General features: G+C 45.9%; 1 protein-coding gene and 1 long non-coding RNA gene across 9 annotated transcripts; one reads left to right on the top strand and one right to left on the bottom strand.

Annotated features, from left to right (window-relative positions):
• Nucleotides 1-34,255: 34,255 nt before the first annotated feature.
• On the bottom strand, nt 34,256-56,387 carry IRX5 (iroquois homeobox 5). 8 transcript variants are annotated; one of them, XR_013163549.1, is made up of 6 exons: nt 53,641-53,889; nt 52,159-52,564; nt 51,201-51,983; nt 49,944-50,584; nt 35,904-35,991; nt 34,452-34,463 (listed from the first exon to the last, which is right to left on the bottom strand). XR_013163549.1 is itself a non-coding variant. In XM_077132465.1 (5 exons), the coding sequence occupies exons 1-4, from the start codon at nt 53,887-53,889 to the stop codon at nt 35,927-35,929; spliced, it is 1,503 nt and encodes a 500-aa protein (XP_076988580.1). In that variant the 3' UTR covers nt 34,256-34,463; nt 35,904-35,926. The 8 variants fall into 8 exon arrangements, 7 of the variants coding, with proteins under 7 accessions (XP_076988580.1, XP_076988579.1, XP_076988577.1 ...); XM_077132465.1 differs by lacking the exon at nt 49,944-50,584 and having other exon boundaries at nt 34,256-34,463; XM_077132464.1 differs by lacking the exons at nt 34,452-34,463; nt 35,904-35,991 and having other exon boundaries at nt 49,431-50,584.
• A 204-nt stretch (nt 56,388-56,591) lies between these two features.
• On the top strand, nt 56,592-66,358 carry LOC143659459 (uncharacterized). Its single transcript, XR_013163550.1, has 3 exons — nt 56,592-56,795; nt 61,459-61,521; nt 66,107-66,358. It is a non-coding gene; the product is annotated as an uncharacterized LOC143659459 (long non-coding RNA).
• Nucleotides 66,359-71,201: the final 4,843 nt, after the last annotated feature.

Below are 71,201 nucleotides of genomic sequence, written 5' to 3'. Positions count from 1 at the left end.
GACCGGTCCATTTAGAATGAGCTCCTTCTACTGGCCTTTTCATGGATCATGAGTGGTGGATCGGGGATCAGGAGGCCAAAATCAAAGCCATATAGGTCATTGGTTCACAAACTCTAATGTGCACATACATACTAGGAATCTCTGGGGTGAACACCAGTTTCATGGAGCTTCCAAGTCCAGGATCTCGACCGCAGCAGGCTGCAAATTCCAGCAAGAGCTGGTGTGGTCGTCTTGAAACAGAATTTCTTCTTCTCTTGGAAACCTCAATTTTTTATCTGTAAAACCTCCAACTAGCTGGATGTGGCCCGCCTATGTCATCAAGGGCAACCTCCTCTGAAAGTCAACCAATTGCAGATGTGAATTCCACCTGCAAAATGCCTCCCCGGCAACATCTATGCTAGAGTTTTATCAAACAACTGAACACCCTCGCCCAGCCAAGTTGACACATAAAATTAGCCATCACACCCACCAAGGCTTCTCTTTCATCGCTCTTCTTGTATTTTCATCGTATACCGGAATTTATTCTTATTCTAGATCTGTACTGTCCAATAAGCTGGCACTGGCCGTATGTGACTATTGAGCACATGAAATCAGGCAGGTATGAAGTGAAATGAGCTGTAAGTGTAAAATGCCCACCAGATTTTGAAGACTTTATGTGAAAAAATAATGTGAAAGATCTTAAGTATTGTATGCTTACCTGCTGAAATCATAATATTTTGGATATGTTGGGGTGAGTAATATACACTATTAAAATTAATGTGTCTGTTTATTTTTACCTTACAAATGTAGTTACTAGGAAATTATTAATTATGAATTTGGCTTACATATATAGTTCTATTAGGCGGCGCTGCTTTAAAGCAAGGCACAAAGCGAAAGGTCCACATCTAACAAAACTCAAAATGCTGAAAGTAACATTAGCATCTCCTAAGTCTTAAAAATGGAATTCCCTCAATATAATTTAATAATAAAATACATCTCAAGTAGTAGAGTAGGGGTCACAAACCACAACCAAATCTGGCCCTCCACCTGATTTTATAAATAAAGTTTTATTGAATCACCCATTCATTTACGTTTTGTCAGTGGCTACCTTCATCTTACACAACAGAGGAGGGCTTGCAACAGAGGCCATCAGGCCAGCAAAGCCTAAAAGATTTACTCTTTGGCGCTTTACAGATGAATTTGCTAACCCCTGGTCTGGAGCGCCAAGGGTCAGGCTACAGCTCCAGGAGCCAAGGAGGCAATGGCGCGGGTGCCAGCCCCACTGCTAATTATCTGATGGCTTGGTTATGTTACTGTCAGCCTCTGAACCTCTATTTCCTCCTTGTAAACTAGGATCATTATAAGAGTCACTTTGAGGGGTGGTGTGAAGATTCAGTGAGATCATGCATCTAAATGGTCCCTAAATAAAATGAGAATGATAATTTACTACATGTTTGCTTCTTCACTTGTTCTGCTGAGTTAGGAGCTCTGCCTCCAAGCTTCTGCAGGCCCCTGCAGGGTTATCTCTCTGCAAAATATTTGACTATTCCTCCAGTCTGTCTCCTCACCTAGACCATGAGCTCCCAACGGGCAGAAGAATCTGTGTCTTCTTACCCTGGCATTAGAAGCGTCCGACTCCGGGATGATATAAAACAGGTGCCAGGAAGTGCTTGCCAGCTCCCCCTGTTCAATGTCCCTCACTCCTCTCATTCTATGGACAGCCCAGAGGGGACTGCTCCCTGAAATTACGTGAGAACGTGGGTGACACGAGGGCCCCCCTTGACTGGGCCTCTCCTCAGGGGTCTCCCCACTTGGGTCTGGGGGTGTTGGGATGCCAAGGGAGTGGGGAAAGCAGCCTTTTCCCTGCAGCACTCTCCAGACCTGTGTCAAGTGATTCTCCTTCCGACCCCCTTGCAGGGTGCCTCTGAGTCAGCTGGGACAAGGAGCGGCCGTCCAGATGTGACAGGAATGTATTTTTATCCCCTATTGATCTCTCTTGCCCAGAAACCATCATTACCCTGGTGTAAAAAGGCAGCTCCCAGTGGCAGGGGCCTCTTGGCCTTTCTGGTCGATGGGTGCCAGGCAAATTGCTCCCAGCCACCCGGGGGGTGGAGGTGGGGGAACCAAAATAACTTCACAAGACGGTTTTTCTGGCCCAGCCCTGCTGGGACTCTCGGGGAAAGGACTAACTTTGACTCTTTCTAACGTTATCCACCACTTTTCTTGTCTTGTCTTTTTTGAAAGCAAGACGAAGTTAGTCTCTAATTGACACACGTCTGCAGTTCTCGGCTCTGCCCGCAGCTGGACGGAAATGAGGGCCCTTCACCCAGGTCAGGCTTGGGCCTGTGTCCATCCCTGTGGAGCCAAAGCGGCCCAGGTGCCTGGGCTCATGGAGGGATTATATAGACCTCCATGCACCAAAGGGAAACTTAAGCCAGTGGTGAGGATGATGTTTTATCTCCACCCAATTAAAGCTCTCGGCCAAACTCTCTCCCCACCATCTAATAGCCATCTGAGTGGACAAAGAGACACACGTACCTCCTATGCACAGATGAACATGTGCACTTCTGGGGCACTTAGCACTGGTGTGGGGTGGGGGGGAGCATGCAAAATCTTTTTCAACCATCATTTCCAGGAAGGCAAGCTCCTCAGCTTGAGTCCTGACTGGTAGTGTGAAGGTAAAATGTTTAATGGCTTCCCAGGATATGGGGAGAGGAGCCCTTATTTGTGGTATTTGCTAATTACCACCAGGGCTGATTTTGAAGGCACTCATGTGACCTAACACAGCGTTGGGAAAAGATGCTTGTGGTCAGCTCTCACAGGCTGGTGTACCCAGCTCAGTCTCACCACCAGCTCCAGCTCCGTTGCTTGCTGCTCTGTCACTGCAAGCGAGTTGTTTAATCTCTCCAGGCCTCACTTTTCTAAAGTGTAGGCTAGGGATAGGAAAAGTACCTACCTCTTAGGATTATTGCAAGGTTAAAATGCTAAAGGCCTGGAAAACTCTTAGCACTGTGCCTGGTACATGGTAAACCCTCAGTAACTCTTGCCTATGATTATCACTATGATTATTGTTGTTATTGGGAGGTGTACAACTGAGTTAGTAGAGCAGCACTCACATGTACACACATAAACTGTGGAATGTCAGGCAAGGGGATTTGACCATCGGGTGGAACAGTCCTGGGAGACTGCATGGAGGAGGTGGAGTCTGGATCTGAGCTTGATGATTGGGTTGGAGAGGGGAAGAAAGAACTTTAGAGCAGGAGGAAGAAGAGGGCAAAGACTGAGAGATGGGAATGAAAGGTGAATGTAGGAACCTAGCTGGGCTGGGGGGAGGCTTCGTTAGTTTCCTACATACAACTTTAGGAGGATTCGGGTTTGGTGAGAGAAGAGGAAAAGACTTGAGCAGGTATAGGCCAGGACACCGAGAGAAGGACAGGTGCGGCCTCACAGGGTACACGGACCGGCTGCAAGCTGAGATATGGGGGGAGCCTCCTGGGGCTCCCCACAGCCAGGCCCAGAGCAGAGGGGGGCATCTGCAGCAGGACACCAAGCTCTTCCAGTCCCTCTGGCCAGCACCCACTGAGTGGGCAATGTCTTAGACAATCTGCCCATGCGGTGGCTCAGTGCCCCCAGATGCCCAGTTTTCCGAAATTCCTCCCTCCAGGCCTGCCACCCCAGCACACCCCGGGCCTGGCTTTCAGTAATTGTGAGCAATAATTACTGAGCGTGCACAAAGACCTGGCTTGTTTACTGGCACGGGTAGGGGCCTGGGTAGCTTTGTTTGGGCCAGGAATCATCATGGGGCTCTGTTTAATCAGTGCTGTCTCCTTTTTGTTAACATTCCCCACTAACTGTGGCTCCTCTAGGCTTGGGGGAGGGGGAGAAAAGTCAGCACCCATCCACTCCGGCTGCTGCGGCCACTCTCCCACCGCCTCAATCCCCTGGGAACCTCTGACCCTGCTTCTCACTGGGTCCAGGGACATGGGGCAGGCAGCTGGCAGGCCTAGAAATAACCCAGCTCACCTGACAGGTGCAAGGCCCACATCTCAGGCAATTTCCTTACACATGGTCCTTTCCTGTCACCCATTCTAGGCTGACAACAGTCATTAGGTATCACTTTCTATGGCAGCCTTCTCTCTCTTCGGGGTCAGGGGGGATAATTACACACCTGGGCCCCCAGGACACATGCTACCTAGGTCCTCTCCACACTTCCAGCCCATTCCCACACAGCACTTATACGGCCAACAAATGAATGGTTTTGCCTGTCCTCGGTTGACATAAATAGCCACAAATTCCTATAATTAACTACAGTAAGCCAGCCTGGGATTAAAACAAAGACGGGCTTGTTTACTGGGATGTTCTGAAACAAGCAGTTTTCAACATTACACTGTCAACTGCCGTCTCTGTCTTCGTTAAACAAGGCAGCAGGGGTGAAGGGGGGGTAGGAAGGGGGCAGGTTGCTGTGAGTCGGGTAAAGGTGGGGTGATGGCCTCTGATGTTTCAGCCGGGAACCCTTTGTCCATGGGTCCTTGGGCCTCTCTAAGTTCCCCAAATCCACTTGACCACCAGTGGAGAATAGTGGCACCAGGCAGAGCCAAGGAGGCACCCCTCTCCTCTTCTCAAATGATGGGGTTCTAGGACCCCGAAAGGGGCTTCCTCCATCACTCTTGGCAAAAATGTCCCTTTCTACCCATCTGGAAAATTAGTGAAATTTCTACCATTAAGAGCTAAAATAGAAGGGAATTTTGGCGACTATTTGGCTGAGATCCTCTCTTTGTAGACAGGTAAACTGAACCCCAAAGAGGCTAAAAAGGCTGTCTTTGTGAGTCGATGATCAAGCAGGACTGGAATCCAGTACAGCTGGTCAGCACACCATGGCCCAAGGACCAAATTTGGCCTTTCGCCTGTTTGGGTTTTTTTGTTTTGTTTTTGGCATTTTTAAATAGTTGGAAAACATCAAAAGAACAGTAAATTTTATGATACATAAAGATTATATGAAATCCAAATTTCGGTGCCCATAAAAAGTTTTACTGTACTAGCCTCTCATCCATTGTCCTATTATCTATGATGGTTTTTGCGATACCTCAGCAGAGCTGGGAAGTTGCCATAGAAACCATATGGCCTGAAAGTCTAAAATATTAACTAAACTGGCCCTTTACAGAAAAAGTTTGCTGATCCCTGCAATGGTAGGTTATAAGTTGCTCTATTGTAGTTAAAGAGCGGAGTTCTGTTTAGCTGTCAAAAAGTTTGATTTCTGTTCAGTGGGACCCTTTCTTCAAACAAAATCATGGGCTGACTCTCAGTGTATAAAGCTAAATGAAAAGGGGCCTGCTCTGTTGAAGTTGGGTTGGAAGGAGGTAAGGATCATAAGGACCCTTTGTGATCCGCCCTCCCACCTCCCTCCCAAGAAAAGGCAAGAGTGTCTGAAACCTTCAGGAGAAAATGTCATCTCCAGGAGGCCTCCCCACCCACACAGGAGCTCCCTGGGCATCCATGTCTGCCTAAGGTCCAACCCTGAGCATCTGGGACCAGCACTTCAGCAGGTCTTGAGAGAGGAAATTGCAAGGACTCCTTTCTGATGAGGGTGTGCCCACCTTTGTTGGGCACATGAGTTTATTCGTTCAACAGAGATTTCCTGAGCTCCTCCTCTGTGCCAGGCTGCCCTCCTGGGCCTGACATTCTACAGGACAGATAGAGCATAAAGACATTAACTCATGTCAGGTAGTTTATACATTATAAGGAAGAAGTTGAAAGAGGGGAAGAGAAAGCCAAGGATGCAATAGTAGAGAGGAGAAGAAGGACTCTGAAGAGGTGACATTTGAACAGGGAATGAATGAATAAAATTATGAAATGGTAGAGAAAATTCCAGACATTGGACAGGGCTGAGGCAGACTGGTCCACACAGGTCACTGGATAGAGGCCTCAGGGAACCCTAGCAAGAAACAGATTGGACATTGAGTGATGACCTTCAGAAACATAGGGATTCACGCTTAGGAGGGGCTCCACCTGCAAACACAGCCTTGAAACGCCTGAAACTCCATCATCTGTGCTCCTAGCTGGACTCCTGCAAAAGAATCTCAGAGGACAGATGCTGTATCCATTGGCAAGACCAGGAAGTCCAGGCTCAAAGAAGCCACAGAGGAGCCAATCCTAGAAGTCAGGTCCCTGACTCTTGGAGAAGTCTGTGGGGTGAGGATGGCCTACCAGAGGCCATATGTGGTGGCCTCAGTGTCCTGTGTCTGTGGCCCATTCTCTAGAATTGAACTCCCCAGTTCCCAACCCTTTCTGCTAATCTTGATGCTTCAACTTAAAAGTGTTGCCGTCAAGGCAACTTGGCACGTGGAAGAGTGACAAAGTTCCTAATGGGTCAAGAAGGTGCTTCCTGGGTACCTGGTCATGGCAACTTGCCAGCGCTGCCTCCTGGACCCCTGGGCTTAAGGGGTAGCAGATGCATTAGGCTGGGCCAACCACAGTCAGAGCTGGGAGGAAAAAGTAGGGAAGGGCTGAAGGAGGCTGGAAGGGAAAGCAGAGGCAGTCGGAGATCCTGCCCAAGGTAACCTTAGACCTTCATTACTTACCCTCTCTGGACCTCTCTTGCCACATCTGAAAAATAGGGGAGGGATGCAGTTATAAGAATATTTACCTCTCAGTGCCACCATGAAGAGCGAATGAGGTCATAGGACTGAAGTCCTTTAAAAACTAACCAAGGGTTGTGCAGGCCGTGCTGCTAGGAGTGTGGTCTGGCTGAGGAAAGGTCACAACCCACCTGACCTGCAGGGTCTCATTAGACAACAGCCAGTGGGGACAGAAGTTGGGATGGAGCTTTTGGACCCAGCTGCCCAGATTCAGATCCCAGCTCTGCTCTTCAGGGCCCAGGTGATGTGGGTCAAGCTGCTTCACTTCTCAAGGCCTCAGTCTCATCACCTATAAAATGGAGATATTAGGTCTTCATTCCCACTCAGTTGATTATGAAAATAAGGGGGCTGGAAAGGACTTAGTGTCTTCTTAGCAAATAGGGACCATCTCAGCTGACCAGGGCTTTGGGGTCAGGGTTTCACTGAGCACACAGGAACGTTTGCTCTCACTGGTACCTGGGGGCTGGCTTGGGGGGCGTCGGTGACGGAGGGGGTGCCCTCCCTTCTCCCTCTCCTTCTGGTTTGCATCACCTGGCAGAGTGCAGTCGAGAACTGGCCAGATTCACTGTACAAGCGGTGGTGCTCCTAATCCGTTTGTGTTCACATATATTGACGTTCCTATTCCATGTTGGGCATTAGTTGGGAATATGGCAGTGAACAAAACAGACCAGCTCCCTGCCATGGAGGTTGCTGGCATCCTTGGAGGGAAGATGGATGGGAAATAAATATGCAGATAGAGACATAATATCGTGTCAGATAATGACTAGCATCATGAAGGAAAAATAACACAGGTTTGGAGTGAGCGATGGGGCGTAGTTTAAGCCGGGATTGTCGGGAAAGCGTCTCTGAGGGTGTCTCTGAGGAGGCGACGCCCAGCTGCCTTCAGTCTCCTCCGCTGCTGGCCAGGATGGTGGGGAGACCTGAGCCACGTGTTCTCTCTGGCCCGCTGTGCCCACTTTGGTGCTATCTGTGGGGGCTCAACCCGCCTGCTGCTGGGAGCCAGGCCCCCACCCTGAGGCGCCCACACCTGACCCCTCAGAACCGGCTGCAGTCAGCCCTGAGGAGAGCTATTTTTTTATTCGGGATAAAGGTACAATTAACAGCCTCCGCTTGGGCTTCGCCCAGCCCTGGGGCCTCTGCTCACGCCTCACTGACCAGCAGGAGGGAGGGGACGAGCCCAGTACCCCTCAGTCAACTGCCAGGGCTATTTTGGTGACTGTTATTTGGGCAAGGAGTGGGCTAGTGGCTTGTGGGAAGGAGGGAAGGAGGGAAGATGCTAAAAATACTAAGGCCAGACTGAGGTAATTGTCCTCTACCCTACCCAGGGCCCGGCCTCCCTTCCCGTGTGAGGAGAGCTTGGTCTTGCGTCTCACCCAGGGACAGATTGCCAGGGACTCAAACCCTCCCAGGGGCCCTTTTGTTTTGGCTGATGTTGGCCATGGCCGCCATGAGTCAGGTGGTCCCAGATGTTCTAAGTGACCTGCGGATGCTGTTGGTGGTAGAGGGTCCACGACTGGGATGTGAAGATGAAGGAGTGCGAGGAGAAAAGGCAGCCCGGCCGGCGTGGCATCCGGCTGAGGGGAGGTCTTGGGAGAAGCCCACATGATGACATCCCCTCCAAGGGCCCCACCAGCCGCTCCCTTGTTGCAGGAGTTCCTGGCCCCCCACCACACACTTCAATCCCACCAGCCCCAAGGCCTCCTCCTTGAAGATGTCAGAAGTGACGACCCCCGTCAGCTGTACTCTCTCTCTGCTCCCTCTTTCCTCATCTTCTGAGTGAGAAGCCATGCCAGATTTGGCTCAGGGGACTAGGAGCAGGTAGGACTGATCTGAGCCTGGCTTGGTCACCCCTGACTTTGGGGGATCACGCACCCATCTCTTTACTTTCTGGGCCTCAGATCTTTGGTTCTGTCCACCTTGTAAGGAGCCATGTGGTGACTCCCAAGGCTTCTACCAAATCTGTGAGATGTTCAGCTTGGGGGTGAAGGCCTACTGCCTGCGTGAGCCCACCTCCACCCAGGGAGATGGGGCACGTAAGGGGGGAACCCGAGCAGTCCTTGATGTTGGTACCTCACACTCATTCATGTATTCATTCATCTGTTCCTTGGTTCCTTCATTCCATAACCAGTTTTTGAGTGAGCCCTTTCTAAGTCCAGGCCTTGTTCTATGCCCTAGGAATGCAATGGGGAGCAAAACAAAGGGGTATTCAACAAATTTTCATCAATATTTCCATAAGTGATGGATGCCATGAAGAAGAATAAAGCAGGGTTAAGGGAATAGTGTGTGCGTGTCTGTGTGTGTGTGTGTGTATGTGCATGTGCAGAGGGCTGGGAGGAATGATCAAGGAAAGTCAGATTTGAACCAAGACTTGAAGGAAGTGCCGCTGGAGCCCTTCAAATGTTGGGGGGAGTGGAGATTTTCCAGGCCAGGCTGAAATGCAAACGTGCTGCCAGGACACGGCACAGGAAGAAAGAGGAGCAGAGAAAGAGACCTCACCAGCCCTTCTTTCCTCTCACCCGACAGGTCCTGGGGGGAGAGGCAGACCCTGGACCCTCTCTCGTCCATCACAGTGTCCTCCCCGTAACACCCAGGTCTTGGTTCCAACCAGCCACCCCCCTTGTTGCTCACCCCACCTGCATGTGGCCCCGGGGAAAGGGCCCCCTGCCCTCCAGCAACTGGGTGCCGCAGCCCCAGGGCGGCCCTCCTCTCTCTCCTTTGAGACCCTGGTGAACCTTCGCCCTACAATTACCATCTTCTGCCCAGGGCTATTTCCTGCAGACTTGTAAATAGAACCTCTTTCAGCTCCACACACATTATGGTTTGTCTAAAATGGTGTCAAAGGGGCCAATTTTCCTGAACAGGGACTATTGACTGAAAGGTAAAGTTTACAGAGGATTCCCACAGGCCTGGGACCTGCAGGAGGCGGAGAAAGGGCAGGGGTGACGCAATGGCCCGGGAGAGCTGGTCCGCATGGAGGGGCTTTGCCAGGCATGGGTTTTCCTTGGGAAGCAGACATAAGTGAGATGGCCGGGCCGCAACCTGAGCGGCTTCATCAGGGACAGCCCCAGCCAGGTCAAGAGCCCTTGTCTGGGTTCTAGGTCCAGTCCTGCTGCTCTTCTCTCTGAGTCCATGTCCTCTCTGTAAGTAGATGCCAGTGACACTTAGTTTGCCAGCTATGACAAGTTGCAGCCATTGTCCAGAAGTAAGGGAGGTTTATTGGAGACAGTGAAGAAGGTGGGATGCTCCTGTGTTCCCCACACCCTCTGTGCCCACCAATAGTGACTATGCAGGTCAAGCCCCTATGTGTGAATTGGGTGCCCAGAGCTGGGTTAAACAGCGGGCAAGCTGTATTGTGACCCCCTGTGATGTTAGGGTTGTCATCTCCCTCCTACAAATGAAGAAATGGAGGCCCAGAGAAATGTAGTGACTCGTTCATAGCCACACAGTTAGTAGGTGGCAGAGGCAGAATTCAAACTCAGGTCTGCCCGACCCCAAAGCCCACATGTCTTCTAATAGCTCCAGATGCCTGCCAGCACTGCCCCTGCTCTGCCTTAGCAAATCCTGGGCAGGGCTGGGCGAGCAGGAAACGGCTGCAGGACATGACCTTCCCGCAGTGCCGGAGGAGCGGTCCCTGCCAGCTCTGCAGCTGTCGGCCCTTTCCAGGACTCTGGCTGACCCGGGACAGTTGTCCTTCTATGAATAAAGGTTCAGAGAGCATTTTAGGAACCAGAACCACCCAGAAATCTTCCCTGCCTGAAAAAAAAGAAAAGTTAGAACAGAGTTCAAGGAACATCTTAGCTAGAAAATTACACTCGCATAAGTTATATAAAAATACACCCAGAAATTAAGGTCCAGGGGTCTGGGTTCTGGGCCCAGATTTAACTCTACATCATTTCACTTCTCTGGCCTCAGTTTCATCACTTATTTGCCCTTTTAACATCCCATCTGCCTCAAGGAATAGTTGGGTGGGAAATAAGACAAAACACAGGTTTTAGGATCAAACAGGGCTGTTTGAATTCTCAGTTCCACCATTTCCAGCTGTGTGATCTCCGGTATCTGACACCCCCTCTTTGGGTTTCTTTAGCTACAGAATAGAATTAACATCCTTGCCCTGCCTCTATCCCAGGATGGACGTGAGATTCTTGAGAAGCAGAGGACTATAATAGTATTTTCCTCCTCATTGTGAGCATATTTTGTTTTATAAAACCTAAATTATGATTCACATATGAGTATAAAATGAACACATACCAAAGATTTTGTTTAACTCATGAATCAAATGGGGGAACCAGTAAGATGTTATAACCCATTCACAGGAAAATTCAAGATACCCTCAAAATAAGCCATCAGGAAAGTTGAAATGAATTTTACAAATAGATACAAAATTAATCTATCCGCAGGGCATTAATCAATTGCATCCTGACCAAACAAATTTATTTATGTTCCAGCAGACAAGAATCAGTAGAATTATCACCAGTTTTCTATAGCTTTCAGAGTTGTGAAATAGCCCAAAGACTAAGAAATGAAAAGATAATCCCAGAAGAGTGAAGCATACAGGGCACCCAGCAATATTTTTTTCTGTGTCAAACATTGGGGATACCCAAATCAATAGACCAAGTTCATGAACTTGAGGTTTGCTCTTGTGAAGTTTAGTATGTAGTGGAGCTTAGCCTACCTATAGGTATGTCTAAGAGTCACCTCTTCTGTTGCTCAGATGTGGCCTCTCTCTTTCTAAGCCCAACTCTGCAAGTGAAACCATTGCCTTCCCCACCACATGGGACATGACATCCAGGGGTGCAAGTCTGCCTGGTGGCATGGGAGATGACCCCCAGGGATGAGTCTGGCCCTTGCACCATGGGATCAACAATGCCATCCTGACCAAAAGAGGGGGAAGAAGTGTAACAAATAAGGTATCAGTGGCAGAGAGAGTTCAAATAGAGTTGAGGATATAATGGGGGGAAAACTTCCCAACCCTCAAAAAGGACATTAAGTATACAAGTCAAAGAAGCCCAAAGAAGTCCAAACAGAATAAATCTAAATAGGGGCCTTCCCTAAAGCACATACTAATCAGTCTGTCAAATGTTGAAGAGAAGCAGAAAATCCTGAAAGTAGCAAGAGAAAAACAATCTACCATGTACACGGGAAATCAAATAAGACTGAGTTCAGACTACTCAACTAGCACCCTGGAGATGAGAAGGCAGTGGTATGATATATTCAAGATCCTGAAAGAGAAAGACTTCCAGCCAAGACTTAATTTATCCAGCCAAATTGTCCTTCAAAATTCAGGGAAAGATTAAAGTTTTCACAGACAAAGAAGTTCTGAAAGAATTAGTCAACAAGAGACCGGCCCTACAGGAAGTACTAAAAGGAGTTCTACTGGCTGAAAAAAATAGACAGGAGAGGGAGGTCTGGAGGAGGGCAGAGAATTGAAGAGTACCACTAAGAATAATTTAAAGAATACAAAGTGAAAGAGGGAAAAGAATATATAGATCTGACAAATAAAATAAAGAAGATTAGATGGTAGAATCAAGAAACACATTTTCAGTAATAACTTTGAACGTTAATGGACGAAACTTACCAATCAAAAGATACAGATTGGCAGAATGGATTAAGAAACGTAATCCAGCTATGCACTGCTTACAGGAGACTCATCTTAGACAAAAGGATACAAATAGATTGAAAGTGAAAGGATGGAAAAAAAGTTTCCACACAAGTTGTAACCAAAATAAAGCAGGAGTAGCTATACTAATATCGGACAAAATAGACTTTAAATGTAAAGACATCATAAGAGACAAAGAAGGACACTATATACTAATTAAAGGGTCAATTCACCAAGAAGATATAACAATCATAAATGTTTATGCTCCCAATTAAGGAGCTCTGAAGTATGTGAGCCAGACATTGGCAAAAATGAAAAGCACGATATAAATGTTGGAGAGGATGTGGAGAAACTGGGACATTTATGCACTGCTGGTGGGAATGTATAACAGTGCAGCCACTATGGAAGACTGCTTGGCAGTTCCTTAGGAAACTAAATATCGAGTTGCCCTATGATCCAGCAATAGCACTACTTGGTATATACCCAGAAGATCTGAAAGCAACGACACAAACAGACATTTGCACATTGATATTCATAGCAGCATTATTCACAATCACCAAAAGATGGAAACAAACCAAATGCCCATCATCAGATAAGTGGATCAACAAAATGTGATCTATACATACGATGGAATATTATGCAGCAGTAAGACAAAATGATATCCTGAAGCACATGACAAGACGGATGAGCCTTGAGGATAAAATGCTGAGCGAAATTAGTCAGACACGAAAGGATAGATACATATGACTGCACTTTTATGACCAGCATAAAGGTATAATCAGAGGCTTATAATACAGAATATAGGGGACTTAGAGATACATAGAAGCTAGAGATGGGTGAACCATTACCCAATGAGGTTGAACTCCAATGTAGGGGATAGATAGGTGTCAAGGTGATTCTCTAGTGGGTCTAGAAGTAATATTACCATACTGAAGATGAACAAGATTAAAAGTGATTGTATAGACCTACGTGTCCCACTGATACATACTAGAAATATGAATGAGTTCTCGTAAGAATCACTTCAACAATATGATTCTTGTATAAAGAGTGTTTAAGTCCAGGGTACAGGGTGAATACTGCTGTTGCATCCTTTAAGCTATGTTCAAAAGGAAACCATCAGCACTACCACAGCAACAGCTGAGCTAAATAATGGGGTGAGGGGCAAGAGTTAAGAGGAGATTTAGATTTCCTCTCCAGAACATCAGATAGCTCCATCTCCCTACCTCATATTAGTGACAGACCCTTCTAATATCAAAAATGTAGAATTGCCATAGCTCAAAAACCCCTTAAGAGAGGGATGGAAAGATCAAAGGTGATGGTGGAATTATGCATAGAAGATAGGATTTAACAAATGAATATGAAGGCTGAATCATTAAATTCATATCTCTTTTAGTCTTCAGTATTTTAGAGCAGCTAGAAGTAAAAACCTAAAATTTTGAAATTATAACCCATGCCAAAGTCTGAAATAAGTTCTACAACTAATTGTGGTCCTGTGCTTTGAATTGTTTTTTGAGTGCATGGGCTGGGAATCAAACCCTGGTCTCCTGAATGGAAGGCAGGCATTCTAACTACTGAACTACCTGTGTGCACCCTGTGCTTTGAAATTTATAGCTTTTTTGTATATATGTTATTTTTCACACAAAAAAGAAGGGAAAACAGTCGATTGTGATGATAAAAAAATGTTTAAGCTCTCTAACCTCCTATACTCTGGAGCAGCTAGAAGGAAAAATCTGAGAGGATGGTATGGTAGCCCATGACACACTCTGGGATCTGTCCTGTAACCACTTGTTGAAGAGTGCTTTGAAAACTATTGCTTTTTTATTTCTTTACTTTGTATATGTGTTATACTATACAATAAAAAAGTTAAAAAAAAAAATAAGAGAGACAGGAAGGAGATATAACAGAAAAGATAGAATTTAACAAATGAGTATGACTGCTGAATCATTATATTGATATTCTTTTTATTCTAGTGTATTAGAAAAGCTAGAAGGAAATACCTGAAATCTTGGAACTGTAACCCATACCATACTCTGAAATTTGCTCTATAACTATTTGTTAAACCAAACTTTGAAATTTATCACTTTTCTGCATATATATTTCACAATAAAAAAATGCTTTAAAACTAAAAAAGAAAAAAGAACGAGAGAAATATCAAAGGTAATGGTGGAGTTATACAGAGATGGTACAGTTTAACAAATGAGTGCTGAATCATTATATTGATATTTCTTTTAGTCTCCAGTACCTTAGAGCAGCTAGAAATGAAAACCTAAAATTGTGGAATTGTAACCCATACCAAACTCTGAAATCTATTCTACAACTAATTGTTGCAATGTATGTTGTAACTTATTGCTTTTTTGAATATACGTTATTTTTCACAAAAAAAAGAGAAGGAACAGTAGAATAGAGAAGATAAGATTTAACAAATAAACATGGCTGCTGTAATAAATACATTGCTATTTCTTTTGGTCTCCAGTGTCTGAAGCAGCTCGAAGAAAAAAATGAAAAATCGTGGAACTGTAACCCATACCAAACTTTAAAATCTGTTGTACAAGTATGGACTAAAATGTGCTTGGAAATGTATTGCTTTTTTATATATACGTTATTTTTCACAATAAAAATTTTTTTTTTAATTCATTCACAATTTTTCCTAAAACATTCATGGTGCCATCGCCCTTTCCTCCAAACCCCCAAAACAGAGCAGCAAAGAGAGTTGCATTGCTTGAGCCACTCAGATCACGTAGGACCTGGTGGCAGAAAAGTTTCATCCTGAGTAACAACTTCAGTTGTTGAGTAGTGGCTGTCAGGTGCTGCAGTGAGAAGCTTCTGAGGCTGCTCAGCATGAAGGGAATGAATGGGTCTGGCCTAGGTGTGGTACATAAAACTACGTCCATAAGCTCCTCCCGCTGTATAATCCTCCAGGCTTTTTCCCCTTCCAGCTCGCTGGACTGGAAAAGACCCCCGGGGAGACACTGGGAGCCAAAGGCTGCAAAGGAAGGAGCCCAAACAGAGAGTTTCCTGAGTCCCTGGATTGTGACTATAGGAGAACCTCCAGATCAGAGTCATGGGCACAAGTGAGAAATAACCTTTTTTTTTTTTTGTATATTAAACCACTGAAAGTCTGAAGTTTATCTGTTGTTATCAGCTGGCATTATCTTAGCCAAAGTAGCCCTCATGTATCTGAATTTGAAATCTTGTTCCCTGTTTACTCGCTCTGTGATTTTGCATAAATCACTTCATTTCTCTGAAACCTGGCTTCCTCAAATGCACAAAATAGGGATTATGATAAACCCATGACTGGAGGGGAGTGGAAATAAAAGAAGAAAATGTGTCTGGCAGAAAGGGGACTACCTACTCCCCCACCCCCACCCCCACCGCCCCGCCACACACACACCTTTTAGGGAGAGACAGAATCAAAAGGATCTACAAGGAATTGGTCTGGCCCTCCTGGCTCACACACAGCTGCTTAGGGGTTATGTGGTGTCCTCTATAACAGAAGCCAAGTGCAGGCAGGAGCAGGAAGAGAGGAAATGCTTCTTAGCACAAGAGTAGTGAGGGATGGAATAACAGTAGTTCGCCACTGGGAAGGGGCAAAGCCACAATAATAAGAGAAACAGCTCCGGTCTCCAAAGAAAATTACTACTCGCTGTCCTGGGGTGTGCTGACTTTGCAGGTGGACTAGTGGGAACAACAGGTGCATGTCTCTTAGATGAGGAGACTGACCTGGCATGGGAGCTCCTACTTCCACCGTCACTCATGGGGCTTGGGCTCATCCCTAGTCACCTTTTGGAACTTGCAATGGCTGAGCTGGGGAGATCCCTCAAAGAGGGTCTGATCAAAGCCTGTGACTCCATGAGCTAGGGGTAGAACCCCTATCTAGTCTGTAGAAAACAGAGTTTCCTGGGGACAGGTTGTCGTCACCATTTTGGAGAGCTTGAAAATTCCTGCTGTGGAAAAATGTTGAAATGGAAAAAAAGAGTAACCAGGTGTGCCAGTTTGAAACCATTATGTACCCCAGAAAAGCCAGGTTTTAATCCTGATCCAATCATGTAGGGGCAGCCATTTCTCTTAATCCTAATTCAATATTGTAAGGCAGAAACCTTTGATTAGACTATCTCCATGGAGATGTGGCATGCCCAATTCATGTAGCTGTGCCTTTTGATTAGATGGAGATGTGACTCCACCTATTCAAGGTGGGTCTTTATTAGTTGACTAGAGTCCTTTAAAAGGGGAAACATTTTGAAGAAACCTCAGATGCGGACACTTGGAGAAGAGTTGCTTCAGATGTTTGGAGATTCTTGGAGTGCCAACAGGAAGAGCAGCTGCCTAGACATGAGCAGAACCCAGTAGACATTGGCATGTGCTTTCCCATGAGATGCTAAGCAAGCCAGAACCCAGAGGGGGTCACTGTTATTACTCAGTAGATTCTCCCCAAGCAGGAACTGGAGCAGAAGTGGAAATCTCTGCACATGGCAAAGACCCATAAGGTCATAGCTAGTTTCTTTCCCCAGTGCAGATTCTTGGGATTAAGCCTGGTTTCAGTCCAGAAGGCTTGACAAGGAGCCCCAAATTGGAAATACTCAGAGACCTGCAGGAAGCTCTTAGTTCTTAAATGTGGTATCAAGATTGAGATCCAAGCCCAATGAATGCTGCTTCATTTGGAGAAAATATTGGTTAAAATTGATAGTCTCTGCCCATTGCCAGTCACATCCCCCTCACATCATCCTGTGGATAGTGGCTGCAAACCTTACACCAGACTATGGCGTTTTCTCTGAGCCACCTGTCTTACAAGCCACATTGTCTGCCTCCAGATGAGATGCTTGTTTGCTCAAGTGAGAGTGAGTGGACATTCTAGGCAGAAAGTAAAGTCCTCTCCTGCAAACTGCATGACCACCCACAGATCCAGGGTCATACGCCACTCTTGTGAACAGTTTTGTGGCCTCAGAGTGCTTCTTGGAACGGAAGCTCAATAGCTCCAAATGCATTATCATCTTGTCAAACTTCCTGGCTGTTGGGGGTGGAATTTGAGAACTATGACATTTTATATTTAAAGGTTCAAAATGTCTCACTGTTAATTTGGGAGACTCTGAAGTGGAAATGGACTTGGCACTCAAAATAATCTCTTCTATAGCTGTCTCTGAAAACTTGTACGATAGCCACAGAAAATGCCTTTTTTTTTTTAATCAGCCTTGTTGGCAGGTTACCGAGACTGTTTCCTCAGCTTTGTGAGACTTCTGGGAGAAGCATGGGATTTGGAATGACTTTGACTAGAAGTTGAGACCTTTATCTGAATTTTTCTAGGTGCATAACTTTGAGCACAGGTCTCTAACGCTCTGTGTCTGAGTTCTTCCTTGAATAAAAAAGCAGGTGGCAGTAATTGTAATCCCAACTTTACTAAGTGTATCTGTCAGGACAGGCTGGGTCATGCTGCATAACAAATGGTCTCAAGATCCCAGTGGCATAAAACAAGAAACGTGTCTCTGTCATTCATGCATACTACATGCCCATCACATGTTGGTAAGGTACTGTGCTGCACGCTGACTGCATTCACACAGGTTGACAGGGGCCTCACCATCTGGAATGTCACTAGCCATGGGGACAGGGTGAAGGGAAAGTAGAGACTCGTGAATTAACCCTTAAATACTTGCTCCCAGAGGAGACACACTTTACTTCTGCTCTCATATCATTGGCCTGGGTAAGTCATAAGACCATACTCAACTTTAAGGGGACAAGGAAGTGGAGTCTTCTTATATTTTGAGAAGGGGAAGAGAACAGAAAATACTGCCAAATAGCACTAATATCTACCACACCAAAGTTTGAGGAGGAACATGTAAGAGACTCCCTTATATCTGTAGTGGACTTTGGAGACTGTAGAGAGATTTTGCATTCATTATTATACTCAGAAGGTTCTGGGTGACTGGGATGGCCACCTCAGAACTGCAAACTGCTGCACAATTTCAGTGTCCATGACTGCCTATGTGTTTCCAATTACATTGGTGTCAAAAATTGTAATTCTGTAATTGGTGAAGGCTAAGGAGAAAAGAACAGAGGTTAACTTAATCCAAAAAAGATGCATTAGTGCCAAGTAGGGGCCAATTGGCAAATGTGTTATGGGATGTTTTGGAAACTCAAAAGAGCATCAGTTTAACAGTCAGAATCTTTTGCTTATTTCAAGTGGTAACTCAATTTCGATAGGATAATACTATTCCTTTTAAGTAAATATTTTAAATTTCAAACTGAATGCTACTGATTTTTTTAACTAAGTTTATATTTAATTCATCAATGCATTTGGATTACTTTACAGTGTAGGGGCTCTAAGCCAGCTTTATCTTTGTAATTTTAAGGGACAGTTGTTGGCCTTTTATGTCACCCAGCATTTGAACCCACTTCTTCTGACTTTGGAGTCCCCCATTTCAGGAGTCAGGATCCACCTATTTATAGGGAAGCTGAAAATGTCAGCCATTCACTTTCCTAGCCTCCCCTGTAGCTAGAGAACAATCACGTGGCCTGGGTCAACCAATCAGATGGGCTGTCACCAGACTTTGCTCATTAAGTTGCAATGGAATAAAAAGGAGACTATGTGGAACCTTTGGGGAAGTGGGTAGCTGGGTGGCTGCCACACCTGGTTTGGGCAGCAGAGGTGGTATCTGCCGAGACAGCTCTGGCATGTATGCCAGCAGCAGCCCCAGACCAGCTTTGTAGGATTAGTTCTGTCATTCGGTTTTATGTTTTAGGGCCTCCATTCTTGTTCTTTGGTCTTCAGGGTGAATCTATAAGCCACCCTGTATCCTTTCATGAATTTGTTTTCTGCCTAAGTTAGCCAACATAGGTTTCTGTTGTTTGCAATATAATGCACATTGAAGTAACATTGAAATAAAAATAACCAGAGACAAATCTCAGCATCCACAAGAAGTATAACCTCTCCCCTTCAAAGGGTTGACTACACAATCTAAGTGTAGAAAATCTCATGTAATGGGACTCTTTATGTTAAAGTGGGGAGGCTGAGAGCAGAAGGAACAGGACCAGCATCCCATAGTGAGCAAGTGGCAGATCTCAGACCAGGAATATCTCAAACCAGATTTCTTGGCATCAGGTCCCAAGTGTGTTCCAATGAAGCAGCCCAATTGGTAGGAGGCTGGCCTCGGTGGGTTGGGAGGGTAGGAGGACAGGAGGCATGAACGGGGGCTGGTAATGGAGCCCAGCTGATCATTTGCAGCCTGGCGACCTCTCTCACCTGTCCCCTGGGCCTCCTAGCAAGGGGCAGCCCAAGACTGAGCACTGAGATTGGTGGTCGGCTTGGGCCAAGGGCAAGCAGGGATAGAGAAGGGGACAGCTCTTGCTCCTGGGGCCACCAGAACATCACCTTTCGATCCACAGCCCACCTGTAATCCAGCTGTTGTGCCTGAGAGAACATTATCTTAGCAGGCCCTGTCATCCTGCCCCCTCCCTGTGTTGGGTAAGTCTGCAATTATCATCTTAACTGACTCAGATATGACTCACAAAGGATATACATTTCTTGAAGCTGTATGCAATTTCTACAAATGTCTCCTCTACTCTCTCTTCTCGTGCTGGGGGCTCAGGCTCCCTTCCTCCAGCCCCACCCCTCCAACTGCTACTGGGGCTAAAAGCAGCCAACACTTCAGAGGCTCTGGTGAGATTAATGGTGCAGCATGCTTAAGAGAATGTAACTACAGTCTTCCTTACCCATAAGGCACATCCACGACTGCCAACTTAGTTAGGGAGATTTGAGGGGACGGGGGTGCTGTGGTATGCAGAAAGGTCACTGCCGAATGTAGCTTCCTGTACAGACCTTCTGTGTCTGGAATTCCTCCATCGAAGAACCAGTCCTTTTGGCTTTCATAAAGCACCGGAAACTGGTATCAATGAGCTATCGCAGAATGAGGAGAGAGGCTAAGGAGTAGAAAGAACAAAAGCCAAGGAGACTTCTGGGCTATAGAGAAATCTACTGACAGTGTCTGAAAGTGGGTGGTGCTAGTTACCTAAATTCTCTGGGCTTTAATTTCCTTGTCTGTAGAATGGGGTGATAATTGCACCTGATAAGACAAGCTAGGTTATGCTGCAACAACAAACAACCCCTAAGTCTCAGTGGCTCACAGCAGCAAGGTTTATTTCTTGCTCATACTACTTGCCCACTGGAGATGGGCTGGAGATTTTTGCTCATTGTTTTCAGAGCAGCCACCAACTCTGATTGAGGAACCACAGGGAAAAAGGATGATAGAGATCTTGAACCAGCAATTAAATGCTCTGACCTGTAGACTACACGTGTCCCTTCTGTTCACAATTCATTGGTCAAAACTAGTTTCATGGCCCTCCAACCACAAGGGGACCAGGAAATATTTGGTGAGAGCCAGGGACAGCCTAAAATACTTGGTGCATAGCTTTAATGCCTACTACAATAATCACAGAACATATTTCTAAGATCAATGAACGAATTAAATGAATTGCATTTGTAGTAAGTTCTACTTACGTGTAGTCTGTTGTTATTATGATGGTGGTGGTGATGCTCATTATTAATAAGAATATTAAAATAAAACCCAAGTAAATTATCACTGAAGGAACAATCACTGTTCCAAGTTGCTATTAAATTGATAATAGAGGGCGGTGCAATGGTGGCTCAGTGGTGGAATTCTCGCTGCCATGCGAGAGACCCAGGTTTGATTCCTGGTGCCTGCCCATGCTCCCTCCCCCCAAAAAAATTGATATTAGAAAACTTGAGGTGGTGTCAGCAAGGACCAAATCCTGGATCTGCCACAAACTTGCTGTGTGGTCTTGGGAAAGATGCTGCCCATCTCTAAACCTCCAATTCCTCTTTTGCACAATAGGTGTCTTGGGTTCAATATCCAGGAAGAGCTTGGGGATTTGGGTGGGGCATGGATGATGGGAGTTGAGGGATTGGCTTCAGTTCACCCCCATTAGCAGGGTTGACATGCTGGAGCTGAGCTCAGGAAAATCCTTGACACCAGTGCTGTCTGTGTCAGGCTTATGAATCTCAATCCCTAAATTATGGCTGACAGTGGCTTCTTACAGAGGAAATGAATTGTTGCAACACAATCCAGCCATGTTGTATCGATATGATTAGCTAGTTATCCATGGAGTGCAGTAATTTGCTTTGATTTTTAAGTATCCGTTAGCAGCCAAGTCCTAATGAGGCGGCTCTAAATTGATTAGATACTCCAAGATACAGCACGGTTCACAGATTGTTTCAGAAAACTGTCAAGATCCAGAGACTGGCATTTCATTGGATTTAATGATTGCTGGAGAAGGTGTGCATCCCAGCCAGATACAATCACATTTGTCAGCATGATCCTTTTAAGCACAATTCAATTACAGTGTTATTCTCTAATTTTATTAGAATCAGAGCCCAGAGCTAACGCAAGCTCCTGATATTGCATCAGGAGGGGAGTGTGCACAATTTAATTTCCCTAATTGGAGTTTAGTGATCTAACATGCTTTTCATATCTTAATTCTTGGGATAATCTCTGGTTTTTTGCACCTGCTACAATTCCTTTAATGGAAATGAGCAATCAGATGCAACGGTTATGCTGGGCATGGATTCGCTGGGTCACATCTGCCTCATTGAAGGGAATTTACACATCTGGCTCCTATGCTTTTATCTGATCCTTTCCCACTGATTTTGCCCTTGACCTTGATAAGGAAGGTCTCTTGTTCAGAGCTGATCAACTTTTCCAGCCAGGCTGGTCGTCTCGGAATGGAGGGTGGTAGAAAGAACCATGGGCCTTGGAGTTGGCCCACGTTTGGATTCCATCTCTACCATGCAGCCATGTATCCACTCCATCAGTATTTAGTGACCACCAACTGTGTGCTTGGCACTGTGGTAGATATTGGGGGTACAAACATAAGCAATTCAGACATGGCCTCTGACATTATAGAACTTACAGCCTGCTGGAGGAGAGGGTCATTTAGTAGTAACCACACAATGAACAATTACTATTGTAATAAGAACTGTGGAGAAAAAGAACTATGTAAGTGAGGCCTCCTCCCACCTCAGACCTAGAGATCGGGAGGGTCTCTTTGAAGATGTGATATCTAAACCAGGACTTGAAGAAGTTCCTATGACCTGTAGATCCCTGGATGAAGATGAACAGAACTGTCACAAAGTAGCCCTCATGCATGACCCTCCCTCTGGCTACAAGGCCCAATCCACTTCCCAGGACAAGTCCCATCCTTTAGATCTTGGGCAGAGCCCCAAAGTAAGAAGAAATCTTTGTGGAGCAAGGAGTTAGCCACTTGGAGGTAAGAGATGTCAAGAAATTACGTTAGAGAGATAGGAGGTAGGTAAGGCCAGACCCCATGGGGCCTTCCGTGGAAGGTCTTCCATGTCTCAGCATACTGACGTTATCCCAAGGAATCATTAACAGTTCCCCTTTTACTTTCCAAAGTATCTCAGGGTGGGTGATAAATTATATGGCCAAGCACTAACAGGTCAAGGCAGGGAAGAGTATTTTACTATGGATATTGTCTAGAATTGCTGGCACATGGTGACAATTTTAAAGAGATGAAATTTTAGTCAGTTTCATTACTGTCTTTACATTCTTCATAGGCACTGAACTCCTTGTTGCCTGTGCCTAGGACAGACCCTTTCATTGTCCCCACCTCCATCCCATCACTACCACCACAGTTGACATTTTCAATTTTATTCTATGAGCAATGAGAAGTGTAAGAAACAAGGACACAGCTTGTATTGCTAGAACAGTCTGGCATATACTGGTGAAGTCTCCATTTTCTAAAGACTACTCTGGCTTCTTTATGGGAAGCTGGAGAGAGGCAGGAGTGGAAGCTGAGTGCAGATGGGGAGGTTGTTGATATCTTCCAGATGAGAAAAGGTGTAGCTTTGACTAAGGGAAAGCAATGAAGGTGATGAAAAGAGACCAGAACTGAGACCCATGGACCATTTAGCTGTGTGACCTTGGGCAATCCATTCAACTTCGTAGAAACAGTTTCCTCATCTGTAAAATGAAGATAATCACATCTATTTCAAAGAGTTGTTGGGAAGTAGTTTAGTACAATACTAGGACCACAATGTGCAGTGGAAGTTTGGTTATTTGATAGACGGATGGATTCTTGGTTGGCTAAAGCTATAGCCTAAAAATGGAAACCATTATTTGCTCTTGCTATTGGCCAGTTTCTGCCCAGGTGGAAACCAGGGGCCTTTAGGCTTAGCTAACTAGGAGCTAAGAAAGCCTACCCTGTGTCCTTGGGTGACACCCTCTGCTTAAACTCAGGTCTCAATGGCTCAGCAAATTCCCCAAGATCAGGGGAAACTCAGTTTCACCTGAGGAGGAGACCGGAGTTGAGCAAGGAAGAGGCCAGAGGCAACCAAGTCTACTTCTTCATCTGTAGTGGGGAACCTAAGGCCCAAAGAGGCCAAAGGATTCTCAAGATCACATGGTAAGGAAGGGGCAGAGAACACATTTTCAGACAGCGACTCTGCTTATAACAGAGCACTGAGCTAAGTCAAAACAACATCCAAGAACCCCTGCCCCCACCCCTTTCCATGAGAACCCATATTGTAGAGAGTCCTGTTGATGAGTCTATAATGAGAATAAAAACAACTAAAATGCATTGAGCTCCATGCACTCAGCTCTTCCATGCATTATCTCAATTAATGCTTTTAACAGTCACATACTGATTGTGTCCTTTTTACAGATGGAAAAATGGGCTCAAAGGGGGAGGTAGGTTGTACAAGGTTACCAGCTAGTAAGTAGCAAAGCCAGGATTGAAACGCAGCCTAACTGGCCTCAAACCACCAGAGTGAATTGCCTGACATCAAACGTCCTCCAACCCCCAATCCAGAAACATGTGACCTGTTATAAGAGGATGTTTCCAGAAATATCTTCTTGCTATTGACCAGTTGCAAATATCCTCTTATAACAGGTCACACAGCTCATTGGTGCATGTATCTCAGCGAGTTGGGGCCCGCAATTCAGGTCTGTCTAGACCTCTGTGGACCCTGCATGCCCCTCCTCAGCTCTAAACTGACCTCACCCAGTCAAGCTCCAGCCAACATGCAATAGTGAGATGCCCATGGCTTCCCTCATTCCTGATGCAGTCTCAATTCAGGGATTAGGCCTGGCTACACCAGCTGCTCCTGGTCTCTGCAGGATCGTAACAACTTAGGAGTGGTCAAAGCCAGATGATGGTCAAGGGAGCAGCTATTCATCAGAAATGGCTTCTCACTGCCCTCAGATGAAAACCTCCAGTTCTTTCTGCGGCCCATAAGGCTCTGGAAGACCTGGCCCTGCTGTCTCTAACCCCATCTCCTATCACTCTCGGCTTCAGGTGTTCTAGACACTCTGGGCTTGTTTTGCTCTTCCTTCCCTTCTCAGAGCCTTTGTATTTGCTGAACCCTCTTGTTAGAATATGCTTTATCTCGAACATTCTCCCCCACAGATTCTACTTTAAATTTCAGCTTGAATGTCACTCTCACACAGGCTTTCCCTAACAAGCCAATCTAAATTATCCCCTCACCCTTGTCCTATCCATCTACTGTCCTGTTTTGTTTTCCTTGTAGCATGTATCACTATTTGAAATTACCTTATATATATATTTATTTGCTTTTTTATTGTATCTCGCCTCTTAGCAGACTGTAGTTGTTGGGGGGGGGGCAACCTTGTCTGTCTTATTTACTAATTTATCCAGTATCTAATAAAGTTATTAGTAATAGTAGGTGCTTGATAAACATTAATTTGATGGATAAATTTGATGGATGTATGAATGAGTGGATAGATGGGTAAGTGGATGGATGAATGATGGATGAATCAATGTGGATGGATGGATGGAGGGAGGGATGGAGGGATGGATGGATGAATGGATGTCACAGAAAGACTACCTTTAGAAACATAGACAATATCAGACCTAGAATGATGCTCAGCCCAAGTCTCTCATCTTTCAGAAAAGATACAGTAAGTCCAGAAACCAGAATAGATTTATCCAAGTCTGGAAATCTAGGTTTTAGACCTGGTTTTGCTTCTGGGAAAAAAAAAAAAGTACTCAATAACTAGAGGGAGCCTAAATAGTAAGGTCAAAAGAGCACTGAATTGGGAATCAATCCATCTGTCCAATCAGAGGGCCTGAATCAACTTGGTTTGGTCCCATGTGCCCACTTGCCAACCTCAGCTGCTTGGCCAAGGAAGGGCACCTGGCACAAAGGCAATCCATTGAGTGGTCAGTGGCCAGCCTCGCGCAATGACACAAACTAACCAATCCTATCCCCTTCCTTTGGCTCTCACCCAGGAAGTATCTAGAGAAGGAAGCAAGTAGAATTGAAAACTGGGGCCTATGGACTTTTCTTTAGGCTTCAGAATGTTGTTTTAAAATCTGAATTAGTTGCTGTACATGTAAAAATCAGACATCATATAAAAATCCAGCTCGCTGACTTTTCTTGAGAAATCAGAATATCAGGCAATGCCAGATCCACATGCCTATTGGCAAAATTTGGCCAACATTGAACTGCAGGTGCTTAGTCAATACAGGACAGAAAACCCCACTCCAGGAATACAACAGATGGAATTAAATGCAAGCAATTAGCTACAAAAGTGTTGGATGAGCTCATAAAAAAGCATTGAGGAGAAAATGAGACAGCCCTGGGATTAGAAGCTGGAGGAATAAGAAGAGGTGGCGTTAGCAGAGCTCACAATCAGAAGTCACTAGCAGAGACTAGAACCTGTGAAAGCTGGGGCCATGCAGATAGGGGGTCAGCCAGTGGACAGAAGAGGAAATACAGCAACTATTGGAGACACCACTGGTGACAAGAACAAGGAGAGAAATACCCTGGCTTCTCTCTTCTTCCTACTTGCTAGTCTCCACCCAGCACCTCTGATTGGCTGAAGGTGGCTGGAAGCCATTGTTAAAGGATCATGGGAAATGTAGTTTACAGGCATCCACAACTCTCTGGCACGGAGCACAGCAGGAAAAGCAAGGGGCAAACAGAAGAGTGATCAACTGCCCTCCAGAAGACATAGGTGCCATCCATTTAGCCACGTGGTACTCTAGACCACATATGTCAGCTGCCTGGACCCATGGGCAAGTGCATTTGTGACCCATAATGTTGAGAGAAGACCCAGGGCCAAGCAAGACCATAGGCAACTTGATGTCTTTAGTGAGCAAAACCTCTCAGAAAGCACAAGTTGTGAGAGTAGAAGGAAAATGTACCTCCGAGAGGGCTGAAAAGGAGACCCCACCCACCCACCCCCGCAAGCCAGAGCCAGCCTCTGAGTCTTGCCTTTCCAAAGGCTGGTGTTTTTGCTTTACTGGGCTTCCTCATGTGTCCTCAAGCAGGGTTCTGTCCCAGATGGAAAAGGCAGATTTGTGCTCTGCGGAACTGTTCCCATTCTCAGCTACTTGCCAGTTGTCTTATTTGAGTTTCGTGATGCCATGGGAAACAGGCAAGTATTCATCCCCATTTGACAGATGAGAACACTGAAGCTAAAAGGAGTTACGAGTCTTGTCAAAGGTAAACTGTGGGTTGACTTAGCCAGGACCAGCACCCAAAGCCTGGCTCTACGGGCTTCTCCACTGTGTCCCTGACACAGCTTCCCTCCTGAGGGCTCAGCTTCTCGTTCTGCCTCCAGAAGCAGGAACCTCTAGATTCAGTCTGTCAGAACAATTTGGATTTTACTTAAAACCTAAGAAGTTCTGCCCCAAGCCACCTGATGGGAAGAGAGTAGGGAGAGGAGAACAAATTCCTCAGAGACTGAAGGCAGATGAGAAAACTTTTTTCAGGGAGAGTCTATAAAACATAAATGACAATAACAAGTAACTCTTCCCCAGGTGTTACTCTGTGCCAGGCACTGTGCTAAGTGTTCTACATGAATTACCTTGTTTCATCCTCCCAATAGCCCTAAAAGGTGGTGGCTGGGGGGAGGGACGGGTAGTGTAGGCAGATGAGGTACCTGAGGCACAGAGAGGTTAAGCAATTTGCCCAAGGAAACAGAGATAATAAGTGGTAGAGCTGGGATTTGTACCCACGAAGCCTGATTTTAAAGTCTTTGCTCTTTGCATGCATTCGCTCATCTCGTCCTCCCAGCCATCATGTGAGGGAGTTTCTATCAGGACCTCCATTGCAGAGCTATGAAACGGAGATTCAAGGATGGAAAGTGATTTGCCTAAGGTTTAAGCTTATTAGTGGCATGTTAGCAGTCTTGTTCTAGTTGGGCTGAGGCCAGTTGGCACCTCCCTAACCCCACACCTGTCTCCCCAGGAGCAGAGTCATGAGAAGATAGATGGAGACGATAGTTAACATTGAATGTGAACTTGCAACGTGCCAGCCACTGTCTAATTGCTTCACAAGTCTTAACACATTTAATCCTTACCTGAATCTATGAGGTAGGTAAAAAACTAGTATCCCCATACAGATGAGGAGACTGAGGCCCAGAGAGGGTAGGTAATTTGCTCAAGATCACACAGCTGGTAAGTGGTGTAGTCTGATTCCAGAGCCCTGCTTTCGTGCCTTTGTGGCTTAGTCAAGGGCTCCCTTGAAGCCTGAGCTGCACTGAAAAGTATAAAAATAGCATCTAGGTAAGCGGGGGTGGGGGGTGGGGGGGGCTGGGTATCAGAGGAAATGTTGACCCACCCACCCCACCCCCAACTCTGAACAGCAGTAGTTGAATAGCTGAGTCCTCCCCAATGTAGTCCAGGCCAGGGATCAGCAGGGACCCTCAGCTGGGACACCAAGGACCCAAGAATGAGGCACTCTCCAGACACACAGGCCATGTTTGAGGCTCCCCAGGAGGGCGGGCCGTGGAGATGGCAGCCTGGAATTCGGGGAGGTTCTCACGAATGAAGAGCCCCAGGACGTGCCAAAGGAAAGATGCTGCTGATTGGGGAGGAGGGGGCCTTGCTCGGAGCGGGGCTGAGCTCACTGTCTGAAACTATTAGAGGTCAAATTTGTCAGTGAGGAGGGCTGGGGGCCAGGGCAGTGGGGGAGGGGGATACTAAAACAGAAGGAGAGGAGGGGAGAGGCGAGAGGAGTGAGACTGAGGGAAGGAGAGAAAGAGAAGATAGACATATTGAAGCAATTGAGAAAAAAAAAAAGTAAAAGGAGAGAGATCGATTTTGAGCAAGCCCTTTTTAATTTCCCCTTCCCCCAGGCCGGTGCCCATCCCTGCTGCTAAGCCCCTCTCAAAGTTGATTACTAAACTACCCTATAAATAACAAATAGAATGAGACTGGCTTCTTGAAAAAAATGATTCAGGGAAATAATTAAATCATTCTCTTCCAGAGCATTAGCCAAAGAAAACCATTCTGGCCCTTTCTCTTTCTAAGATGGGGCCAAGATGCTGGGGGAGGGGGTGGGTACCAGGTGCCAGGCCTGCTGGTGGGACTACTCGGTCTCTCTTTCCTGCTCGCCCGCTCTCTCCCAGAGGTGGCACAGATTCATTGCATCCTCAGGTTTGACTATCCTGGCCGGCTAAGTACTCAAGACAGTGAAAAATGATGCACTGTGGCTCCCGGAAGAAATAAAAGCAGGCCTCGGTCCTCCAGGCTCAGATGGGAGGCCAGACTCCAGGACCCTGGGAATGACGGGGGCCCCCAGCCAGACCTGCAGCCCTTTGCCCCTTGGTTTCACAGCAGGAGCCTCTGCTACAGTCCTGGACCCCATGGGAAGGGAGGCTCACCCCTCACTACCTGTGAGGTTGGGGGAGGTGGGGATCAAGGTTTACAGTGCTCCTTGAGTTTCGTTTGATTCAGGGGGAAAGAAGAGCTTGTCGTCCCCCATCCCCACCCCGCCCCACCCATCCACAGGGCAACTTTGGAGGACAAGCTTTCCTTGATTGTAAACCTCAGATTCAGCCCTCCTGATTAGAGCTCCTGGCTAAAGAGAGGCACCTCTGTAAAAGATCTTTGCAGATATAAATGGTGCGTCTTCTTTCTTTTTGCTTTTTTTTTTTTTTTTTTTTTGTATTTTACAGTAATAGTGTTGATGGTAGATAGACGATGTATTCTACTTGGGTGTTATTTCTTCCCTCCTCCCTTCCTTCCTCTCTTCTTTCCTCCCCCTAACAAATATTTACTGAGCGCCTACTGTGTTCTAACTCCTTGGAATACAGCAGTGAAGAAGACAGACAAGGTCCCTGCCCTCACACAAGCTGCATTCTATAAAGAACTACAGGCGGTAAACAAGCCAACTAGCCCACATGTAATAATACTCTAGTGTTACTTGTGAAAAATCGTTGCAAGGGTCATCATGGGCTGGGCACGCTGAGGGATTGCATGTGTTGTCTGAAAGAGTGGACTCAACCGCGGCCAGCACTGGGTGAGCGGCGTGCAGCTCCCCGCCAGGGCGTGCAGACCGGTTCCCTCCCCTAGGAAGCGCCCCCTACCCCCACCCCCTGCAGCGGGCGCCACCACTGCCGAAGGGAAGTGGGTGAGGAGAATTCCTCCACCCTCTTGCCGGAGCTCCCTGGCGGCCCGCGGAGAAGGCGCCCCTCATGGAACATTTATAGGCGTCCCCCCGCCCCCAGGTGCCCCTCTGCAGTGTTATTAACCCCTTTTTGCACAACGAAAAGAAAAAAAATATATATATATATATATGCGCCTCGATTTCCATTGATCCAATCCTGAATCAATGCTTTTAAAAAATCTCACGCGCATTTGGCTTAAGAGCCCAAGCATGCATTTTATGTTTTGACATGGTGTCATCGATCGGCGGCGCGCGTGTACCCACCTGCGCAGGCCCCGCCCACCCCCGGCGGCCGGCTGGTGGCTCGGCGTCCTTAATGGCCTTGCCCCCGCCTGCACCTTCCTTGCCTCCTCTGGCCCTCAGCACGGGGCCCTTTCTCAGGTTATCTGAAAGGATCGATAAGGTGCGGAGGCCTCCCGCTGCCGCCTGTCACTCACGTTCGGACCCGCCATAAATTATGTATCTGCCTCTCGCTGACTCTGTCTAATCTCTATTGCGTTCGTCGATGGCTCTTCGACGGTTGACTTTTCTCAGCCTCAGAGGCAGGGGTGCAGCTGAACTTCAGGGAGGACACAGGTCAGGGTGGCGGCCTGAGGAGGAGGGGTTGTAATGGGAGGAGAGGCTGTAAGCCGTGGAGGGGGAGCTGGACCCACCCGATCTTGCTCTCGGCTGAGACTGGGGAGGGCTGAGCTGCCTCCTGTGCTCCTGGGCCCTCCTCAGTGGGGTGGGAGTGGATCAGAACCCGCCCTCCAAGCCCAAGGGGGAGGAACAAATTTCTAGGAGGGAAGGGAGAGATTGAAGGTGGCATAAAATGTCATCCCCAGCTGGCTCTCTTGGCCTTTAGGCTGACAGGGCACTTTGCTGGGTCAAGGGCTGGGTCAAGCTGAGACCCCGTGGAGACAGTGGACACAGCATCAGCTTGCTGGGGAGTGGACTTCCCTCACTCTGGAGCGTCCAGAACACCTGCGGTGAAGCTGATGTTGTGTTAAAAGAGCAGTGGCTTGAAAACAGGAAGCTGATTTAAAAGTTATAAATTATTGAGCACTTATCTCATCTCATCTTCACAACAACCTTTCAGGTGGGTACTATCCGGATCCGGATTTACCGGTGAGAAAACTGAGGCCAGAGAGGTTAAGTCACTTGCCCAGGGTCACACAGCTAGGAGTGGGGGAGATTCGAACCCTCAGGCCTGCTCAGCTCCAGAGGCTGTGCTTCTTAACTGCTCTGCCCCACTGTCTCTTTGTGGTCCCCAAGGTCCCTTCCTGCTCTCTCCCTCTTTGGTTCTATGGAATCAGTGCCCAGCTTTGGCATTCTTATCTCCACTACTATTACCACCCTGCCTCCACTCCCCCACCCCCACCCCCACCTCCCACGTCCCTTAGCTCCCCACCCTGCACCTCCTTTCCCCCACCCGCAATCTACATAACCACCACCCCCTTCGCTCTATTGATATGAAAATGGTAGCTAATGGATTAGTATGTTCTCCCCACCTAAATAAATTTAGAAATGAAATGTAGAAAAAGATTTAAGCCAGAAGCCCTACGTTAACCATCTTTGTCTAGCACTGTGACCTAGAGCAAATCCTTTCTCCATTTGGACCTTAGTTTCCTCCTCTGTGAAATGGGCATGAGATAATTCATACTCTATGCACCTCATGCTGGAGGAAGTGACCATGGGGGAAATTTTTCAAGATCAATGTAGATAATGAATAAGGAAGTACTTTGATGCTCTAAAGCATCATATACATGAAACAGATTGGTGTGAATATTTGCACAGTCTTTTACTGTCAACTCCAAGGAAACAGAGTCTAACAGGGAAGGCAGATATTGAGTGACTTTGAAGGGGAAACTAAGTAGACAGTCTAGCTCTGCAGCTCTAGTGACCTCTGTCTTCTGGTCCTGGTCCTTTATGCCTTCAACAACTTGTAGAAGTTGGAATGTTGCTATTTCTTTTCCCAAATGCCCCCCGCCTACATTCCACTGATGTGAGTGTGCCTCGTTTAACCAAGTTCTAGCACTTGAACAGGGCCACCAAACTTATTGAGGCTCAGACTGGGAATACAGGATCATATCTCCCAGAGAGGAGGGGTTATCAGCCCGAGCCTACAGCTGAGCAGAGGGGCCCATTCATTCTACACTCACTCATATGTCCATTTATTTTATATATGAATTAATATATGGAAAGTACTTGGTAAGTGCCTGGCACATAGTAGGTGCCGTATAGATACAAATTTTTCATAATTCATTCACTCATAGGTCTGTGTTGCGCAAGTCCAGGGGACTTGTATATATATGCAGGTACCCCATGCATTCCCTCATCGCAGCCAGACACTGGCCAATGAATAAAAGAGGATCCTACCCCAGTGATCTCAGGGTCTGGTAGGAGAGATTAAAATGTTTCTGAAACATCAGTGATTCCAGCATAATGTAAACTGTCACAAAAACAGGAAGGGAGAGAAGAAAGAGGAGGAAAAAGGGAAAGGAGAAGAGGAAGTTGTGCTCAGATAGGCCAAGTCCATCAGGGAAGTGCTGGCGGAGAAATGCCTGCCCTACCTGCAGGGGGCAGCAGTTACCCATCTCCAGACAATTGCTTTGGTCCAGGACTGTGGGGCCAGTATTGGCAGTTTTCTAACCTTTAAAGAGAAGCTGCAAATCCAAAAATTTGAGGATTCTTTTTTCCAAAAATTTCTGATTTTTAGAAATACAGTACCGCTCAAACAAAAGAGCCACCAGCATGCAATTGTAGCTTGAGCTTTACAAGAAGAAATAAACGCCCTCTTAGGGAAAGCTTCATGGTAGCATTTGCACCTGATCTTGAAGGTTTGTTTAGAACGGGCATGTGGACATAGAGAAGAGGCATTCTAGGTGCAAGGAATTGCATAATTAAAAGCACAGGATGGGGGTGGGGGGGGGGCTTGCCAAGGTCTAGAATGGCAGGATTGATAAAGAACTTTAAAAGAACCCAGTTCATCTATCTCATTTCACAGATTAGGAAACTAATCCGTGGGGGACAGACACTTGTTCCTTTTGGCTGCAGGATGATAGGAGGTGTGAAGTAGAGAAGGATTTGGAAATGGAGGCTGGAGACACTGTAGATGGCCCCTTGACAATGAATGAGCCCTTCTTTAAAGACAGCTTCAGGTGGAGTTGAGATGCAGTGGCACTCAGGGCCACTATGTCTCCATCCCCAGAAACCAAACCTAATTTAAGTCACTTTCTTAAATGATTGAGGAGTTTGGGCTTGAATAAGGATGCATGCTTAAGAGCCCCAAGAACCATCTCATTGAATCTTCACAGTACGCTTATCATGCTCATTCTACAGATGAGGAAACTGAGGCTCCTAGCCCAAGTTCTTAAATGTCAGAGCAGCTATTCAGATCTAGGCTTTCCTGGCCCCAAAGTTTGTCCTCTCGACCACTGTGTGATACTACAGTAGAGAAAAATGGAGCCGTGGGTTTTAGAAAGACTTTCTGTTACCTAGACATATTTTTAAATTCTCTAACACATTCTCATAGCCCTGTTAGGTTTTATTGACTTGAAGATTAGGTTTCACCTTTCTTGAGAAGTCTCTCCTCTCCCCTTTTAAAATACAGCTGTCTTTAAGGGTGGGGAGAAGGAGTGTTTTAAACAGGAGTTGTTTAACTAATTGCCAATTATCTCTGAATAGGGTATGGTTTCCAACAGCTGTAAGGGTTTTTGGGCCCCATCCATTGCCTACTGTTGCTGGTACTTGGAGTGTGTTGAGATATTCTTGGCCTCTTGCTTCAGAGAGACAAACCGGGGCCTGCCTCACCCTCCTCCATTCATGCAAACTGTCTCAGCCCTTCTTTTGTGCAGACCGGTTGGCTAAGGAGGTCACTGTCTTTTTCTGATATAAGATGGGTAATGGCTGCGCGCAGCCCACTCCCTCATGGAATGGAGCTTGTGGGGGGAGAATTCTCCCCCCAGACTTCTATGCCCAGCCTGGCATTTCCCAGCATGTTTTAACATCTCCCTGTGTGCGTATGTCCGTGGGGCGGGGAGTGGGGGGGTTCTTTCTCAAAAATGGGACTAAACTTTGCCTCCTCCATCCCAAATCTAGCAGAAAGCTTAAAAGAAAATCTAGTATGAGATGCCAGAAGACCCCAATGTAGATGGGTGATGTTAATTGCCCCTTCTGGCTCTGTCTGCTGGATTCCTGGGAACAGGCCGAGGGGCAAAGCTTTGTAAATGTTAATCTCCTTATACTTAAGATATCGCAGTGTCTTTGATGTTCCCAAACATGTTGACTCCCATCTTGGTGGAGGGTGTGTGGCCCAGACAGGCCAAGTGCTTGTTTTGTCTGTTGTCTTCCTCCAGGAGAGCTCAGTGATAATATGTTCACCTCCAGCTCAAACATGAATGAGCCCCTCTTTACAGCCCAGTTCAGGGTAGAGTTGAGATGCAGCGACACTCAGGGCCACTATGTCCCCATCCCCAGAAACCAAACCTAATTTAAGTCATTTTCTCATACAAGACCCGTTGGATTTAAGTGGATAACCCTGTCTCTTAGAAACTCCTTCTTCTGATACAGCAGGGAACAAAAAGAGACGTTTAAAAATCCATTCGTGTTTATATTGGTTAAGACAATGCCAGTTGCTGTAGCAAATAAACCCCAAAATGTATAATGGCTCAAACACAATGGAAGTTTATTTATCCCTGATGCCAAAATGGGTGTTCTTAACTAGAGATGGCTTTCCTCCAAATGATAATTCAGGAACCCAGACTCATTCCATCTTGCGGTCCTGCCGTCTTCAAGACCAGGTTTCCAAGGTTGCTGTGTTCATCTGTGGAAGCTGTGGGAGGGGAAAAAGAGAGTAAAGAAGACACACCCATTTCTTAACTTCCATTGCCCAGAAATAACGCATCTATCACTTCCTCTCATACTCCATTGGCAAGAACTGATCATATGACCTCACCTAAAAGAGGGGCTGAGAAATATAGTCCCTGGCTTGGAACCTCTTCCCACTAACAACCTTTCCCATGGGAGAGGAACATGAATCCTTGCTGGTTAAATAGCCTCTCTGCCACATACTCAAACTGTGAGAAGACAGTTGTTATGTAGGAGAAAGGGAAAGCAATTGACTTGGAGATGGTAGCTATAGATTTGAGTTTCAGAATCTGGCTATGTCCATTTGGGTGAGTCACTTCACATTTCTGAGCTTCAATTTCCTTATCTGAAAAATGGAGATATCGTTGTAGAATGGAAAGAGACAATAAGGATGATGGTGTGTAAAATAGTATCATATATTCTATCTGTGGTTGCCATCTAAGTTTGGACTTTGCAAAACTTTAGGAAAAATATGATGCAGTTGACAATTTATCTGGATTTCCAGTTTTCCTGGGGAAACGGGATCAGAATTCTGCATGATGAAAATCAACTAGAGCCGAATTTAGAAGAGGTATTACTCTGAAATTTCCTACAATCTCTACCACTCCAATGTAGTCTTCTTTACCCATTTATATGCCCTGTCCAGCCCCTGTTGGCAGATGAGTTTGAGACCCCTATACTATACAAGTCTCTGATATGTTAATGATAATGATCACTCACAAGCTTCAGGAATATTTCACTTCCAGTTTTCTGCTTTCCAAAGAAGTCAGTCATTTCCAAATCTCCACCCCAGATGCAGAATCTTGCACATTTGCTCAATTAGCTGATCCATTTCAGAAACTGCTTATTACAATCAAAGCCAATGTATATCATTTAAAAACTAGTTGTCAAATTTTTTTTAATTTGGCAGGGCATTAAGTTATGAATAATATGACATAAACCTCAGTATCTTGTTAATTTTCATAAAATAATATATGGGAATTCCTGGAGGAGGCTTTATTCCAGAACTTGGATCCCTGTGAGTCCAATATGATTAGGAAGTCAGCCTGCCAAGGCCAGCGCTAGAGATTGTGACTGACAGCTGAAAATGATTGACACAGGTAGTGATACCAGGGATATGACTTCGTGGGGACGTGACTGGTTATCTCCTGACAATGTCCACTTGGAAACCACTGGGAAGGCAGGAGATGAACAATCACGGAAGCTTTTAGCAGGTCTACTGACATAAATAGTGTTATAAGGCTGCTAGGCATAGAAATGCAACAAAGAAGGAGAGAGGAGAAGAAAAAGAGGGAGGAGGGGAAGAATGATTCTGAATGTACCATTTAGCACTGGCTAAGGTATGCTGCTGTAACAAATAACCCAACATCTCAGTGGCTTAAAACAACAAAGGTTTGTTTCTCACTCATGCTCCATGTCCACCGAGGGTCAACAGGTGTCTCTGTTCCACACTGTCCTCAGTCTGGGACTCAGGATGATGGAGTCTCCAACATCTGGAACATCATCATGGGTGGGAAAGAGAGAGAGTGGTGAATCATGCACTGATTTATAGAGTGTCTACCTGAAAGTGACACATTATCACTTCTACTTGCATTTCACTGGTAAAGAATAGTGCACACCCACACTCTTAGCACAATATGTTCTGGGTTCCCAGTACTTGTCATTCAATTAAGAAGTTCAGACCTAGACTGGATCAGAGAACACTGATCAAAGTAAGAAGAGGTCCATCATTGGGTGTGGGTGGACTGGAGGCCCCAAGTCCTCAAGCTACCTGCTCCTTGCCCTACCCAGCACACTGGGTCCAAATGAGTGTTTCCCTCCATGAGCAGCCCAGGAGCTTCTTCCTCACTGTGCCTCAGAACCACAACAGGCTTTGTCCCTCCCTTCCACGTTAAGACCCCTGTGCCCTTTGGTTCATCCCAGGACTGACTGCTGGGGGCCAAGACACATCCTGACAAAACTCTGGCTCACACATCACTGCGTTCTCAACATTTGTCTTCAGAAGGACCTGGATGCTCTCAGCCCCCATAACCCTGTAGCTACGTCTGTTTGTACCTGGCATGGAATTTGGGGAGGAAGTTACAAAGATAAATGTTTTAAGCATTTGGCAAATATATCTTAAAATTTGTGTACAGGGACAAATGCCCCCAAATAGCTAAGTCAAATAATTTTGAAATTGAAGAACCAAAAGTAAGGACTGTCCTACCAGGTATTGATATATCTAGTAACATACTACAAACCTATAATAATACAAACAGTATGGTACCAGTTCCAGAAGAACAGACCATGAAAGAGGGCTCAGAATCAGATCTATGTACTTATGGGTACATGCACATAAACAAACTGTCCAGAGTGCCCAGACGTGTATATTTTGGAATCATCTGACCAATGAACAAACTGGTTTTCCCAGCAACTCTTGAATGAATGAGCTCCTAAGCAATCCACAAACATACCCTGACAATAGCCCTTGGACAGAGATAGGGTCATCCCTACTTTATTGTTGCAGAACTAAGGCCATGAGAGGTTAAGCTGCTTGCCCACAGTCACACAGCTGGCTTGTGACAGAGGTGGGGTTCGAACCCAGATTTCTCTGACCCCCGAGCCAGTATACTCTACCACCTCTTGCTTAGCAGCAGCCCCACATTATAAAGCAGTAGCGTGGCCTGGAACCACTGAGAACAGCCGTGAGGAACGTTGGAGCTGAGTCTCTGAAAGTTAGGTGAATTTAGACAGGTGACTGGGATGGAGCATGCAGAGGTAGAAGAACCCGTCTGGTCAAGGCTTGAGGAGTGACTGTTCAGCCAGCACCACCACAACACAGGAGAAGTCTTGGGAGAGGGCGCTACATAGGAGAATTTGGGGCAAGCTGGCAGGGGAGAGTTTTGAATGATATACAGCAGGGTTGGGACTTATCTCTTTTAAGTGCAGCTTAGATTTTGCCACTTTCCTGCTCTGCAACCTCCAGTAGCTCCCCTGGCTACTGTCTCCTGACTACTAAGAGTAGCAGAATGAAAAGATGAAGGAGAGCCTGGGGGCAGAGAGAGACCTGTTAGGAGGTTGCCTTAGTTTGATGAAATTTACTGTCTCACAATAAGTTCTGGAGGCTCAAAGTCCAAAATCAAGTTGTCAGCAAGGCTGTGCTTCTTCTGAAGTCTGCAGGATTCTGATCATGGCTTGCTGGCCAGCCATTATACAACCAAACTCTCCCCTATTACATGGTCATCTCACTCTGGCACTGTCTCGTTCATCCAAAGCTCTGTCCAAATATCTGACCCTTATAACAACAGTAGCTAAGCTGGGTTAGAGCCCACCCTGATTTGCTTTGGTTTCAACTTAATAAAATCCTCAAAAATTCAATTTACAAATAAGTACACCATCATAGGATGGTTGGTAGGACCTGAACGTGTGTTTTTGGAGGACACAGTCCAAGAGGGGTAAGACAAGGGCCTGGAAGGAGGGGAGGCAGAAAGGAAGAGAGTGCTCTTTGGGGTGGGGTTTTGTGAGATGCCTCCTCCTGGCCTCCTCCTGTTGCTCTCACTGAATTGAGGACCACTGCTTCCTTGCAGAGCCCAACAACATTTCAAGCTTAGCAAATAGCAGGCTCCTTATTCTACTAGCAGTAGACTTGAGCCATGACTGGCCAGAAAGACAGCTAAGGCCTAAAGCAGTAAAGAACGGTCAGCAACTCCCTCCTGACACCTCTTGGTGCCTTAGTTTTCTCATCTGTAAAATGGGGATATTAGTAGTACCCACTCCAAGGGTTTATTGAGGCTTTTTTTTTTTTGTATGCGATATGGTGGGGTCACATTTCATTATTTTCCCATGTGAATTTCCTATTATTGCAGCACCATTTGTTGAGTTTTGTTTGTTTGTTTGTGTGTTTTTGGGGGGAAATGCATGGACTAGAAATCGAACCCGGGTCTCCCACATAGCAGGCAAGAATTCTACCACTGAATGACTCTTGCAACCCCCTAGTAAGGTTCTTCTGAGATCATGTCTCTAAGATCTTTGGTGAAGTAACTGGCATATACTAAGAGCTTAATAAGGTAGTTCCTAATATTAACAATAATTGCTTATGTAACATGTTAAGCCTTGAACTAAGCCATTCGCAGCTTTTAGCAAAGGAATTGGTGTTGGAATTCTCAAACATCATTTATTTTACGCTAGGGATAAAAAGTTGGGCTTTATGGCTTAGAAATGTCAGAAGATGAAACCAATTCTATTCAAGAAGTTATGAATTGCCCTTTCCTCCTTCTATAAAGATTACTAATTATAGATAGAGAGATGGATGAATAGATGATAAATCATGATCACTACACATATTTTCCCTGTTTGAAGTACTGATGCCCTAAAAAAAAAAAAAAAAAGGGAAAAGGAAGGAAAAACCTGTTCTTCCTCCACAAGCTCCTGCTTGTGTAGTAGAAGTCCATGGTGTCACCTCTAGGAGTTTTCATTATTCAGCAGTTCTGGAATGAGTGATTGATGTAATTAAAGTTATTGGTAAAGAAAGAAAGACTCAGTTACCAAGGGACACATGAGTCAGCAGCAAGTTTAAGTAATGAAATAATGTTCCAAAGAGCTTCTTAAAATAAGCTTTATTTTTTCTTTTTTAATTCTAGACACCTTAAGCATTGCTGGTCAGCAGAAAGATTGGAAGTAGTTAAGAACTGGGGAAAACATACTGCACCATTTTATAAACCCTCAGATGCAGCCGTTTTCAATAACATAGAACAACATATATTGAGTAATAATAGGAAGTGCTCACAATTATTGAGAGTCAGCCACGTGCTTTGCACACATTATCCTTGCCACAACCCTGTGAAATAAAAACTCTTGTTATCCCCATTTTATAGATGAGGACACTGAAGCTCAGAGAGGCTAAGTAACTCATCCAGAGTGATGAAGCTGGCTAATGGTGCAGAAGGGGAAGGAATCCAGGGAGCTGGCTCCAGGGCCCACCTGATCAAGAACCACTTAGTCTCCTTGGGTCATTTGGTCTGGCTCTCCAATTTGTCCAAAGTAATCGAGTGGGTCAGGATTCTAACACACCTCTGTCTGACTTTAGAGCTCTTAGCAAATTCATAGAAATGTGAATTTTCTATGGGGAAAAAATGCAAGCCAATACATTGACTTAGAATCACTCATATGTTTTCATCTCCATCAGCATCTACTGAGTCCCCAGGGCATACCAGGCTTCCAGCTGTGTTGGTGCTACAAGATGATCAGAGTAGATGGGCCGTCGGGGCTACGCGAAAGTCCACATGTCAGATGATTGACAAGTTTTAGGCTACAGCAGGGGTGGGGGGGGGTGGAATAGAATGAGACCTCCAGAAGGATCTGTGGGACCAGGGAAGTGAATATAAGTGAGGCGTAGAGGAAAAAGTTGTTGGGATGTTACTGAAGTCCCTTCACTAGGGGGAGGAAGGCAGGAAGAGAAGCTGATCTGGAATTGGGGTAGGGGCAGGAATATGGAGTGGGGGCTTCAGTTTGGAGCATGCTGAATTTGAGTTGTCTTTTGGGCTGGAAATGTGCATCAAAGAGTCAGATGTGTGACTTTCGATTGGCAGTGAGACGCTGGGACTGGATGCTAGACCAAATGTGGCTGGGACACCACTGAGGAACCCAGCAAGTGTGCCAGGGCTGGCAGGGGTGGGCCTACTTAATAAGTAAGCTATGCTAGGGCCAGAAAGGGCCCCAACCAGGAAGAAAAGAGAGGGGAAAGAATCAAGGGGCAGGGAAATGACTTTGAGTGGCATTGCAGCTAGGAATCCAACAGCCCCCATTTGTTAGCACTAAAAGTCACCGTGTTACCTACCACAGTTGGCTTCAGGAAGGAGGAGAATGGGATGGGAATCTCCCAGTTGTGAGCACCTACAAAAAGGGGATGTGAGGGGCTGCCAGGGCAGAAATCTCTCTAGGGGAGATGGTATCCAAGGGCTCAAGCTCGTGGAAGTGTTTCCCAAGAATCATCCTTCCTCAAGCTTTGCTCCGAGCCAGAGGCTCCAGCCACCTCTTCTTTCCCTATAGAAGGAAAAGAGAAGAGCCAGAGTCTTTCCTGGTAAGACTCTGTGCTAATTAGGTTATTGGTCTTGGTCTTTTACCACAAAACAGTGACCAACAGGCAAGATAAAGGGGTCCAGGGCTGGCAGAACCTGCAAGCTCTACAAGTTTGTAAGAAACTCCTCTTTTTTGCCTGTGCCTTCCCAGAAGCAGATACTGAGATGAGGATTTGAGCGCAAGGGATTTATTAAGCAAGGAAACCCAGATGAAGTGGGGACAGCAAGGGAGGAGAGGGGAGGGAGCCACCTACATGATCTTAAGTGAGTTTATGTCTCAGAACCTCCATTTCCATATCTGTACAATAAAGAGCTGCCATTTCTCCAAAGTGTAGCAAGAACACCTCTGAGCATATGTGAGATGATGTTCAGTGGGGGTGAGGAGACGCTCAGGTGCTCCGCCTGACTTTGAGGGCAGCCTGCAAAGCAAAAAGGATAGGGTTGGGGGAAGCCCCTGGGAGCAACCAGAGCTCCTGAGAGGTGCCAGTTGCCTTCAAAGCCTGGGGGCCAGGGCTTTTATTTGTGTTAATAGTGTTTTGTTGATAGCAAGTGCTACAAGTTTTTCAATCGTAGTAGCAGTGTACATATTCCTTGAGAACTAAGTAAAGGGTGACAAAATTGGAAGGAAACCATTTTGTGGATAGTAGTTCCAATAGTGAGAGGATGTGATAAAGATCTGGAAGGCAGGACTCATATGAGTAAGATGTGAACAAAGTAAGGGCGAGTTCCTTCCAGCCTGGAGTCCCAAAAAGCCTACTTAGACACCCCTTCTTCATGTTCATGGACCTGTCTTGCTTTACCAAATCAAAAGGGAAAATGAGAGAAAGAGAGGAAGGAGGGAAGGGAGGGAGGGAGGGGGGAGGAGGAAAGGAGGGAGGGGAAGGGAGGAAGGGAGCAAGAGACAGGGACGGAAGAGGGAGGAACCTGGAGAGTAAAAAGAATTCCACCAACCAAACTAACCAGACCAAGTTTCTGCCACACTCTTCAGGAGAGTAAAGAGGTGGTGTTTACTCCAAATGAGTCCTTTAATTCAAGTTGCTACTAATCTACTCTTTTAGGAGATCCAAGAAAATTGACCCCCAAATTCCAATGAATGTCTTTGCACATATGAGTATATTGAAAAAGAACCACCTATTACCACAGGGTTTGGATTTAGATACTGGATACAAATAGAAGACAAACAAACAAATAAAAGGAACTCTTGTGGTTTAGATCTAAAAGCAAAAATGTCTGCTCTGTGGTGAGTTTGATGTCAAACCATATTAGCTGGGAAGGTGTCTGGGACACACTGGAGCTGTGAGGGTATTCGAAATCTAGGGCTAACAGATGTCTCGCTCTGCTTGAAGGATGCAGGGATGATGTTCCTAAGGGTCTGTGGGTTCCCTTAGGGACAAAGCCACTGACAGTTTTACCAACAAAAAGTCCACAGGCTGACGCCCATCCACACAACACAAACTGTCAAGGAAAGGCTTGAGAAAACACAGTCAAGCTGAGACATCAAGAAAAGAGATTCAAAATAAATGCAGGAGGGACCCATGATTTGGGACTTTGCCCCCCAACTCAAATCTTTCGTTTGTTCTGAGCTGTCCTGTAAAATGGCCAGCTGAGGAACATTCATTTTGCTTGCAATATATGAAATAATTTGGGGCACGTGGTCAATCACTGCCAACCGGAGGAATGAGCAAATCTTTTCAGATAGCAATTATTTAGGGAAGCAAACACTCCCCGGCAGGGGAAACAGCCCCAGCTCCTCCTTGTTGTTGAGTCTGTTGGAGAGACGGCACATTCCAAGCTTTCCCCTCATCTGTACTTCACACACGGAGTCCTGAGCAGGCAGCCGTTCTCCAGGAGCATTTGAGGAGGGCTAAGATGTTTTCCGGCCCAGCCTAAAAATATCTCCCTTGACAGCTTGTCACAGTGTCTGAGATTCCACCATTATAAATTCATTCCTCTCTGTTAAGGCATTTTGTTTCAGGAGTTTTCTATTAAAATACAGATATCCTAGAGAAATCTAGCTTGGATGAGGCCGGGAGAGAGCACAGCCCTAGGAGGTAGAAGCCTTGGGTTTTTTTACTCAGTGCTGCCAACGAATTCACTGTGGGAGCCTGTGCAAGCCAGCTTCACTCATTAGAGTCTTTTCTGGGTATGTCAGCCCTGCTTGGACTTTGTGCATTTTGCCACTGGATGCCCAACAAGTCAGTTCCTCTCGGCCAAAGGGCTTGGCGGTCAGGTCAAAGGGCATCTTACTTTCCCCCACCCCCATAAAACAAAACGAAATAAACTCTGCTCCTCCCTGAATGATGTCTCAGCAAATGGCATCTCCTTTCACCTGAGTGCTCGGGCCCAAATTCTTGGAAGCATCTAGAACTCCCCTCCTTCTCTCAGCCTCCAAATTCAATCCATCAGTGAGACCTACTGGTCTACTCAAACCTGACACCTTCCCTCTGGCTGCCACCCTGTCCAAAGCACCCTCATGGCCTCCCAGATTCTGCATTAGCCTCCTAACTGTTCCCTGCTTCCACACTTGCTCTCCCCAACTTGTACTCCTCACACCTGGGGAGGCCTTTAAAACATCAATTTGATACTGTATCTCTGTTCAAAACCCTCCCATTCTTCCTCCCCTCTTCTCTACCCATTCCCAACACTGCCCCCCACCCCCGTCATTCCCAAACCTAAAGATCTCACCAGGACCTACAAGGTGCCTCCCCATATACCTGGCCCTGGCTTGGCCCTGGCCTCGTTCCCTCCCTCTCTCCCCACAAAATTCTTTGTGCTCAAATCTGCTCTCATCTCAGAGTCTGTGCAGCTGCTGTTCCTTCTGTCTGGAATGCTGTTCCCCAAAATATACACCTGGCCTACTCCCTAACTACTTTTGAGCCTCAGCTCAAATGCTTCTTCCTCAGGGAAGCCTTGCCAGACTGCCCTTCCATTTTCTCATAACACTTATCGCCTGGACTTCATGATAAGGCATTTGTTTATTTTCCACCTTCCCCTCTAAAATGTAAGCTCCATGAGGGCAGGGACATTGTTTTGCTTACTGCTTCATCAGCAGCACCTGGGACCATGCATTCAGCATATTATAGGCACTCAATCCGTTTTGGAGGAAGGAAGGGAAGGGTTGAAGTGACCCTTCGCTAACATAGAGACCAGCCTAAGCATTTCACTAGAGAGGTCAATTCCAAGATCTTTCCTGCCTTTTCTTTCACAGGGCAGAATGCTGTGGGGTGGCAAATGTGGGGCAGTTGGTTGGGAGATCTGTGAGGGGGCATATGAGCGGGTGCACGGTAGAGAAGGTGAGGTGCTCAGAGAAGAGAATCCAAGCTGAATGTATAAGTTAATGGGCTGCAGGTTCTCAGTTGAGAGCAGGGGAAGTAGCTCTCTGTGGACAGATTTCAAAAGACAGGAGCCAGCACACAAAGGGCGGTTATGAACCAAATGAGCTCTGAATCATCCTGCTGGCTAACCTGATCCTCACTTCTGCCCGTGCGGATTAGCTATAAAGAGTTCCTGTCAGCTCCCTAAATCTCAGCTCTGAACAGGTCACTCCCCTGTCTAACTGCCTTCTAAGGGTCCCCACTGCCCAACCATAACCCCCTCCCTTCCCTATCAAGCCCAAGCGAGTGATGCATAAGCAGAGGAAGGGGATGGGGAAGAGAAATGCCAAAGGAATATCAACCATTCTGGCAGAATCCTCCCCCTTAAGCCAAAACCCCAAACCTGTGTCTTGCATCCCCCTCCCCCCAGCCCTTACCCCTGCCCTTCATTATTGCCTTGATTATGTTCTCTAAAACTTCAGTGAACTGAGTTAGAGAAAATGACCCTAATAACTATATTGAGGATAACTATACACCATACACCATAATTCCCACAAAGTCTACAGTGTGTAGCCCCCATTCTACGGATGAGGACACCGAGGTTCAGAGAGGTCATTTGACCTGCCCAAGCTCACAGAGGCAAGACTCTGCAAGGCAGGATGGAGCTTCCAAGGCCCAAGCACCCAACCAGTAAGCTACAACGTTTCTGGAGGACCTCACACACTCACAACTACAAAAAGCTGTCCCGGGTGCCCCGTTCACACCGGAGACCCCCTTCCTCTGAGGCCGCAGCCCCACTTCCAGCCGGACTGCAGGGGTCAGTGGCGGCGCGGCTGGGGCCTGCGCCCCAAATCTGGTAACGGCCAGGAGGAAGCAGCTGAGGTCGGAACGAAGGCAAGCTCCCAGAGCCTGGCGCTTAAGCGAAAACTTGTAGGCGCTGAGCCCCTCGAGGCTGAACCCCAGCTGTGTTGAGCGCCGCCGCCAGGCCGCCGGTGCAGACGGGAGCTCTCCAGCCCTTGTTTGATGAGCAGCGGCCAATAAATTCATTAATCATCATTTTATGCCTCATCAAACCCCCTCCAAGCCCCTCCATGGGAGTTACACAAATTAGCCCCTGAAAAGACAGTAATTTCAGTTTAGCGAGGTAAGTGCTTTCTGATGGGCTCCGCGCACAGGGTTCTCCTGACAAGCCAATCCATCAACGCTTTGGGGATGGGGCGCGGCCGGGGTACCCTGCCTAACCCGGCGTGGTCCGGCCGCCTCAGCCATGTCCAGCCTCGCCTGATCCAGCCCTCCCAGCCATGGGCTATTTTGACCGGGGTCTCCGTCTAGGACGCACCCCCTCCCCCGGCTCCTTTTAGCCCTTACTCTGCAGGCTGTCTCGTTCGCTTCCTCGTCCTCGCTGGCGCCTATCTTCCCCCCAGTGCTTCCGAGCACAAGAGAAACCTTGCGGAAAAAAAGCGAGATCGAAAACTGGGGAACGAACCTGTCCAGCGTAGGGGAGGCGGACACCCTGCAGCTGAGGTTCTGAACTCAGCCCTGGGAGGGAAGAGCCAAGCAGCCCGTTCTCCTAATGCCTGGATGTCGGGGTTCTGCTTTCCTTTGGAACTTTCGAAGGGTAATGTGTATTAGGTGGGTTCATTATTGAGGGGCATTCCTTTCCATGACCCTGAAAGGAATTCCAGGGCCCAAAAGAAAGCCATTTGGAAACAGATAAGGGGTTCCTTCCTTCTAAAAAGTGGTGCCAGGGTGTGACCGGAGATGTGCGCCTGGTCTCTCGTAGCCCTCGTTTCTTTCTTTCTGAAGCTACCACCTGGGTGGCAGAAGGCACCCCGGAAGGGAGAGAAAGAGTCTTCTATAGACTGACCCAAGCCTGGAGAGTTGGCCAGGAGAAGGGAACAAGTGGGTTTGGAAAAAATAGAAGCGAGGGGGTGGGGTATTTTGCAAGCCCGAAGCTGACGCTGTGCCTTCTCACTATCCCAGCCTGGCGCCCGGAAGGTCCCATAGGAACGCTACCAGTCGGGCAGGGCGAGTGCAAAGGAGGTTGACCAAGAGCCGGAGCCCACGCGGAGCCCGCCGGCCGGCGCGCTGCGGCCGCAGAGAGCTCGAAAGCGGAGACACGCACAGCTCCTTCATTAGCTTCCCCTCCACGCGGCACTGCATGCCTCGGAAAATAAGTTAGCAAACGCGGAGCCGTTTATCTCTTTTATCTTGGGGCCTGATCCAATTAAATAAGTGCACATTTACATTTGCATCCATCAGGCGGGAGCGTTGAGAGCCCGGGGTTTGCTCGGAGCAAATAAAAGCTGATTTCACCGGGAAAGTGGCGTCTGGGCGCACCCAGCCCGTCCGGGCGCCGGAAACGAGCGCGGCCCGGCGGGAGGCCTTGGGGATTTAGGGTCCAGGCCTGCAGCCGAGACGAAGCCAGAGACCTCCAGCAGTAGCCGGGCGTAGTGGCGGGGGTGGTTGCTGCCGGAGCTGCAGCCCGGCCCCTGAGACGTTCTCCTGTTAGGCCACAAGCAGGGCTCACATTTTAAGTCCCGGACGCAAGTCGTATTTAGTACGAAAACGAAAAGGAGACATGCGCTGGACTGGTTGCGAAAGGCAACCTGCGGAATGGATCTAGGGACCGCCCCGGTGCTCCGGCTAGCTTGGGGGAGGGCAGGCAGCAAGGTGCCAGCCGGGTCTGATTTCTCTCCCGTTCAATGGCCGATCCAATGGTTGGGTCATAGGCGCGCCCCGCTTTTCTGCAATATTCCAGGAATCCAAGCTTTTGGGCGCCTGCGAGAAACATGCTGGCACGTCTGGTTAGTGCTTCTGGCGAGCGCTGGCGAGAACTCGAGGTGGGGATCCCGCCCCGGTCCGCTCAGTCCGTTTACAACGCCGACCTCGTTAAAGATGCTTTCGAAATAGGAGGGTTGGGAGCAACGGGAGGATAGTTTTCCTTTTTCCTTTTTTTTTTTTTTTCTTTTCCTTTTCTTATAGGTGTCCACTCCACACAGGTCAAAAGCTCTTCAGACCGAAACGGTCTTTGGAGGCGCGGTTCTGTTGAGGCCTTAGATATATCAAACCGCAAATTAAATAAAAGTGCGCAGGGTCCAGAGCCCAGGCGTGGGAGCGCGGACCGAAGCGGAGGCACACGCACCTGAAGCAGAGCCGAATTAGAGGCGCGCTGAGCTACGCACAGCTGAGGTCCCTACTCAGGCCCTTTCAGCTGCCGGCCTATTTCTCAAATGTCTGCTGTCTGGGTTTTCAAGACTGTGCCGAAGCCTTGGCGGGAATCCGTAGGTTTCCCTGTACTACTGGTGGGTTCTGCTCCCCAAATCCCCAGTGCTAACTGGGCGCCGGGTTCAGGTCCTTGGGCTTTGCGGGAGGGGCTGATTCTGGCCTCCAGCTCCCGGGGGCTCTTTCGGTGGGGCCGCAGCCTGTAGGGATAGGCGGGGGGAGGGGCGGCATTTAATTCCGACCGGCTTCGTGTTTAGACCTAAGGCCCCACTAAGTGGGGGGCTTAGCCGGATTTCATCTGACTCCCCCTCCCTGCGAAGCGTATGGCGCCCAGGGACCAGTAGGCGGCGCTCTTCCCAAACTGCATCCGCATCCGGCTCCCTCCTGAGAACGCAATCACATTCCTTTCACTTTGGATACTTTGCAAAGCGCGGTTCCTTGTCCGGGTTCGAGCTGGCAGCTAGTTGTGGGAGGCAGGTGGGCCGGGAGGCATGGCCCGTGCCAAAAGCACGCGCGCGACCCTCCATACCCCTAACATTCCAGGCCCCAAAAGTTGCATACACCACAGGGAGTTAGCGACCCCGAAGGATTTGCAAACCAGGAGGCCTCGCTGCGGTCCCCGCATACGGGCCGGGGGAATGAGTCTCAGGGACCTGGCACTCTGGGAACGGGAAGGGGCAAGACCACCTTCCACAACTTCTCTTCAGTGCCTGCGCATGCACTCTCGGGGTTGACTCAGCTGTTCCCTCAACCTCACGGCCCATGGGACCGATTCAGTCCCTCACAGGGGGGTAAGGAAAGAAGTCTAGCCAGTTCCCAGTTTGGTAGAGCCTCGGGAGACTGTCTGTATAAACCCACATAGTGATCCCGCAATCCCTGTGCCAGGAATTCAGCGCCTCCTACTCCCTAAGTGCCAGTCTAGGCGCCCCTTGTGGTACTGAACCAACCCTGCCAAGCACAGGTGGCAAGCGACGACTCAGTCCCAGCGCGGAGGTGTCTTCGGCGCTGCCTCGCGCAGTTTCCGGGCCACTTTGCAAACCTGCGGACAAACCCCGACCCTAGCACTTGCGGGAAGTTTTCCCACCGCGTTCCTCCTACGCGACGCCGACCGCTACGCGGCAAAAGCGGAGGCGCTGGGAGCCATACAATGACTACGCAACTACTTCTGAGATTAAATGCGGGAGACATTCCTAAATTCCCCAGTACCCCAATTTGCCTGGCAGCCCACCTCCCAGCTGGAAAGTCGCTTAGACATCAGGGAAAAAAGCTGCGACCGAAACCCAGCTTGGCAAAGGAGAAAACCCCCAGACTTAATTGAGTGTTTGCACTCAAGATGAAGGGCGCAAAGAAAACCGTAGACCTGGCAGAGGCCAAGGGCGGGAGGGAAGAGGACAAGGGAGCAACGATTTGGGCACCAGCCGTCGAATCCCCGGCGGTTTGGGTTCCCAGCCCGGAGGCTCCTTGCGCCTCCCCTCCTTGGGAAGAAATGCCGCGCGCTCCCCGGCGCGCGGTTCTCGTTCCCAGGCAGCCGGAGGGCATTCGGCCCCCAGCCGCGTCCCTCCGCTGTCTGACTTGGGAGGCCCGCGCCGCGCCATTTGCATATGCCCGGGAACACAAGGGGGCCTGTGATTTTCTTTTTAAATCGTTGGGCAGTGTTTTAGGGCCAATGCTTCCAAAACCCCGCGGAGTTGATGTCGTCTTTAAGGTCTCTCTTAAGAGGACTGGCCTATTCTTCTGACTTTTTTAGAAGAGAAGGTGACTCCTGGGGCTGCATATTCAACAGGAGGGAAAAAGCTGATTGTGAGCCAGGCTGTGTGTGTATGGGGGTGGGGGTGGATGGAGGGGGCTGGGGCGCGGGGGGTAGGGCAAGTCATCTCTGGAATTCAATTGTTTAAAAAAATCATTTATAATTAAAGGGACAAAATAAAACACGATGGTCTCATGCATATTTAATCATTCACAATCCAGCTTTGAAACTATTTTCCCTGCGTGAATTTTCTCACTAATAGAAACTCTGAAGTCGACTGCTGTTCGCTAAAACATCTGGACAATGCAGCTCTCAAACTAGTTTAAATGCGAATAAGCTCAATGAGCTCCTTTGCAGGTTAAAATAAAATAACAAGTAAGTTCTGAGTGTGTTTTTAAAATCGGGCAAAGTTAAAGTAATCTTGAGTAGAAATGCAAATTACGTGCCATTTCGATTTAGCCTAATTAAACCTGTGTTGTGTGAAAACACAGTCGACACTCAGGCTTGGGTTTAATAGAGCAAATTAATTCCCCTCCATGGGTATGCTTTTGCAGTAACACCCCCTTCCCCTTCCCCCCAACATTCCCCACGAAGTACAACTCTTCGGCGGCTCCACATCTCCGGCGCAAAATGGAGACCCGAGCACGGTGGCCAAGCCCCAAGCGACAGTGCCGGCCGGCCTCGGGCGCAGAACGGTGTCTCCTCCCTACTGGGGACTGAGACGCATCCTGACTTTACATTTTGTAATGAAATATGGGAGACTAAAACGAGAAAATCAGACCTCAAAAATACTTTTGAAGCTACTCGAACTCTTGAATCTGAGCCGGGAAAAGTGTTAAAGCGACGACGACAGGCCTGACGAGTCCACAAGAGATTATTGAGGCAAATGGTCTCAAACTTTTGAGGGTCACTTGTCCGAAAAGAGGCCCACGCGAGGGGAGGGTATCCTGCGGGGCTGTTTGAGGCTCCCTTCACTTCCCCACGCAGCGGTGCCATACTTCTCCCCCTTTCCCCCCAGCCTCGGGCTCCTTGCTCCCACTCTTTCTCGCATTTCCGACGCTGCGAAGTGCAGGCTTGAAATTCAGGACAAGTGTGACACCTACCTGTGAAAGAGGGGAACCGTCCCCTCGCCGGTCCCGCGGCCCCGGCCCTGCTGCTGCGAGGGAACCTACAGGGCCCCCTGCCACCCGCACCGCCCGGGACAGAACACTTGCTAATTTAATCACACTCAACGAAGAGATCGATGCTCAATTTTGAGGGGGGAGGGGTGGGTAGAGAGGACAGTGATTTGGGAAAGCCTTCTCTCAGCATCTCCTAAAACTCCCCACCCGCATTAGCCCGGAACACCTTTGAAATAGTAATAAGGGCTAAATCCTGCATAAAATCGAACTCATTAGCAAAGTTCACCAGCTGATTGCTTTGCATAAAACACGACACTGATTGGAAGTAATTAGGTTAAGCGACGGCGCTCGGGTGGTGCGTGTCTCTAGCTGGCGTTGCCATCTTTTCTCCCTTCTGGGCACACACTTGGGTCTCTCTCCTTTCTCCAGGGTCCAATCTCCCCCAAGCAGCCCACATTCGTGATCCAAATCTGCATTCGGGGCAGGGCCAGTTCTCTCGGGCTTGCAGCCTAATTATGGTTTCTCTCTGATGCCAGGGTCTGTGGAACCTTTTCATTCCCCACTTCGATAAAAGTTGCTGTTTGCACCTTCTGTCCAAGGCGATGGACAGCTCATTGTGGCGTCTAAAAAAGTAATGAGTGGCTCTGATTATGTTAAAATCTCTTTTAATTAAATATTTTTGCATTTTACAAAGGTGACTGCAGTTTCTTTTACTTTTTAAATCTAAGAGTATAACCTGTTTGCTTTCTGTAATAATATTTTAACTCATACCCAGAAAAATCAATAGGTGTAAAAAATTAAATTAAACTTGTATTTTTAAACTATGAAACAGTTTGGGGGGAACACAAATGTATATATTTATATTACAAAAGAAAAAACATTAAATGCCTGTACAGGTTTTGTGATTTCATAATTTACTTCAAAGATATTGAATTATCAATTTAAATACAAAAATGCTACATTAAATATACAGAATAAGATTTAATACAAATCCTTTTTCTAATTTTTCTTTTCAGTTGGTTAAGACATTTTTTTGTGTGTGGAGATGTTTACATTTTTATGTCGTTCATCTCCATAAACTATAAACTTTTGAATAGGAGGGGTAGTTTTTTTTTCTTTCTTTCTCTCTCTCTCTCTCTCTCTCTTTCTCGGTGATGGAAAAATAACTGCCAAGGCCATGTTTTTAATAAATTAGTAAAGTCCGGGACCGACGCAGCCCGCGTTAAATGTCGGACATACCTTTCTTCAATTCATAGGGAGAGTCTTTGCACAGGTCTAGCTGGGACTGGCTCCGCAACATTTTCGGGTCTTTAGCCAAAGCGTCCGCTCGGTTCAACACGGTCTGGTTTAATCCATTGAAATGCGAACCCGGACCGGTAGTGGGGCCTGGCCCGGGCCCCGGGTGGCCGTGAAGGTGTCCGAAAGAGCCATAGTTCGTGTAGCCGGGATAGAAGGGCGCCGTGTAGTAGAGGGGCCGGGACAACACCGTCCCGCCAGGAAAGGGGCACTGTGCCGAGGGCGAGCGCGACCGCACCGGGGTCGGCGACGCGCGGCTCCCACCCAGGGCTTGCCCGGCTACCGGCCCGGGGCACGGAGGGCACGGGGAGCCCTCGCTCCCGCCGCCCCCGTCCTTGACCTTGTCCGAGGATGTAGCAATCTCTGCCAGAGACCACAGTTTGGGCTTGGCAAGCACCGCCTGCGGCGGCGGGGGCGGCGGCGGCGAGTGAATGACCGAGGGCCCGCCGGGGCCGGGGGGCAACTCTCCCGCGGCAGGGTGCGGGCCTGGCGCCACGGCGCCGGAGGGGTAGTGAGGGGTCTGCTCCTCGGCCAGCCGCGCCGCCGCTGGCCCCGCTGGGGAGGGCCCGCCGGTGCGGGGGGGCCCGGGCAGCGCGTCGAGGCGGCCTTCCGAGGGCGGCTCCTTAAAATCCGAGTCGCTGAGGCTGCCCTCGGTCTCCTTGCCCGCGGGGGTGGGCGGCTCCTGCAGACGTTCGCAGCCGGACGCCGCTTTCTGCTCCGCTCCTCCTGCGGGCAAAACCCAGGCGGTCAGAGGGGCCGAGGCCGCGCAGCGGGGTCCAAGTCCCAGCCCGCAAAGGCAGAGACCTCAACCCACCTACTCCCCGCGCCCTGCGCCCACACTCCAGCCCCCCTCTTCCCTTCTTACTCCCGCCGAACACACCCTTTCTCGTTTCCAACCGACCTGCTTCGGGGCCCTCGGGGTCGCTCTTGTCCTCAGGCTTCTGGGGTTCGTCCTCGTCGTTCTTCTCCAGGTCAATGTTCTCCTCCTCCTCCTCGTCTTCGCTGCGGTTCCGCGGCGTCCACGTCATCTTGTTCTCCTTCTTGAGGCGCCGGCGCGCGTTGGCGAACCAGGTGGACACCTGGGTGAGGGTCATCTTGGTGATGATGGCCAGCATGATCTTCTCGCCCTTGGTGGGGTAGGGGTTCTTGCGGTGCTCGTTGAGCCAGGCCTTGAGCGTGGCGGTGGCGTCCCGCGTGGCGTTCTTCCGGTACGCGGGATCCCCGTATGGGTAGGAGCCCAAAGGTGCCGCGTACGGATGGTACCCCAAAGAGCCCGCCATACCTGGTGTGTGGTCGTAGGGAGAGCCCTGCAGAGGATAGGCAGAAAGAAGGTGAGAGTCGGTCGTGGTCCCCACTACCGCCTGAGCGACCAAAAAGACAAAAACAAAACAAAACAACAAAACCACTTTCCCTGCGCCTCCGGTTCTGCCGGCAGCGAAGCCCGCACTCTGGATTCCCTAGGGGCAGGGTTGGCGGGCTCAGGCGCAAAGCCACCCCCACTCCCACCCCCACGAGGGAGCGGGGCTGCCAGTTCCCGAATCCGGTCCTTCGGGGGCCTCCGAAGCCGTCTGGGCCTCAGCGCCATCCTCTAGGCTCCCGTCTCCCCGGGCACATCCGTCCCCAGTGCGCAGAAACGGCCACCGCGAGTGGGCCCTCCGGCCGGAGGCAGGCCTGAGCAGCGGCAAAGACTTCGACTCCCGCGCCCAGGAGGCTGCATGTTAGTAGAATAGGAAAGCGGATGGGGAAGAGTATTGAACAGGGACATTTTTTCCCCCTCGCAGAGAAACGCAAACGAAAAGCTGAGCCTTGCCACGGCACTCCCACCTTTCAAAAATGCCATCCCGGCGCGCGTTTCCAGAAAGTACACCGGGTCGAAAAATCCCGGATGCACCGCAGCTCGGCCGACTTTTCAGAAATTTAATACCTCGAAATCGGATTGCGAAGATAGGATTACGGATTTGCAACATTTTGGAGGACTAATTAAAGGCGAGGCCGAACACATTTACATAGATTTAGCACGCTTCTGCTCAGATTTCAGGTCTCTTTCTTTTCAACTACTTTTCCAAAATGGCAAATCCAGAAAATAAAAACTCGTGGGACCGTCTGGAGCCCACGTTTAAAACAAATGCTGTTCTTTAAATGCAGAGACCTCTCCCGGATAAAACCTTCCCCTCTGCTCCGCGAACGCAGCAAGATGCGGCTCTCTTCTCTGAGCAACGCCTGAGCCCGAGGCCCGGGCGAAGCCGAGCTAGACAAGTTTGCAGGGGCCGCGAACCCTGGAGGGGGCAGTTCGCGGAGGCGCCGAGGCCCTTGTCCCCCGCAGCCCACGCCCGCCCGGAGCGACCCGGGTTGCCCTCGCCCGCCGCAGATCCCGCTCACTCACCACGTAAGAGGAGAAGGCGGCGGCCGCGGCGGCCGCGGGGTCGGCCCCGTACTGGAGGTGCGAGTTGTAGCCCGGCGAGGGTGCCGTGAAGGCGGTGGAGCCAGCATAGGGCGAGAATGCGGAGCCCGACGACGAGCGGCCGAGCTCATCCGTGCGGGGCCCCGAGATGACGCTGGTGCTGTACGCTGGGCACGAGTAGAGCGCCAGCGAGGCGGACGGCTGGTATAAGTAGCCCTGCGGGTAGGACATGGCCACACACGGGCATGTGGCGCGCCGCGCCGCAGCCGCCAACAAGCCGGGCGGCGCCCTGCGAGGGCGGCAGGAGGGCACCTGGTCTTCGGCTGCCGCGGGCCGCCGCTCCTCGGGCCCCGGCTCCCGGGCTCCGACCCGCGGCGCCTCCTCGCTTCCCGCGCGCCTAGGGAAGGCTGCGACCGCCGCCGCCGACTCCTTTACGCGCCTTGCTCGCCCCGGCTGTTTCCCCCCCCCTCCCCTTGCTGCTTTCTCTTTTTCCCCCACGCTCTTTGCACCGGGGGGCTCTGCTTTTGGCTTCGCAAAGGTCCTGCCAAGATGCTAAGTTGGAAATTGAGGATTCTGACGCCTTGTGCGCGCCCGAAGCTCCTCCTTCCCGGGGTGTAGTCGGTGGGAGGACTGGCAGGAGCCTCTGGGCGGCCGCAGCCAACCCGGCCGCCAGGCGCGCCTCGCCCTCTCCCTCTTCCTCCTCGGCTCCCTCTCCCTCTTGCTGGCTCGGCCCTCGCCCCTCCCTCGCTCCCGCCTCTCTTCCTCGGTCCCCTCCCTCCCCCTCTCCTCCCTGCCTCCCTCTTCTCCCCTCCCGGATCTCTCTTTCTCTCTTTCAGACTCTCGAGCGCCGGCCCAAGGATGACAATCATATCCCAGGCGCGCCGATCGCTTCCAACTTTCCTCCCCGGCTAACTCCAGGACGATCCGCGGTCGGGGAGCGCGACTGGCCCTAGTCGTCGGCCCGGCCACTCGGAAGCACAAAGGGAATGGGACCGCGGACTTGCTTTGCGCACTCCTCACCACAGTCAACCGCGCGGGCTTAGCGGATTTCTTGTTCGCTGGGAGGTTGGGCTCCTAGGCAGGTCGCCGCCCACCCCACCTCCTGCTTCTCCCCCAACCAAGGGGGCCTGAGAGCGATTTGGAGGCTCTGAATGAAGGTCCCTGGAAGAACCGGATGGATGTCCGCGCCCAGGGCACAGGGAGTCCGGGAGGACTGCCCCTCTCCAGCAGCAGCCAGCAGCAGCAGGTGGGCGAGAGACAGGCCTGGGACGTCTCCCGCTGGGCCTTCCTTCCACCGACCCACTCACATTTCCCCCTCAACAAACCCCCCCCCCCGCCCCCACCCGGGAGACACTAGGGCCCGGGACTATGGAAGTGGCCTGTTTTTAGAGGAGAAATAGTGGGTAAGAGCTGCCTGACGAAGAAGCAGCTACACCGATTAGGTCTTCGGAATTCATACTACCAGCACCATGCCTCACAGTCTTTTTCCGGGCTTTCCTTTGATAGCCTGCCCCGCCAGACCGGTTGCGGGAGGTTGGGGCGACGGGTAGGGTAGGGTACAGGACCCTCCCCTTTTGTTTAAGTCTCCTTTCCCTTCGCAAGCACTCTCTCGTACCGCCCACGCGCCACTGCAAACACTCCGCAGAGCACTGCCCAACGCAACCACTGTTTGTTCAGCGAGGCGCTGGCGAGGCAAACACCCACAACTGAATTACAGGCAGAGCCCTTGCCCGCGACAGCCACACAGTTAGAATACAAAACAGGCCTTCTGCCCGTCTCACCAGCCCCCTTCCCACCCTTGGCTTCCACAAGCCTCTGACGTTCTCGAACTTTGGGACAGACAGGGGCGCTGGTGAACCAGGAGAGGGGCTGGTACAACGTTGGGCACCAAGCAGGAGCTCTGTATATCAAGAAGTTTATGACCTTTTATAATGGGGCCACAGGCAAGGCGAAGCATGACTGAACTCAGTGTTTCTCGCAATGGCTTGGACGAGCGAGATTCACTTTAGATCTTGGGCTCCAACCTCGGCGCGCGCGCACACGCACACACACGTACACACACACACACACACACACACACACACACACACACACACTAACCCACCCATCTCATTTATCCACACGCTGGGGGGCGCGCCTTCACGCACGCGCGGGGACTCCTCCCCTCGGCCCAGCTCCTCCGGGCTCCGCCCTTCAACGGGACTGATCCATCTAGACTACATTCTCCGAGAACCTCTCGGTCCGCCCAGCTCTTTCACTTACGCTGCCTTTACCTCTGATTGGACGTTGGCCCCTGTTGGCTCCGCCCCCCACGACGTGATCCCTCTTCCCAGGGAATCACGGAGCCGAAGGGGCGGGGCGGGGTGCCAGCGCACTATTGTCATGGAGACGGGAAGCTGGTCGGGCTGCTGTAGCAAAGACTGCGGGGCCCAGGCGGCTGCGAGCAGGCCGAGGCTGGGGCGAGGCTGAACTGCCGGGACGGCCCGAGCACTAGGAATCCCACAGCGGGCCAGTGGCAGCGTCTCGGGCGGCGAAGGGGCTGCTTCTCCCCGGGCTCGATGCAGGCCCGCGTCGTTGCGGGGAGCGCCCCCGGCAGGACGGGCGGAGCGCATTCGGGGTCGTCATCGCCCTGATGCTTTCACTCTCGCCTCTCGCGGCCCGGCGGTTCCTTAGCGCCAGCCCCCGGCTCCGCCCGCCGCCGCCGGGTTGCCGCAGCCCCTCGCGCTAACGGTCTGTAACGGCCCGCGCGCGCCGCCCGCCCGGGGCTAGCGCTGGCCACGAGGGAGCGTCCGCGGCCCGCACGCCGGCGCCGCGGAGAAGAGAGGTGAGCCGCGAGCCCAGCGATTCGCCGTCTCCGCCCGGCCCGGGTCCCTCAGCCCGCCTCTACCCGCCCCAACGCGGCCGGTCTTCCCGCCCCTCGAGCCGTGCCGCGCCCCCGCGCGGATCGGATGGACGCGCCTGTGCCCCGCGCGCGTCGGGGCGTCCGGTGGGAGTGGGCCGCGCGAGTGCCCGCCGGGCCTCCCGGTGCCCCAGTCCCCGGACGGGCGCGCGTGGGCGTGTCGCCACTGTCCACGCGCGGCTTCTTCACTCTCTCGGCCCTCGTCCAGGTGGCTGATTTCTGAAATGGAGCCGTGAAGGTTTGTGCCACCAAGAATCTGAATCTGTCACACAGACATCCTCATTACATCATCCTGCCACTCTGGGCCGCACGGCAATTTCTTTTCTTTCTCTTTCGCTCTCTTCTTTCTGGTGTCAAGGACTAAAGGGAATCCTGCAAGATATTGAAGCATTTAGAATTTATGGTTCTGTTGCCGTGGTTGTCACCTCTGCTTTATGTCAAGTTTAAGACTCATTTCTTAAGGATATCTCTATTTTCTGCTTTATTTGCACATTGACGGCTCTGCTGCTCTGGTGGCTACGGCCACCTGGCATCGGAGATAGATTTATGTTAATATGTGGAGGGAAAGGGCTGGTCATTAGTAGCAGACAGGATTCACATTGAATCCTGCACATTTTCTCGGTTTTTATATGAAAGTTTTCACTTTCTTGCTGGTAAACACGAGGTTTGAACTTTTATTCTTGATGGTGGTGACGATACAATTCCCTCTCCCCCATTTTTCCTCTTGCAGTTCATCAGCTTTTCCTTTTGGGAAACTGTTCCCTTTTTACAGTACTTTTACTGGTCTCTTATTACTGAAGGTCTTTCTCCCCCATCAGAAGTGGGGCTGGCCCCTGCCTCTTGTCCCAGTTTACCAAGAGGGCTTTTCTTCCCTTGCTAAACAGTGCATTTCTGAGCGTTTTAACTGACACTAGGGATAGGTTTGCTCTGATTGTTTTATACGTAGAACTTTAAAATTTTCTAACTTAAAGCTTTCTACGGGTTTATTGGTTTGTCATGTCTGCGTGGATCTATTTATGTATAACTCTTAAAATTTTAAGCTTTAACACCAGATCCCAGTTTGTATTACTAAGACCTGGCTTACAGCGGTAGCTATTGAAGTTTGGGCTGTACAGTTGTCATTGTTTAATTCAAGTGCAAGAGGTTATTCCTGTTTATTTAGTGTAATAGCTGTTTACAGTTAAAATTTTAAAGACTCATAAAAGTAGATCTGCTGTATTTTAAAGATGTCATCATTCTTGTGAGAGAGAGACAACACCAGCACCAGGAAGGGCAACAGATTGCTTCTGTCATATTGCTTTGCTGTTTTGGAGTGTACTTAAAGGATTATGATTGATAAGGCTGTCCTGCCAGAGAATGTTGACACAGGTGTGCATCGTTATCTTAATTAAGATCCTGAGAAAATGTTGTCTATAAAATGGTGACATAAGAAGGGCAGCATATTTTTGTACAATTTTGGTTTTGGATAATTTAATTACACTTGAAACCTGTCTCTGAGCTTCCAGATTTTGTGAGCACATTGGCAACGGAAGTTTTAGTGAGAAATGTAGTTTAATATTAAGTGTCCTGGCATGTATTAAAACTACTTGTAGCTTTTTGACAATATTTTATGTTGGCTTTCTTTGTGAGCTACCTTTGTGGAATAATGGTTGCTAATTTAGAAAAAAAAACATAAAATGAGCAGTATACTGCTAAGCAAACATTTATTAACATTCAGAATAAATCTATAGAGAAAGGCATGATAATGTACAGAAACAGGAATATAATAAAAAGGTAAATATATGAGACATTGATGCCACTTTTTTCCAGAAAAAAAAGTCTTCTAAAATGTTTCAGTGATCTAGAACAATTTTCTTTTTCATATTATCAAGTGCCTCGCTACTCTGTGAATGCTTTGTTTCTATTTCCCGAAATAGAAGAGAACTGTTTTATTTCTTCCAAAATACTGTTCTGTAAATTTGAATTGATGAGCAAGTGAATAGTCCATTAAGTCTTTTAGTAGTTTAAGGATCAGAATCCTAACCTGAATGACCACTAAGATAAGATAACTGCCCTTTACTCCAAATCTCGGAATGCAAAAAACAATAGCAGGACCGATACAGATGATTCTATTATCCTTGGCTTACCTAGCACCTTATATGCTTTAAGGTAAGTATTGTATTAACATTTCCCCACCTCTCTTTGTAGCTTATGTTTTTTTATTGGAAATTAGCTGTCTATCCCTGTATGTAAAGTGTGTGGTTTTTCTTTGATATTAAAACTCATTGTAGAAAGAAAAAATGAAAGTGGCAATAGGCATATTATTGAAGAAGCCAGGTATAGTCACAACGCATTACTAACTCCAAGGATAATTAACCGACTAGATTTACATGGTCAGCTAGAATCAAAGAAGAACTTGTTTAGATTTGTTTGCTGAAGCTAGAACAAAAGCATTAATTTTGAGATAATTGCTTTAGACACCCCTCAATTCCCCCCTCAAAAAATTTTTAACAGCTAAAACCAGGATCTTTCTGCTGTTTTCCATGTGTTATTTTCAAATTTGATATGCTGTGTTAAAAGAGATGTAATAGGAACATGAACTAATTACCTACCATCCGTTTTAATGAATAATACCAAATAATTATTCATATATTTTTACATTATAAAAATCGTAGGAAATTTTTAAATGCTCTTTAGTTGGTAATGTGGACGTAAATGAAATAATGTAATCTCGAGTGAATTAAATGTGCTTTTAAAAGTAGATTATTAAGGCAGTATCATATTTTGGAATTATATTTTAACTCTGAGATAGCACAGCTTATTTTCAGTGGTAGTATCTCAATATCTTTATATTTTTCCTTTCAGTTTCTACATTGTGTTTATTCTTGTACTGTTAACATCTTTTTGGTAGGTTTGTTGGCTCTTTATAGAGAATAGTTTTGCTTTCAAAGATAGTAGTTGAATCAACTCTAAACATGTAAAAGCTAGGAATTATTTTTTCTTGTTTAATAATGACACGGTTTGCTTTCACAACCCTACTCTGAAGTATGATACTGATGACTTATTTCTGTATAAATCTGAAGTATTTTTATAGCTATAGTTTACCTAAGCACCAGTTAAGCTTGGCAAATTAACTTAGTCACTTCAAAATTGAAAACAGTATATTGTAATGTAGTTTAAGTCCTTATTAGTAAGGATGTACTTAACATTTGTTCAAGAGTATGGAATATAATTTTCTGCTGCAGTTGTCATTTATGTAATCCATTTTTCTAGCCTTTTCTCAGGCTAATGATATTCCACACCTTGATAACAGCTTTTATTTGTTTATTTGCTGTAATACCTTAGAAAAAATTAGATTAGATATTCATATCTAATATCCCAAAAGTATTTATCTAGTCTTCTGTGTTTCCTTGAACAGAATTATTTCCATTTTCTGTATAGGTGATAAGTATGATGTTTCTACAATACATTTAGATATTTTCACCCAAATTTGCTTCTAAACTGTGGGGTTTCTCCAAATGTTGCCTGAAATTTTGTCCTTGCACATCTCCAGCCTCATGTGTCAGGGAGTGTCTGCATATGGTGTGCTTGTGTGTGGAGTAAACCAAAAATAGCAGCAGGGTTGTTTTTACCAAAGTATTTATATTGGTAATAGGGGCTAAGTACACATGTAGAGTGTAACATGAAACATTTGGTTATTAAAATTAAACAAGGATGCAATAAAAGAAAATTGTTTGAATCTCACAATTGTACTGGTTTATTTTTACTGACATCATTAGGTAATGAAATGCTTTTCATAAAAACTAAGACTAGGTATTATCTTTTATAGAGACAGAATTATTATTTTAAAGGAAATAGTCTGTTTATTCCAAATTACGGCCTTTGATTATTTTAATTATCCAGTTATTTTAAGAATAAATTTAGTGGAAATAGCAGCTCCAATCAAGAGCACCAAACTCTTTTAAGGGCATAAAGTATACAGGTGTGTTCTAAAACTTGTCATTTCTCACTTATTGAAGATATGTGAATCAAAACACTAAGGTACGATTTTGTAGAATATTTGTGTGGTGTAGTAGACAGGGTAAGGAACTAGAGTTAGTGACAGAGAATGCTTTATTAAATTAGAAAAAAGATGGTTATGTGACAAAAAGGGTAAAAAGAAGCTAAATTTGCAGAAGGCTGCTACAGTTAGTAAGCTTCCAATAGAACTAATGCTTCTCTGTGAGTAATTTCAAAGACATCAAAATTATTTTTTTAAATCATAGTATGAATTAATATTTAATTGATTTTAAATGACACACTTGTTTTCTCCTATTGCTGATTGGGGTATGTGGAAATGGAATTTCACATATGACCAAGAGCTGAAGCATTATAGCAAATTAAAAAACACGACACAAATATAAAGAACATGTTAAGCAGTGAGCAATCTGATACCTCTTTTTTGGCCTTTTAAGCTTAGTTTTCTTTCGTTCTTTCTTTTTTTAAGCATATGTTAAGTGGGTAAATTGAAAAAGTAACAGGTCTGGGTTTTTTTTTTCCCTTCCTATGGCTAAATATAGGCAATCAGTTGAGTTTAATATCTGTCATAAGCCAGAAATTATTGTATTTTGCATATATTAAAGGCTTTCCTAATGTATTACAACTCTAATACTTTTATATATAATAGGCATGTGTGTGGGGTTTCCCACACTCTTCTAGAAATATGAAGAAAACATATCCTGTCAGCAGTAATGGGTTATGATTGATTAATTAAGAAGGTTGTACTAAATGTTCTCTAGTGGAAATAGCTAAAGAGTATGCTTTTTGAGAAATGTATCATCCAGGAATAAAATCAATTGAAGTATTGGTAATTAAATTGTAATCCCATGAAGAAGGAAGTGGTACGAAAAATGAAGCTAACTATTGCTGTTTTTCTTTTAAAGAGTCAACAGTCTATGATGGAACTACTGTACTGACTTTTGGAAGAAGATTCTGAAGATAGGGAGGTAATATTATCTCTTTTAAAAGAATACTGTCTTCTGTAATCCTGAGCCTTTATTACATATAAGAACTTCCTCCAGTAGACAGCAATTTCTTTAGATTTAGGAAAAACTACCTGATTTTCCTCTCTTGAACTTTTGAGCCTACTTCTCCTAGGGTTATGAGCAGTATTAAGAGAAACTGAGAAATATCAGTTAGGAACTCTCAGCACCCTTTAAAAAGCTTCCTTGTAAGAATTAGATCTATGATGCTATCCTGCCCATTTCTAGTAGATGTCATTTTAGTTTGTAGTTAAGGTGTGCATGCATTTAGCACGTTGCTTAACTGTCCTCATTTACTTCCCAGTTCTTTGTTGCCCCTGCACTTGGGAGATGTGTTCTCTCTACAGGGTGATTTATGGCCAGCCACAGCCATTCTCTTAGGGGAGGTTTTGGTAGTTGACAAGCAGTTCTAGAGCTCAGCCAGGGAGCTGGTTGGGCCCTGTCTGGGGTACTCTGGTATACTAAAGGCCAGGAAGGAGCTCAGGCACATGAGTTGTTTTCCTGGTTCAGAGCTTTAGGTCCCTTTCCATTTTCTTCTTAATCCTAGGCATGGGTAATACTTTCCTTTTCCTCTTGCTGAAGATTGGCTTGCTCTTACTTTGCAGCTGTTGCAGGGATTCACATGGAATAGAGAACTCTGTTTTATTCTGGATGATATCTTTGATAGTTTGCCAGTCTGCTTTTTTATTTTCAAAAAACTAATTTTGGTGTTAATCTTATATTCTTGGAATACAGAAACGGGGTTTAATTTATGCCCATAAGAAAAGCTTGTGTTTTTTGAAGCTATGTTGCCACATTGAAAATGCAGGTTAAATTAAAAACAGAGTAAAACCTATTTTAAAAGACCAATTATGATGTCTAAGAATGTTTATATAGGCTTAAATTGTGCAATTTAATTTTTATTAAATAAATAATAAATATTTATGTGTTATTTTTTCTTTTTAAGAAAATCATCTGCTTTTCTAATAAATAAAATATCTACTCCCTGAACTTAATCTATAGGGAAATTTTAATAGAGCAATAAAAGGCATCATGTTGTTTAATTGCATAAGTAGGAAATTGGTAAGAAATGTGACAGCTAAAACCAATTTCTTCCATTAAAAGAACTGGGGTATATATGAAACAAAAACCTTCAAGAAAAGACTCTTTAATCTTTAAATTAAATAATATATTTTTTGGTTAGCACAACAGGAAGGGGAAATGTCCCATTCTCGATTCTTTTTATTCATGTAGTCAAGGAAGCATTAAAATAAAGTCTTAAAAAAAAGATGCTATCAAAGTGATTACTTGGAAAGTAATTTACATTTGCAGAACAATTCAATGTTATGGTCTTGATCAACTTTTATACTTCATGTATTTAGTGGGTTATTAGTCCAGCTTTTAAAATATTCATCTTTGGTACAGCTTCTATATGGAATGAAAGGGTATTTTTGAATTGACTCTGTCTTTCTGGTCATTTTAAAATCTGCTATAATGTTATACATTTGAAATGTAATATTTGTTAATAGAAGGACTGTATAAAATTTGATATCTGGGTGACTGAGGCCTTTAATTTTACTTTAGAAGTATAATCTTGACATCCATGACACTTTTTTAAAATCTTTGTTGTGTAGAGAGAGAATTGTGGATATTCTATAATCCAAATGTCTTATTTTTTTTTAATTCTAAAATTTTAGTCTCTTTATAGACATTTAAAGTAAAAGATAGGCATACTTTTAATAAAATTTTGAGTTATGGGCTAATTTATTTAAGCATCAGTACATAGAAAAGCAGCACTGATTAATTTAGAACTGTGAAAGGGGGCAGGTAAGACTGTTTTCAGCTGAAATTTACTATTACAGCAACCATTTAAATTAAACGTTTGTTAACATAATAGTGATGGCATTTTCTCCTCCTCTTCCTTGTGGTTTTGTCCAACTAGATGTAACAGTGGCAGTTGCACTGACTGTTAAGTGTTTAAATGATGACACCATTATGTGAAGTGATTTTGAAATGAGAGATTCCAGCCAAGAATTACATCTGCTCCCATCTCCTTCAAATCATACTCTCTGGCAGTACAGATTATGATTGATTTGTTTGTGACAGATTGCAGGAAACAGTCATTGATTTTTCAATATTTTACCTTAAAATTATTTACAGTTGTAACCATGGGGAGGTATTTCCATGGGCTGTCAGCCCCTGAAAGACTAGGATAATATTCCCTGCTCTCTGACAAGACAAATTACCTGTAATGAGTGCAGTAGCTGAAGGGTATACTTTTATTTTAAAATATGTCAATAACCCCAGTGACTAAACGAATATTGATTTAGCATAATGAAGCCTGAGTAATGTGAAAATGAGCTTTTTCAAGGCACATGGTAAAGACTTTCTTTTTCTCTGGTTGCAAGAAGCTTTTCATTCTTTCAGCTAGCTAGTAGAAATATGGCGTTTTATAAGCAAACTATCAGAAATGCTAGAGTTCTGATTGTGATAATCAGGATCCAGGTATTTTGCCCTTCCCTTTAGTAATTTTTTAAAGCATATTTTGAATCTTAGTTTTCATCGTAGAATAGTTATTGATTTGCTGATGTTATCTTTACTGACTTAATTTTTTACAATTTCAGCATATTTTACATTGGAACCTCTGGCTCTGATATTAAAATATAACTATATACACAGTCATTTGTAGATGACATAATTATCAAGATATATCAAATGGCTATATAATGTGCCACATTTTATAGTAGAGTAATTCTCAGTCTCTGGATATCAGATTGCTTTTTAGTGACAATGAAGATTAATCTCTTAGGCATCAGTTAATATTTTCTATTTTTATCAGATTTTTCCCCCTTCCTATGTTAAGTCTCAGCTTTTTATGGGTCAAGAGCCCAACGCATAAAGTCCTTCATTCAGGAAGGATAGTGGACAAGCATATACATTTATGTTTATAGTCCATTAAGGAGCCTGAAGATTTGCCTTAGTAATTATCTCTATCTCTGACTTGATAAGGAAAACAGGGTAAACAACGCTGAAAACATGTAGCAGTAAACCAAGTATTTGAACAAGATGTCCAACTTATATTTCATGGAGTCCTAATTCAAATGTATGATAAATGATAGTAATAAAACTTATTAAAAGGAATAAATAAAATCCTTTTAGAAATTAAAAATGGATTATGATTTAAAGAAAATTCACATGGCTCTTTGTAAATGGTAGTTCTCTCATACCATGGCATTGGAAATGTTGCAATAAAGTGGGAAATATAAGCATAAATTTCAATGGAAAAAAAGGATAGACTCTAAAGCATGCAGTTATTGTTTTATTTTCTCCCAGGAATTTGCCTAAGGGTGTGACTCAGTTGATCTCTGTTGTTCCTCTTAGTTGTGTCCTGCAATAAACTGGGTACTTTATAAAATACCGAACCAAAAGGATTTCGTATACTGAAGATTTCATTTCTGTTACCCCTCTCCAGTTCTTTCCTTTTTCCTATAAAAGAACCTTTGGAATTTAGAAATCTAAAAATACCAACCAACATTAATGAAACCATGGCCCAAATTCTTCAACTATTCATTTGGTTTATAGTTTTTAAATTGGTACAGTATCCATAGAATTGGTAATGTCTTCCAGGGGAAAAGAAGAATATAGTTTTTAAAATAAAGTATATTTTCTTCAGACAAATCGGTGCCAAGAAAAACATATATACTGATATTCAGTATACTTTGGGGTAAAATAACAAACCTCTTATAGTAGGTGTCTCCTGATCTTATCAATGAATTTAAATCTATGTTTGTTTTGCAGTATGTGTGTAGACTATTTATGTATTTAAATTTAATAAATATGCATGTAAAGTAAACTTTAAAAAAAAAATGCTTGTTTGTTTTTTTCTTAGCAACTATGCCTTTCCCATTTCTTTTCTCTCTTTGGGGAAAAAAATACCTTGCCCCTGTTTTTCTGTAGGGAAATACAATTTATATAAAATATTTTAAACTCATGTAAGTTATTGCCTGGGATTGGTTAAAACATTTGTTTTCAAAAAGAAGAAAATGCTTCCCTTTTTAAAATCTTTCTTGTATTTGTATCTGTTAAGATAAACAGTTTACTTTGATACGGTACATACTGATCTACTTAATTTTTTTCCAGAATTCATTTGACTGCATTTTGTCTGACCTTCTATGATACCTTAATATAGGAACAAATTAGCATATAATTCTATTTTCTGTGTGACCTCAACCAATTGCGGAATGGTACCACCGCTTTGTGGGGGGGGGCAGGTGATAGTTTGGATGGTGCACTGAGTGTTTGCGAGTGTTCTGTGCCTCCTGTATAACGTGTAATCTAAAATGTTTTAAGGTAAGCAGTTAAAGGAAACACTTCACCCCTATTAGTGAGTTATTAAAAGGCCTCCTAAAGGTAGCATTTTTAATTAGTATACATAATTGATTAGTGATTTGTCTTCTCCCAAGCATAAAGCAGCATAGCAAAGTTAGGAACTATCGATGAAGTCTAAGATATTAGGGATTGATGTTGACAATGGTCACGATAACTAAATGGATTTTTTTTTTTTTTTCAGATTCACCCATCGGTCTTTGAAAGAACATGGAAAAATCAACTGCTCAAGTGGTTTAAATATGTTTTGGGAAATACCTGTTTACACCCTATAATATTTTTCCAATAAAAAGCCTCAGTTGTTATGTAGAAGAAGGCTGTGCTGGTGTTGAATCACCAATTTTACTGAAAATGATTGAATTTCTGTAGAGTGTCACCAAACATTTTGAGTTTTAATCAAAGTATAGGAAAAAATAAAATCAATTTTATATGTTGAGTTTTTTCTCCTGACTTGTCTTTATTGGATTGAATGAATGTGCCTGAAGAAGAGGGTTCAAATAAAACTTTCTCCATCATAGTAATTCTTCTGACTATCTGTTCTTCTATTCTAATATTAGAATAGTTTTAAAATCACTTTCTAATGTGACTGTTATATTTAGGACAGAAAAATAAAAAAACTTAAAGCTATCTGTATGTATATTTTAAAAGTGTATATTAACCCTTCTGAAATAGAACATTCTCCTTGAACAAAACTCTTATTAGCTCAATTCAACTTTGTACAAGACAAAGTTGCTTTACCTGGCAGAGTGTTTGTTATGTGCTCGAACATTTGATTTATGTAAAGGTTGAAATTCACTTCTTTCTCAGAGTTCCTACATTTGAGTAGATTGAGGAATGACGGGTTGCCTCACCATGGAAATTCCGTGCTGTGGTCTTTGGCTGTAGGAAAATGGGAGCATTCCTTCATGGCAGGTTGGCCTCCTACCTCTGTGGCATGGGTGCCTCGAGGGAATATGTCTGACCTGAGGGTTCCCTTAGGGAGGGGACAGAGGAGATAGGCAGGTGCTGATGATGCTTACGGAGCACTATTGGTTGTTATTTTGTGAGTGGTCTAGCTTGTACTTCATCTGCTCCTATAGTTTTTACAAAGAATCCAAGAGCTATACTGAATTCTAGGTAGAGCAGAGTAAATATATTAAGCTACAATATTTGTTAAGTGTTTTAATCTTGATATAATTATAGATGTGCATGCAGTTTTAAGAAATATGTAGAACTAATATACCCTTTACCCATTTTCCCCCTGTGGTAGCATTTTGCAATATAAAGTACAATTTCACAACCCAAATATTAACATCAATATAGTCATGATACCTGCTGGAAACGCTTTGATAACCTCCTGGGATCATTAAATAGAGCCAAGCCCCTTAGCACATAAAGGTCTTCTCTGTGACTTGGCTCCCTGCTTTCCTGTGGCTTCATCTCTTACCAAGTCTCTCTCCTCCCACCTCATCCCACCTATCCGAGCAGCTGCACACCTTTTCTCTGCCCAAGGCCTTCTCCACACATCCTGGTCCCTGTAAAACAAATGCTCTCCTCCACCTCTTTGATCTTTCTTACCAAGGTCTCACCTCCAACTGCTTATGTTATGGCAAATCTTCTCTGACTTAGCCTATTTGTGTTAGTTGACTTTATCTGTTAGGAATGGTTTGGACTACTGGTAACAGAGACCCAGCTATGGGGCTTAAGGAAATAGACACTCAACTTCTCTCTCATGTAAAATGAATCTGGAAATAATGTTCCAGGGTGGTTTGGGTGGCTTCAGAAGAGGCTAGCAGGGTCTAGTGTTCTTCCAAACACATCAGGGCCTGAAAATGTAGAGCTGTGTTCCAGTAGCCATGTTTCTTGATGATGATTGTATAATGATATAGCTTTCACAATGTGGCTGTGTGATTGTGAAAACCTTGTGTCTGATGCTCCTTTTATCTACCTTGTCAACAGACGAGTAGAGCATATGGAATAAAAATAAATAATAGGGGAACAAATGTTAAAATAAATTTATTTTGAAATACTAGTGATCAATGAAAGAGAGGGGTAAGGCGTATGATATGTATAATTTATTTTTTTTTCTCTGCTTTCGTTTTATTTTTCTGTTGTCTTTTTATTTCTTTTTCTGAATTGATGCAAATGTTCTAAGAGGGCGGGCCACAGTGGCTCAGCAGGCAAGAATGCTTGCCTGCCATGCCAGAGGACCCGGGTTTGATTTCCGGTGCCTGCCCACATAAAAAAAAAAAAAAAAGATGTTCTAAGAAATGATCATGATGATGAATATGCAACTATATGATGATATTGTGAATTACTGATTATATATGTAAAACGGAATGAGCATATGTTAAGAATGTGTTTCTTTCTTGTAATTTTTTTTAATTAATAAAAAGTAACTCAAAAAAAATATATATATATATATAGTCATGATACCAAACATTTCCATGACCACAGGGATCCTTTGTGTTTCCTCACACTCACTTCTCTCCCATCCCTACCCTCTCCTTAATCGTAGTCACCACTGCCCTGTTCTCCATTTCTGCCATTTTGTCATTTCAAGGATATTATATAAATGAAATCTTACCGTATGTAACCTTTTGGGATTGGTTTTTTCACTCAGCATAATTCTCTGGCATTTATTCAAATTGTTGCATGTATCAGCTGTTGGTTCCTTTTTATTGCTCAGTAGTATTCCAGAGAATGATAGCACTACAGTTTGTTTATTACCAGTTGGGCCATCAGGGTTGTTTGCAGTTTTGGACTACTATGAATAAAGCTGCTATAAATATTCATTTACAGGTTTTTTTGTGAGCCTAAGTTTCATTTCCCTGGGAAAAATGCCCAGGAGTATTATTGCAGGGTCATATGGTAGTTAAACAGACTTGTTCTTCTTAAAGCTAGAATTAATTTTTTGTGTGGGGGTGGAGAAAGGAGAGCATCTGCAATTTTGTACTGTTTTTGCTTTAACTGGATTTGTTTATGGTTTTAAAATATACAGACCATTTAAAATAACTTGTAGAATATATCCGCTTGTATCCAAATATCAGAAAATATTTTTCCAGAATTTAGATTTTGTTCTTATTTTAGAGATAAACTTTTGAAAAAAAAAATGTTCTTTTTTTCAGAAAAAGTATACAGAGGAATGAAGGTATATACATATATATATTGTAGAAAAGTAGTTGCAAGCTGATCAGTTACTTGGGGGAAATTTTGGAGAAAGTTTCCAATTGTTATAGAGACTGGGCATTCAGTAATATATTGTGATCATTTATGAATTGATAGACTCTTAGGCTTTTCTGACCACATCTTGCCAGCAGTTTTTCTTTGTAGAATTAATTCACTATTTTTACAGTGCTCTGTTTAGTGATGTTGAATCAAATGCACATTTTATTCAACTATATGCACTTAATAGAAAAAAAGAAGGAAATAAAAATCTAAAAGTATCTTTTTCTTGCAGATGACCCCTAAAAAGGCAACTATTTTACATGATACTCACTGGAAGAAAGAGCTGTATTCTACACCCTTGTGGAAATAATACTAAGTTACATTATACTTTCTGAGATGTGGTGAATTATATACAAAACCATGTATCATACATTTTGGGGGAGATTCACTCAAAGGATTGTCTGGAATAATTTTTACTCTGATTTTCGAGAGTATCTGTTGACTTTAGAACCCCCATCAAAGATACCATTCTATTCTCTTTTTCAGAAACATTTTCTGTGGTTAACTTGTTGCCACTATCCTTCTAACTAAAGTCAATAATGTAAATCTTTAACTTGTTTTCACACTAGGCTCAGGGGATCCCAACTTTTCAGTGCTTGTAAGTATAGTTTCATCTTCAGCCTACGATGGTCATGATCCATAGTGATATAAATGACATAAGATAATAAAATATTCCTTGCCTTTAAAAAATGATGTGACCAAAAGATAAGATGTACACATGGGATCTCTGAAGACAGTAAAGGCGGCCATTCATTCAGCAGGTAAGTAAGGCATCCCATGCTCAAGTACTTCCAGACAGTAGGGCTCTAACAACAAAGAGACAGATATAGCATGGTTCTCATAGCTCTTAGATTAGGGGTTGGGACAGTGAAAGAAGTCACAACAAGAAACTGAGATAGGAGCCTACATGATTATACCTTACTAGAAATCCATAACCTTAGGAATTTGGGAGGGGAGAGGCCCTAGTAGAGCTGAAACTGCTAGAGAAGGAAGATATCAGATAGGAAGAGGGAAATGAGATGGAGCATGGATTGTTGGAGGCAAGCAGAATCTGGTCTGGCTACAATTTTCTAGGCTCTCAAAGGGGTATGGCATTGTGCAAAAGTACCTTTAACAGCTTCCTGTGTTTTAGGAACTTGCCAGAGATGAGGCATGCTTTTTCAAAGAGTAATGTTTGAACATAAATAGTTGGGTTTGAGTAAAAAAACAAATGGGTAATCTTCCCCCTGAAATTAGGGCTTGAAAATATCCTTTAGGTTATGGGGCTCAATCTAGTCGTGTGTGTGTGTGTGTGTGTAAAACACAAATTTTATACATGTTTTATCCTTTTGTGATGTCGTAAATGAATAGTCAATCTGTAAAACTATAATTTTTTTTTAGTTTTTGCTTAATGTAGGCTTAAAAATAACAAGAGAATTTATACTCTTTTGGAAAAGACCCAAAATTAAAACTACAAAATCACATATAAGATAAAAAGTTACAGAAGGATACATCTGTAAGCTTATGTAGAGTTACACTATTTTGATCAACCTAAAAGAATACAATTATTGCTGTGCATTCTTTTTAAAGTGTACACGATAATGAGAGAGAGAGCTAGGAGGCTTTTCTAAACACGCATCCAATTAGGAGGCTAAAGTATGAAGATATGATATGACTGAGGCCACTTTAACATGGAAACTTGGGAAGTGGGAAGAGATGCTGGAAGTGGAAGAGATGTTAAGTTCCATCAGAATTTCTTTAAATTTATATTAATCATAGATTTGATCAAAGTTGATTATTAAAATTAAGATACTCAGGATTTAAAAAAATTTTTTTCTGGGGGGGGCAGGCATGGCCTGGGAATCAAACCCAGGTCTCCCTCATGGAAGGCAACCATTCTACCACTGAACCACGATTCTCAGGATTTTATGTGTAATGTTGATTTCAATAATCCTACCCAAATGGCATTGCCAGTGAGGAGGCCAAAATAAACTCTATTTTATTAAAGGGCTATGTTAAGTCAGTGACTTTAAAGTTCAGAGTATATGTAATGACAAAACATTTGGGAATAATCTTGTAAATACTGTTTTTGT

Source organism: Tamandua tetradactyla, chromosome 16, assembly GCF_023851605.1.
Source record: "Tamandua tetradactyla isolate mTamTet1 chromosome 16, mTamTet1.pri, whole genome shotgun sequence".
In the NCBI taxonomy this organism is placed as follows: domain Eukaryota; kingdom Metazoa; phylum Chordata; class Mammalia; order Pilosa; family Myrmecophagidae; genus Tamandua; species Tamandua tetradactyla.
The sequence above is the reverse complement of the archived record's forward strand: the minus strand, read 5'-3'. Positions and strand labels throughout refer to the sequence as shown.

Bases quoted from the DNA above. Each gene is read 5' to 3' on its own strand.
- IRX5 (XM_077132462.1), bottom strand. From the start codon at position 56,270: ATGCGCTCCGCCCGTCCTGCCGGGGGCGCTCCCCGCAACGACGCGGGC. The intron at 53,875-55,931 runs GTAAAGGCAGCG...TCCTACCCGCAG, and splicing joins GGGCCAACGTCCAATCAGAG to GGCTACTTATACCAGCCGTC. The intron at 52,565-53,640 runs GTGAGTGAGCGG...TATCCTCTGCAG, and splicing joins CCGCCTTCTCCTCTTACGTG to GGCTCTCCCTACGACCACAC.